At 49.6% G+C, this 69,904-nt stretch overlaps 6 protein-coding genes across 6 annotated transcripts in view; 4 read left to right on the forward strand and 2 right to left on the reverse strand.

Annotated features, from left to right (window-relative positions):
• The window catches only part of LOC101774717, a 2,266-nt gene extending 1,130 nt beyond the window's left edge, over positions 1–1,136 (forward strand). Inside the window, exon 2 of the mRNA XM_004983503.4 lies at positions 1–1,136. This exon is cut by the window's left edge and continues 237 nt beyond it. Within this exon, the coding sequence (XP_004983560.1) occupies positions 1–444 (444 nt within the window). The 3' untranslated portion in view covers positions 445–1,136.
• Positions 1,137–15,674: 14,538 nt separating this feature from the next.
• On the forward strand, positions 15,675–21,447 carry LOC101758264. Its single transcript, XM_022829741.1, has 11 exons — positions 15,675–16,607; positions 16,651–16,761; positions 16,944–16,976; positions 17,076–17,238; positions 17,353–17,531; positions 17,631–17,767; positions 18,209–18,304; positions 20,609–20,678; positions 20,793–20,879; positions 21,001–21,121; positions 21,205–21,447. The coding sequence occupies exons 1-11, from the start codon at positions 15,675–15,677 to the stop codon at positions 21,276–21,278; spliced, it is 2,004 nt and encodes a 667-aa protein (XP_022685476.1). The 3' UTR covers positions 21,279–21,447.
• Positions 21,448–21,961: 514 nt separating this feature from the next.
• LOC101775120 (RING-H2 finger protein ATL39-like) lies at positions 21,962–22,993 on the reverse strand. Its single transcript, XM_004983504.3, has one exon. The coding sequence runs from the start codon at positions 22,923–22,925 to the stop codon at positions 22,230–22,232; it is 696 nt and encodes a 231-aa protein (XP_004983561.1). The 5' UTR covers positions 22,926–22,993; the 3' UTR covers positions 21,962–22,229.
• A 24,684-nt stretch (positions 22,994–47,677) lies between these two features.
• Positions 47,678–49,115, reverse strand: LOC101759484. The gene is made up of 3 exons (XM_014805873.2): positions 48,845–49,115; positions 48,263–48,776; positions 47,678–48,183 (listed from the first exon to the last, which is right to left on the reverse strand). Exons 1-2 carry the CDS (start codon positions 48,881–48,883, stop codon positions 48,327–48,329), a joined length of 489 nt encoding a protein of 162 aa, XP_014661359.1. The 5' UTR covers positions 48,884–49,115; the 3' UTR covers positions 47,678–48,183; positions 48,263–48,326.
• Positions 49,116–58,879: 9,764 nt separating this feature from the next.
• LOC101775523 (armadillo repeat-containing protein 7) lies at positions 58,880–62,619 on the forward strand. Its single transcript, XM_004983505.3, has 7 exons — positions 58,880–59,083; positions 59,212–59,248; positions 61,161–61,234; positions 61,343–61,436; positions 61,527–61,609; positions 61,736–61,928; positions 62,027–62,619. Exons 1-6 carry the CDS (start codon positions 59,012–59,014, stop codon positions 61,904–61,906), a joined length of 531 nt encoding a protein of 176 aa, XP_004983562.1. The 5' UTR covers positions 58,880–59,011; the 3' UTR covers positions 61,907–61,928; positions 62,027–62,619.
• Positions 62,620–63,224: 605 nt separating this feature from the next.
• On the forward strand, positions 63,225–65,260 carry LOC101775935 (60S ribosomal export protein NMD3). The gene has a single exon (XM_004983506.4). It carries the CDS (start codon positions 63,385–63,387, stop codon positions 64,960–64,962), a length of 1,578 nt encoding a protein of 525 aa, XP_004983563.1. The 5' UTR covers positions 63,225–63,384; the 3' UTR covers positions 64,963–65,260.
• Positions 65,261–69,904: the final 4,644 nt, after the last annotated feature.

Consider the following 69,904-nt stretch of genomic DNA (forward strand, 5'->3'; position numbering starts at 1 on the left):
CAGATCCGCCGCTCATCCTACCACGACGTCATCCGGGTCTCCGACATACAGCGCTTCATGGACATCGCCGGCGTGCAGACCTACGTCATCAACAGCGCCCGCGTCGTCTTCCTCAACGAGCGGCCCCAGCAGCAGAAGCCCGGGTGCGGCGGCAAGGCAGCCTCCGCCTCCGCCAACCTCTGCGAGGTATGCGCCCGCAGCCTCCTCGACAACTTCCGCTTCTGCTCCCTCGGGTGCAAGGTCGTCGGCTGCGCCCCCGACGCCGCCAAGGCCAGGAGCTGGCTCCTCCGGCCCGCCTCCGACGGCAACGCCTCCTCCTCCGCCCTGCGGAATGCCGACAAGAAGCAGAGCTTCTCGCCCCCGACGCCGCCGACCCTGCCGACGAAGCGGCGCAAGGGCATCCCGCACCGCGCGCCGTTCGGCAGCCTCATCGTCGAGTACTAGTCCTCGGCGGCGGCATTGGCATTACACGCGCGCGGTAAAGTAAAAGTACTCTTCAACCAACGGAATCGCAGTGCGAGTCGCTGAATCCGTGCATGAATCACAGTCCGCCATTACGGCAATGGGATGGCCACCACTTCGGTGGCCGCCTTCCTTTGCCATGGCACTTTGGGGTTGGTGGTGCTTCTCGAGGTGGATGCCATTTGCTCGCTGGCTTTGCTTTCCACAAAGGGAGAGGGAAAGAAATGTGGAGAAGAAAGAAAGGAGGGTGCTTGATGCTAGACCAACTACTCCTGCCGCAACTATGTCAATCAAACTAGCCTTTCCATTACTAAGAGTTAATTACTGCTGTTAGGACAGAAGATATATATTTCTGATAGAAATATATGTACATGTTTAGTCCTGTTCTGTTTCATATCACCATAGTGGAGCAGTATAGCCTAGCTTTTGTGATGCTCTTACCTTTACTAGATTAGATGTCTGAAGAATGTCAGGAGATAATCAGTCAGTGCTAATAAGCAATGCAGGTGGCTCTGCTCCCTTGCATCCTCCTTCAGAGTTTTGTGATGGACCTGTTGTGCTTGATTGGTGTCAGTCACAACTTATATAAGCAGTAGTGCTTTCTTCATCTGCAAGTATGCATTGCCTAGTTGAGGATGAGAATGAGATGATAGATCCCGAACACGTTTCTATGATTCTATCTGTGTCCATGGATAATGTGCTTCCGTTCGTCGGCTTTTGATCAACTGAAGGTTCTCAACATCAGGTCAGTCCAGACTCTAGCGCATAGCATTGCTGCCACTTGATGATGGTACCATCAGGAAGCAAGCTAGGAAATGGCGTCACGTTACTGCCCAACAGGGTTGCGTTGATAGAAAGCCACTACGAATGCGATTGCCTGGCCATGTATGATTGAACACCCGGATTATCTATACAATTAGCATCGTTCTTTGCTCATCTAATCCTGGATTATTAAATGGGGGGTGCCTGCTGACATAATACTGATACCTGAATAGTCAGTGACGGCATCGATGAAGCCATTGAACAAGGGTTGGCTTTTCGTTTGTTTAGGCCAAAGAGAGGGACACTGACCAATTCGCGACCTAACCTAGACTATTATAAACAGAGGGGACGAAACGGACGGCTTCGTGGGTAACGCCATGAAAACGACCTGGAACAGAAGCATCTAATGCAGAGAGGAGAGGACACTAGAGGAAGGATGGCAGCAGCATCAGCTTTGGGAGGAGCGGCGGCGGCAGCAGCTGAAACATATGCTGCCGCTCACACGCATTCTTTTCTGGCTTCCACGCAACTTTGCGAGGCGAATCGGCTTTGGAGGGGCTTCCCTTTTCTCGAGGGGATGCCACAGTGGTAGTGACATGAAAAGGGGAGGAAATGAAAGTGGGGGTGTGACATTTCCCAAAAGGACGGGGGGCAGAAATGGAAGGAGGTTTTTTTCTTTCCTGTGCGCGTGTGTAGAATTCAAAGTGGTGGGCGATGTCGACATGGACGTGGTCGGGAATTCTTGGTGGTTCGGCTGCAGGAGCTGCGCAAGATATGCCATACTATCTTATTAGCTCAATCGGAGTGGATGTGTCTTCCATCTCTTGGGTTGTGCGGAAAGGAGTGCCATCTCCATTTGGTGATGGCATCTTTCTTTTGTTCACAAGGATGGATCATGTATAGGTGCTGCAAAATTGAACATATAGGTGCAGTGCCCAATTCTGATGATGTTTTCTCTTCGAAGTTGTCTAACACGATATCCTGGCTACACGTATCGCATTTCAACGCATCAGCTGCACATTAGGCATGTTTACTCGAGAATGGAGGATTAGAATATCATGCTAGTCCCATGGTCGAAGAGGGGACAGGCAGACATTTGACTCAAATCGCAAGTTCCTGCTCACACGGAGCTGGAGTAATTTTGATGCGGTTCAAGCCTCAAAGGCATTTCTTTCAGCGCTCGTTGACGCGTGTATGTGTCATCAATTGGCGAGCCATGCGGCAAATCCTCGGTCCCCTTCCCCCCTCTGTCACTGGAACCGAGCGAGCACAAATCAACCGGAAGCAAGCACGCAACGCGGCCCGCAGAGTGCACGTCGGAGTGGCAGCCGCCGCGCGAAAGCTTTCCCCGTGTGCAAGCCGCGGCGGCGTCTTCCCGGTGGCCCCACGCGCGCCGGGTCCGGGCCCCAGCATCCTCTCGTCCGTCGCCGGTCATGCGCGAGTCATTCCGCCGCGTGGTCCACACGTGTGGGTTGGGGCGTCGACGTGTCGCCCGCCCATTGGTCCCCGCCGCCTGCCCGGATGCCCGGCTCGTGTGGGGCCACGTGCCGCCTCCTTGCAAAGATCATCGCAGCAGTCGCCGCCCGCCGCCGCCTCTCCTTGACCCACCACCCACCCCCGCCCGCGCACCCTTTCCTCGTGCGGGCGCGGGACTGGGCCCGGGCACGTCCGGAGGCGTGCGATCTCGATCCGACGGCGGAGGTGCCGTCCCAGGTCGGTGGAGCCCTCACAGGTCGGTGGAGCCCTCACGCGCGGGCTGGCGCTGGGTCCCGCGGGGTGACGTCACGCGTGGCGTGGGGATGAGGCACTCCAGTCCAGGCTCCAGGGTCTCTCGGTCTCCACGAGGCGCTCTTGGTCTCCGGCTCGAATCGGGACGTGTCCCGCGGGTGCGGTGCGGGATCCATCCATTAATTTTTAGTTCAGGTTATACCGGATATTTAATACTAATTAAAAAGATTAAACATGAATTAATTATAAAACTAATTGTATAAGTCATGATTAATTTATGAGACAAATCTATTAAGCCTATTTAATTTATGATTAGCACATATTTACTGTAGCATCACATGGTCAATTATGAACTAATTAGATTTAATAGATTCATCTCGCGAATTAACCTTCATTTATGCAATTGATTTTGTGATTAACCTATATTAACACTAATTAGTATCTAAACATTCGATGTGATAGGGATTAAACTTTAGTCCTCACTCCAAATGAGACCTAACGTACGTGGCGGTGGCTGGCTGCTGCTCTGGGCTATGGCAGGGTGGGGGCAGGTGGATGGATCTTTCTAGAAGGAGGCATGGAGGGAGCTTTAGCAGTACTAGCAGTTCGCTTAACACCATGCAGCGACCAACACAGCCAATTCGAGCCCCGTTTTGCGAATCTTGAGGTAGCACACGTTTGTCAGTGCCAAAAACTGCAGCGGATCGTAGTAGGATCGAGCTGCGCGTAAGAATTGAAGCAACAAGCCTGTGTGGTGACTAGTCGATTACTCGATCTGCTCTATCACAAGCTGTTTTTAGCCGCTCTGATGAAACGAGTTCAGGCAAAGCTTCCAAATGCATGGCAACTTGTACAATCACGGAATGCGTGCTATATTGTTTAGTGATAGCTGATCAGTTACGATGATACGTGGGTGTAGCTAGCTAGTCGATGGATCCCAACCAATAACCAGATATCCGGATGACGGCAGCTGATGTGTACCAGATGTACCTGCTGCAAATGAGCGAGGGTCAGAGCAGCTGGGACGCACTCGAGCAATGGTCACAGAAGCTAGCCAGTGCTTGGTTTAGGAATGTTTGGATACACCTGCTAAAGTTAGTTTAGTATCTGTCACATCATATGTTTGGATACTAATTAGAAGAATTAAACATAGACTAATTACAAAATTAATTGCACATATGGAGTCTAATTCACGAGACGAATTTATTAAACCTAATTAGTCCATGATTTGACAATGTGGTGCTACAGTAACCATTTGCTAATGATGGATTAATAAGGCTTAATAGATTCGTCTCGCGAATCAGCTCGAGGTTCTGCAATTAGTTTTATAATTAGCTCATGTTTAGTCCTCCTAATTAGCATCCGAACATTCAATATGACACTGCTAAAGTTTAGCATCTAATATCCAAACACCCCCCTTAATTGGGAAGAAATAGGCATCAATTTACTCTTAATTGGATCGCAAACCAGGATGCCGACTCTGTCCTCTCCGTCCAACCGGGTCAGCCAGCTATGTTCGATTGCTTGAGCTACTTTGCAGCGGTAGCGGCTGCAGCTGCAAGTCCAAGCAGCAGCCGTTCGGCTGCAACGTCCAGAAAAGTTATTTTTCCACTCTCGTTTCCATTAGCTATTCCCATTATGTTATTTTTTTAGTGGTTGCAGCAATTGAACACGCTTGTGTGGTTGCAGCAGAGGTTCTTGACCGGCTGTAGCTGCAGCACAGTCGCAGCCTCACAGCACTGCAGAAAAGCACAAGCGAAGCGATCAATATGGATCGTCGGAGCTACTCTACTTGGACGAACAACACACTTGACTTGGGCGACTTGGACCCTGGGTCCCGGTCGACCGGAAAACTAGTAACCTATCAAGACCAGAAAACTAGTAACCTATCAAGTTGTCTGCTACCTACTTTTTTTTTGATAAAAGCAAAGGAGCAGAGCAAGCAAAGTCGCCGGCGGCGACGACAAGCAGCAAAGCCAAGTGGTTGGGCTGCTAGAGGCGCCACAAACACATGGAGGCAAAGTGGAGGAACCACGCCAAGCGACGGTTCAAAGTGGATGAGGTAGCCGACGATGTCCATCTTCTCTGACGAACCAAAGATTTGGTTAAAGCGATCGTCGGAGCTTTCTTGAACGACAACCTCAAAGCCGATGGAAGGCGTGCTGCTGCAACAGAGACGACGAGGTCGCAAGCTAGTTGTAGTTGAGCTTGGGGCTGCCTCGGGGTGGGCGGCATGAAGTCGAAGGCGACGGCGAGCATCGAGGCTAAGCCTGCTGGAGCAACGCCGATGACTGAGCAAACTGAAGCAGAGACGCACGTACCAACGATGATAGCAGCCGAAATCGCCTCCAGCACAGCCGAATCAAAGGTGGAGGAGAGTGGATCCAAGCGGCGGCGGGTGGATGGAGTGGAAGCTGAATCCATGCAGCGAGGGGGATTTATTTCATTCCGCACCTGTGGACCACCAGTGATGAGGGAAGCACCGGCATGGAGCTCACCATGGATGGCGAGGAACACAACGACGGTGACAGGGATGCGGCTTCGGAGAGGGAGAGGAAGAATCTCCAACCGAAGAAACATGCTAAGAAAAGATATATACACGGGTGGCGGGGGTCGGCCCACCTCCCTCTTGTCGCTGGCAGTGCCAGTAGAGGAGAAGAAGGAGGCTGGAAGTGGCGAGATGTAGAAAGCTACAGTAGAGAGCGGAAGGGATAGGGATGAAGAGCTTTGCTCTATTCTTGTGGAAACCGCTTTGATGCATACTTGTGCGGAAATCGCCGGAGTTGAGTACCGACCAGCTCGACCTGCCGGTGTGGTTGGCACGTCAACGTGGCTCACCTGTTGGTCCTGGCTTGTGCCGGCCAATGCTGTGGTGTGGCCGTGTGGGCTGCCACCATCACCTTTTCTTCGCCCAGCGGGCCACCACTCGAGGCTACAATACCGTGCCGCGGCACCTCCACTTATCACATTTCCTTCTCCCTCCACACAAACTGCTACAGTACTGCGTGCTGGAGTTGGGAGTGGACCTGCTCCCTCCGGTCGGATTTCAGATCGAAAGCGGATGGAAGGAACGCTTTGATCAGGGCACGTTTATAGTACATGAATTTAGTGAACCTAAGCATATCAAGTAATTAAACACCTTTGCAATTTCTTTTTTCCATGCTTTGACTAGCTATGCATGTCTGCAGTTTAGGATGCGGGCGAGGTGGCAAGTTTTGGAAAGAGACGAGGACATGTGGCGGAACCACCCAAATTAAACCGACTCAATTACGCTAACCATCATCTTAATAGTTAATCCGGTCACACGCACTTAAAACAGTGTAATTCGGCAGTCCATCGAGTCAAGCCCGATTCAACCACTGAATACCTCGATCAAAAGAACATGCAACAAGTCTCACACGAAGGTGAGCGCAGATGATACGCCATGGTATTTCGGTTTACAAACATAGAGTTCAAAATTAATTTACAAACCAAGTTTGAAATTCATAAAAGATTACAAGCTAGAGTTCTTAACTAAAATACAGCGGAAGTCTAAATGATAAAGCGAGAATAAAGATACATGACGATATGAGTAGCCCACCACATGTCATCAAATGTGGGACCACCTCAAGGTGAGGTCGGAGATCACTCAACCGTCCACCCTTCAGGTAAAGGACAGCCATCCCAAGGTTGGCCGGTAACCAACTCTATCATTTCCTCACTAAGACCTGAAAGTAAACAACAAAGCAAGGCTGAGTATACTAATACTCAATAAGACTTACCCAACTATGGTACATACTTAGTCGACTCCTAGTATGCAAGGCTTTTGGCTTAGGGGTTTGTTTTGCCAGAAAGTGACTAAGAGTGGATCCTTACTTTCAAGTTTTAGCATCCAATTTAAAGTTGAGCTAACCATTCTACATGAACAATATTTTCAAAACTTTTCAGTATGGAAAAAAAATTCATTAGATAACAACATCAACATCATTTCACATTTCCTTTCATTCCACTTCTTACTACGATGTGACATGGTGATCAAGGTTCTCTTAACCGAGAGCGGCGGTGAATCAATTCGATTTATAACCTTGCAAGGTGGACCTATACACACGGCATATGCATGCGCCGTCGAGCCGCATATGGCAAACAGTTTCCTTAAAGAGTGATGGCATTTGAGAACTCCTACGACCCTCGAGTGCTAATCCCCACCGGTACCTTCCTAGGCCAGCCGTGAGTTATTGACTAGCACGAATAGGAAACAGGACCAACTCAATCTACAATCACGCCATAAGGTACTAAGGCCCCGTTTGGATACTACCTGCTAAAATTTAGCACCTGTCACATTGGATTTTTGATGCTAATTAGGAGTATTAAATATAGGCTAATTACAAAACTAATTGCACAGATGGAGTCTAATTCGCGAGACGAATCTATTAAGCCTAATTAGTCCATGATTTGACAATGTGGTGCTACAGTAACCATTTGCTAATGATGGATTAATTAGACTTAATAGATTCGGCTCGCGAATTAGCATAGGGTTCTGCAATTAGTTTTATAATTAGCTCATGTTTAGTCCTCCTAATTAGCATTCGAATATCTGATGTGACATTGCTAAAGTTTAGCACCTAGTATCCGAACACCCTCTAAGTTTTATCAATTTCAACTACCTCTTACTTCCAGCATGTGTATAGTACAGTTCAAACTCGATCAGCAGGACCACAACGAACGGATCTTAATCGACACAGGCGGAGCGCAACCAACAACACTAACTTCCACTTCATTTCTATCTTCGCCTGATCTCCAACTTTTCTTTCATCAGTGATTCATTCTCAAGTAACTTGCCATAGATATCGAAAGGTCCTATGTCTCACGAGCGATAGAAGATCACTCGATTTCTATCGTTCTTAATTAAGCATGGCACTTCTATTGACCTACACATACTAGTATTTGAACTTGGGAGTCCTAGGGATCATGTAACTAGGGGTCATGCATAAACTAAACACGTATTTAATATAATTGCATAGTTTTGAAATTAGGGGTCATGCTCCGGGGCTTGACTCCCAAGCTGTAGAGTTAGAGTCAACTAGACCTTGGGCCCTTCCGACCTTGGGCCAGGTCTTCGGGCTTCTACTGTTGATCCTTTCTCCTTGTTCACCCATGATCTGGTACACCACGTCCTCAGCTACGGAATCTACATGTATGCCATGACGCAATGCAAATGAGTGAATAAATTGTAAACACGACAATGCAACTTCAAATTTTATGCAGTAACTCAATCATACATCAAGTTAACTTTGCAGCAACTCAATCATACAACATTTAAAAACCAAAGGAGACCATACAAGTATATCATTATCTACACAAGGAAACACTAGAGTTTTCATGTGAGACATACCATTATCAAACTAAGCCAGTAATATTTTAGTAACTTTGGTTGCAGCATGGTATGAATGCCAGGTTGTAAATAAGTGATTTAGCATGTCATGATGGCAACAAGACCTAGGTAAAACATAAGTGAAACTATAGTAATAACATACCAGAGGCCAAATAAATGACATAAATAAGCAACCATAGAGATTCTGCTAGCAAACTTTTCAGGGATGAAGATGCTACTGATAAAGAGCATAAAATATTTTTTTAGCCCATAAATCTAGCAGCAAGTATTTGTAATAATTTAAACTAGTTTATAGCAAGAATAATTATTTAAGAAGCATTCTGTATTATATGAACATAAATCATTTACAGGAGTTTACTAATCACCCAAAAATATTACTGTAGACATTTCAGCATGATTGGATTTCCACAGAATTTATTACAAATCAAACATTGCAAAACAACAGATATGAAGAATAATTTATACCTAAAGTTATATAAGCAATTTGGTTCTACAAACTTTCTAGAATACTTTTCAACATAGGAGTATGATACTGTGAATTTATCAGGATTTTATGAGTACTAGAGCTATTTATTCCAAATTAAGGAGATTAAACAACATGTATTTTAATCAGCAATAGAAGCACATATTTCACAAGGACGAGTATTTTTCCTAAGTATATTTGAGCATCAGGAACCCAACAAAATTTATTTTATATTTTATCATTTTTCTATAATTTTATACGGATTTCCAAAATTTCAGCCATTTCAACCAAAACTAAAATGAAAAAAGAAAAGTTACTTTCGTGGCAAGGTCCTCGGAACAAAACTATATTAGCGGATCTGCCCTTGCTTTTGCACTAAACCCCCTGAATCTAGCACTTAGGTCCCTTGAAGTTTTCCACCTCAGCACTTAAACCCTAACCTTTTACGCATCACCCCCTAGACTTCTATTCTTCTCTCACCCGCGCCCTTCGCCCCTTCTTCCACCTCTAGCTCGCGCCTGAGCGGCGACGGCGTGCCAGCACCGGCGTGGGGGCTCCGCCTCCCTCACCAAAAACTACCCCTTCGCCTTCCCCACGACTTGGCGCACCTTCTCCCCCTCTTTTCTCCTCAAAACTCTAACGCTAGCCCTAGTCGTGACTGGCGGCGACGCATGGCCGGTGGCGAGCTCACGAACGCGCACGGCAACTAACCTAAGAAGGCAAAGCGGCGAGCGCTAGGGCACCAAGAGCTCATCATGGCTCCGTTTGTGGGGTTAGTGGGGCAAGAGGAAGCTGGGAAGGTGGGTTTCGACGGTGGAGTGGAGTATTGTGGCCGGCGGCAATGGCTTGCGCGGGGACTTCAATCCCCAGCGCTAGGGTGCATGGCGGTGGGCAAGAAGAGATGGAGGAGGTAGATGGGAAGGCCTTATAGATTTGGGTGGCGGTGATTTAATTTTGGTGAAGGGCAATGGCGGGATTTGGCCGGCAAAGGCGCCCTGCTCGGCTCGATTCTGTTTTGCTTCGTTTTGGCCGAAGCAAGAAGAAGGAAGAAGAATGGGAGAGGGAAGAGGAGGCTGACTAGCTTGGAGAGGATAAGGCCGGGCAAGAGACGGTTGGGTGCTGCGTCAAGGTGAGGGGATGGCGGTAGTGGAGCGAGGACGACATGATAGTGGCGAGCGCAGGCGAGGAGGCGCTGGCGTGGCATTAGCGGTATGGTGCGGCGGAGCTGGTAGACGATTGGTCAGCGACGGCATGGTGCACATAGGGTTTTGACGGAGCGCACACGCGTTGACTGCGAGGCTGGATGGTTGGAGGCAGATGGTGGCACGGTGGGGAGACCTGCTCTGTCACCCGCGGCAGGGAGAACAGAGAGATGGGAGGAGGGAGAAAGGAGGAGTGACAGTGGGCTCGTGATATTTTTCTGAAAAGATCTTTCCTCCTTCAAAAGAGCAAGCTACTACTGATAAAAAATCCTCCAAAAATACCCATTGGAAAGATAAAATCACAAAGAACACAAAGAAGCTTGAACCAACTGCAGAGCTAAAAAGGATTGCATAGAATTTGAAAAGGAAAACAATTAAAATTGAAACTTCACTTAATTTTTATCACTAGCACACGTCACCCAAAAATTAAGCAAAAATTCTGTAAATTCATCATTTTGCATCAAATATTTAAATAAAATAACAGGAGGCATAGCTACATAGCAAAATTTTGAACTACTTCACAAAGTTTCATTTAATCAATAACTGACAATTTAAAGGAGTTTAAACTGATGCACTGACATGATACTCTTTATACACTAATGAAGTTATCTAATTCTAAGATTAACACCTGGGGTGTTACGGGACAGGTGGGGACTGGCGAGGCACTTTTGTGGCAGGTTTGTTTTTCGGAAAGAGGTAGGGAAATGAAGGCAAGGTGACGTGGCTGCAGGAAAAGGGTAGGCGTTAGGCATGATTAGTAGGATCGTACCGATGCTTGCTGCTTGCATCAATGTTGGGATTAGTATATGCAACGGAAAACAAGGATGTACATGTCTAATAAAGAACGGAACGGAAGCTAATCATGCAGTGGTTCAGCTTAATCATGCGTAATTTAATTTGGCATCCCGATCATCATGTATACTATGCATGGTGTCTGCTGCCAGCTAAACCCAATGATCATCGTGTGCATGGGGAAGCTAGCTGATGGATAGAGATGCACGAGGTGTTTAGTTCTACGGATTAAAGTTTAATCTCTGTCACATTGAACATTTAGATACTAATTAGAAGTATTAAATATAGACTAATTATAAAATCAATTACACAGATGGACAGATGGCCTTCGTAAGTAAAGCTGCAGAGAGGAAGAGCGCTTTGCTCCGGCTCTTTCCTTGGGAGTACAAGCTGGCCTGGTCCGGCCAAGTCGGTCGGTCAAAGGTCAGGAGTCAAATTCTCATCAGGAGAGAACAAAAGAACGGTCAGAGTCAGAGATATGCATCGTTGAAAGTTGAACCACACGGGACGGCTTGGACTTGGGCATCACGCTCGCAGCTGGGCCGTACTGTGTGGGGTGCTCTGCTGGCTGTCGAGAGAGAAATAAAAAGACTCCTTGAGTGAACCGAGGGCGCCTTTACCACTTCCACCCACCTATTTAGAGATATGGCTAATAGATAGTACTAAAGTTCATGAAATATCACTTATACCCTTTTATCTTCTTACCTTTTTCCTTTCTCTCTCCCTCTTGTTGTCTTTTCACAAGCTATTAGGACACATTAGCTCTTCCCCACCAGCTAGTGTTTTTTGCACTTTTTTGAGATGGGCTAAAGTTTAGCCTGTGGGATATATAAGCACTTTTAGTTTTAATTTAATCTAAAAATAAATCATGAATACGATGAACAGATAGCAGATTAAACTAGACATGTCTACGCAAGATCTAGACAAGTCTATCATTGCAAATAGAATCACACATTCTACCATACTATCCAGTGCTATCAGACTGCAACAGATCATAATAGCTAGTATGGAAGATATAACCTGAGATAAGAGATCGTACGTTTCTTTCTTGATGAAGACCGGCTCCTGGACGACTACCGGGTATAGCAGGCGACGACGATCAGCAGCCTGACGTTGTTCGCGACGGCGAGTGACGCCCGAGTGACGAAGAGGTAGACGAGCCGTGGTGAAGGAGTCGACGAAGAACTTGACGAAGTGGAGGAAGCAATCGAGCAGTCGCGCAGAGCGCTTCCCAAAAACCTTATTCGCCCTCTCCCGGTGCAGGATCGCTGAAGACGACGGTTCTGGAGACCTGCTCTCCCAATCGCCGGTGCACGCCGACAATCGGGATGGAGTAGATTACGGTGGCGGCGCAGCAGCGAGAGGAGGCAAAAACCCTAGCTCAAATAGATCTATTTTTGGTAGAGGCCGGTAGGTCGCATATATAGGAGAGCCCACGATTCTCACGTCGCGATCGTGATCTAAACTGGTTAGGATTCCATATATCTCGCTGACTTAAAGACCAAGTAATCAAAAAATAAAATGGCAAAAGGAAGCCGCGCCCCCGCAAGGGAGGGGCCGGATTTCGGCGGACCATTCACGCAGGTGCCGCGCGCCCGCGCCCTTCGCCCCACCCGGCGAGGCGTGGTGTGGCGAGTGAGTGCGCGCGTGTGGAGCTCTCCTTCTCTCCCCACACACATAGCTTGGAGGAGTGGAGACAACTTCCATATTTAAGTTGGTTATCCCTTCCCTCCACTAGTAATGTGGGATTAAAAACTTGCACCACTCCACCTCTTGCCCACATGAGCCTTTGAGATTTATTTGGAATTCTGAAATTACTATGGGCTCTCCCGTTGCATAGAGGTGCTAAACTTTAGAATTTTCACCCGTTAGCGCATGATCCAAACAGAAATGAAAGGAGCAGCTATCACAGGTTTTGTCTGACAGTATATATATATCGGCAGCCTGCTTCTTCATCTCAAAAGGTGGTCACACACACACTATCATATATGCTTCTGAATCTGCATTGCCATGACCTTTTGTCAACACAATGTGGCTTTCATTTGCTGAGGAAAAAGAATCAAGGAATGCCGAGCTCATGAACTTCTACTAGTGCTTCAGCAACAAATCATGTAGCCGTGGTTTTCATTCAGTTCATGCCTGAAAGCTAAGTGCTGAAAAGCATTGCTTGAGTGCAATCTTTTGATGAATCTGGAGAAAGCTGCCGAGCAAACCAGCCAATATCTATTCCTGTCATCATCCGGCTGAGGCGAATATGGTTCATTGTCACGGCAAAACCTTAGAGAATCATTTTCCACATGGTGCTCTCAGCATTGTAAGTTCTGAAACTGTAAGGACACAACGATCTGCTTCATATCAGGAGAATGCATCGAATCAGTTTGACGAGTTTTCCTGAAGCCATCTGAACGGAGAAAGAAATTCTCGTGTCATTTTATCCGAAGCAGCTATATATACTTTTTATTTCTGAGGAGATGAATTGCAAATTTGTCAGAAGTCATGCTCTCATTTATATGCATGCATGCTGCATCGACATGACGGCATCTGGCTGCCTCAACTCAGCAGCTGAGAAATTCGCAATGGCCAAGTATAAAAACTTTGTCAGTTCAGTTGGGCAGCATTATTGTGGATGATGCAGTTGTTACAGCAGTTCAATAATCTAGCACACTTTAGTGAATACCAAAAAAGAAGAAGAAGAAGACAGTCACACCATTGTCTGACAAATTGAACAACTGAAGTTTCCTGAAATGTTCTTAACTCATTATCATGTCTGATATGAATTAGGTACCACGGGGCACACAGTATGCAAGACTGCAAACCACACTTTCCATTGCCATGGCCTTCAAAGTACATAGGATTCCATCAACTATCTTCAGTGATCGCAAACAGAAAAATTGAACATGCAGAACAGCTGTGAGCATATGAGCTATGGGATACTGGATGCAAGTTTTCTTCTCTGACCAATATGATCAGTTGAACACCTTTAATAGTCAGTAATGTATCCATCTTGCCCTCCAGTGGTCAGAAAGAGGAAGCTCGCTACTGATGTGAACTGAATCATCAGCTTTGTTTCAATTTACTTGTATCTCGGTGTGAAGTCACGGTGAATGTGTGATAGAGTGATAGCTACAAGAAATTTCTTGAAAACAGCACGATCCAGGCCATAGAACTATCTTACTGCTATTACTAAATGGAGGGTATTTTTAGAGTATCCATGTTAATGCTCACAAGACAAGTGCTAAAAAAAGATAAATTCTAAAATTCTCACAAAAATCATCAACATCCGGTCATCAATCCGATGGATTCTATAATCATCATGGATAACAATAGTCATTGGACTATTATGTTTTCTAGTGAGTGGTATGACACGTTTGTAACTCTTTGTTTGTTTCCTTTCACTGGAAAAATGTGGAGAGTGATGTCGCTGTGCTTGTATGCGTGCGTCAGGTTTGTTCGCCATATGTTTCATCCCATATGTCCTTGTTCTGCTGCATGGTTGGGGAAAGAATTCCTTGTTTTAAGCACTGAAAGTGTAGTACATTAAGCGCGCGTGAATAGCTTCAGGCTATCATGGTGTTCGGGTGACCTGATCGAAACGATTCACTGAAGCCAACGATCATCAGACTTGACGGTTCCGTGACAAGCTTCAGTTCCCGCGAAATTCTGCCACAGCATTTCTTCAGAATAAACTTAGCCCTTGTTTGTTTCTTTAGGAGCTCCTAAAATTCCTATCACATCGAATGTTTAGATACTAATTAGGAGTATTAAATAGCCTAATTACAAAACCAATTGCACGGATGGAGGCTAATTTGCGAGACGAATCTATTAAGCCTAATTAGTTCATGATTTGACAATGTGTTGCTACAGTAAATCTATGCTAATGATTGATTAATTAGGCTTAATAGATTCGTCTCGGGATTTAGCCTCCATCTGTGTAATTAGTTTTATAATTAGCTCATGTTTAGTCCTCCTAATTAGCCTCCGAATATCTGATGTGACACGGACTAAATTTTAGCTCAAGGATCCAAACGTCCTCTAAAAATCCAAACACCCCTTTAAGCTCAGCCTGTCCGGTACCCATTTTCAGCACCCACCCAAAAATTCTGTTCCCATGGTAGCCAGCAGGGATTTGCAAACAGGCCGGCTCGTGACGTTGCTAGGTACTACCTCCAAGGCTCCAGCTGCTAAGCATTCTCCAATGATGTTGCAGTATTTTTTTTTTGAAATAAATGTTGCAGTATTTTCCATGTGGAGTTGGATTGGAACAACCTCTGGGGTACAGTATAGGCGGCACGACCTATAATTCTGTTTCGAAAGAAAGATGACTCATCCGCTAATCACCTGAAGGATTCGCCGCATATTCTGCGGCATCGCCTGTTTCATTATATTAAGCATGATATAAAGTTGTAAATTGGAGCCTTCGACATCTTCTGAACCTTGACGTGATGCATGCAGGCGTTCCGATCGGAGACATACGTCGGCGTGACTTTTTGTCGCTGGCGCGTGGCCCCGGCCTGTCAGCGGCTCAATGTTACGGTGACGTCACCGTACCCGCCGCCAGCTTCGTTTTTGAAACTGCAACGGCACACAGAACTTCAGAAGCCGGCCGCGGGTGTCGAGAGGGGAAAGAACAATTCGGGAATCCCCAGGCCCGGCACCGACAGGAAACGGCCGGCGGGCGGTCGCGTATCCTGACTGGCTCCAGTGCCTGCCACCCCCCAGCGGAGCACATCGCCCGGTCGCGGTTCCTCGCGTTGGTCTCCCCGTCGCCGTCCTTGGCTTTCTCGCCGCGCATTGGTCTCCCCTCCTCCAAATTCGCGCCACGGCGATGCCACACGACACACCGCCGCGTCCACGGTCCACCACTCCACCCCCACGCTCCGGCTCCGGGATCGGCATGGACGTGAAAGCCTCCTCGCCTTCGCCCGCGCCGCCGCCGTCGCCGGGCGCCACGCTCTCCGCGGTGATCGCCGAGGACCGCCGCCGGGAGGCCAGACGCCGCCGCCCGGGAGGGCTCGGGCAGGGCGGCCTCCTCCCGCTCCTCGTCCCGGCGTGCGGGCGCCCCGCCGGGCAGGTGGGCGGCAGGACGGCGCACTCGCAGCTCATGCTCCGCCTCCACCGCTGGGGCGCCTCGTTCCTGCCCAAGGGCGGCGGCGCCGTCTCGCGCGAGCTCGAGGCCAGGCGCCGCGCGCCGAGCCCGCCGCCACGGCCTCGACCATTGCCGCCCGCTGCGGCCCACGTGGTGGTGCCGCCGCCGCCGCCGCCGCCGCCGCGCCACGAGGCGCCCGCCGTGATGAGCGCGAGTGTCCCCGAGGGGAGGCCTTTGAGGGAGAGAGAGGAGCCCGCCGTCCGCGCGCCGGCGCCTGGATCCAAAGCCACTGCCGAAGCGGACACGTCCGTCGGCGGCGAGAGCGCCGGGAGCAACGAGCACGCGGCGCCAGCAACGCCCGCCGGGGGAACCTGGCTCAGAGTTTCGCCCAAGACGACAGTGAGATCTCTGTCGCTGCAGACGGACACCAGCGACGAGTCCCCTCGGTCCCTAGCCGACTCCCCCGCGCTGGCGGTGGAGAGCGCGGACATGTTCGTGTGGGCGGACAAGTACCGGCCCAATGTGCTCAGCGAGTTCATCTGCAACAGGGCCGTCGCCGACGAGCTCCACCAGCTGGTGATCAACACCGTCACATTGCAAACCTTCCTTCCTTCTCGTAACATTCTGGCTTTCAAAGTCAAGCAAGCATTCACCGAACTCCGATGTAGTGAACTAGTGATGTTACAAGATTACCTTGTCAATCTGAGCTGGTTCGGTATTTGCAATTTCGTCTTAAAGCAGGTTCGCGTGACTAATTATTCTTTTACTCATTTTTTGGATGTAGGTTATTGCACACCATTGCGGACATTTCATATTTGAAGGGCAGCCGGCAGTTGGGAAAAGAAGCATGGTGCTGGCACTTATAAGGGATGCTTTTGGTCCTCATGGTCTCAAGGTCACTATTACAAACTTCTCTTAGGGCTGGTTTGGGTGCACCCATTCTCCTTGTGAATTGGAGGGATAAGCTACTAGTCCTCATTCTGAGAAGCTAAACCTCGGTTTTCACAATCTTTTTGTGTTTTGTTCATCATGTTATCTCACATGTTGTTATGTTTTGTTCATCCTGCCATCTCACAGATAGAGGAACAGACAAAGAGATTTGAATTGAAGGTACTATGAAGGAACATGCTGTTGTTCCAAAATCATAGAATGCAATCTATTCTAGAATCATGTTCCATAGTCATCTACTGACCGATTTCTACATTGTAGGGAGAAATTAGAAAGCATATCGATGTCAGAGTGAAGATTTCAGGACATCATGTGGAGGTTAGCTTGGCCGATTTACATGGCTATGAGAAGTATGTCATAACGAATTTGCTGAGTGAATCGATCCCATCACCAAACTTGGTTTGTGACCATACTAACTGCAGAGGTAACTTGCAATACTTTATTAATGAAAGTTGGAATTTGAACTGTATGTTCAACATTTATTCAGTGGCATTTTGACATTATGTGTTCAAGCATCGGTGGTTTATTTTATGTGCAGTGGTTGTTATCCATGACGCTGATAAGCTCTCGTCCGATCTTCAACATTATATTGGTTGGTTTTTGGGGAGGTACGCAGGGTGTAACAAAATTATTTTCTGCTGCTCTGATGCTTCTAACCTTGAAGCTGTAAAACATCTCTGCAAGGTCGTGACTCTTCAGCCACCTTCATTTGACGAGGTACTTCGCTGCACAACTTTTTGACCTGTGTTAAGTGCATGATGTTTTTTCACTTATTGTGCTGGACAGTCTGCTGAAAGATGATTTGCTCTTACCTAGATAATAAAGGTTCTAGAGTACATTGCAGCGCAAGAGAGCATTGATTTGCCTCGTGATCTTGCTAGGAGAATAACAGTAAGCGCAAGTAATAATCTCCGACAGGCAATACGTTCTTTTGAAGCTACTTGGAAGGCAAAGTAAGCACCATAACAAGATCTTTTCTCAACTATTTTACACAAAAGAATCTAAAATTTCATATTTGGATAGTAGGGATTGTCATAACATTGGTTCACATATTTTCTAGATGAAGTATAACTTCTGGAATCCGCAGCAACTAGGGTGGACATTGCAATTTAACTCCAAACATCTAAATATGTGCTCTGATATCATTATGTGAATAAAAAACAAACGCACATGATAGTTACAATGTGTTTGAATTATCTGTTGTTTTCTGAATGTCGCAAGTGGTATGACATTATTTTGTATGAAAGTTATTAATCTTTTGCCTATCAAGGTGTATGTATAATTCGCTCTCCTTGTAGTGATTCCCTTTTTGCAACTATGTGTTCATATTGCTGAAATGAAGTGATTATCAGTGGAACTTCTGCGTATATCAGTAACTCTGCTTACAAACGCAGCTACCCATTCATAGACGGCCAAGTTATTTTGACAGGATGGGAAGAGGATATCTCTAATGTGGCCAGAAATATCATCGAGGAGCCAAGTTCAAAGCAGTAAGCATCCCATACGTCCTGATGTTTCTGTTAGACTTAATCTTGTTGATTTGTGTGAGTTGTTAATTGTGTCGTGTGTGTGTCAGCGTTATGTGTCGTTGGCTAGTTAGTGGTGTACGTGTGCTGCATGGTGTAGTGGCCGGATTGGCGATGCGAAGTGAGCGGATCGGCAACCAGGTGGCAGTGCCAAATGTGACGCAGAGTCAGCTGTGCAGTTTTTTCTCGGTCAGGTGCTTGGTCTAGTCGTGGTGCATGTTCAGGAGCTGGAAGCGGTATGTGCGCACTCTGGCGGCTGTTGGAGTTGAACGTGTACGAGCTGTTACCTTGGATACTGCTTTGCATGTTCAATGCATTAGTGTAGGGATTAGCTAGCTTCTTGACTGGTTCTTGCGGCTAGTGGTTGAGCACGTCGCTGAACAGAGGCCAAGGCTACTAGTGTGTGTGTGAAAAATATAGAGAAAAAGTACAAGTATTGTGCAGTGTCGGAAAAGCTCTGAGTGCCCTTTTCAAGTGCCCTGTGCGTGCGTGTTTCTTCTGGTGAGAGTTCAAAGTATCTCCGAGAGCTAGTGCTCGTGTGCGTGTGTCCACCTTATGTGAGGGAGCTGAGGGGCTGGGCCAACAAGTGGTATCAGAGCCTAGGAGATGTCTAGCAATGGAGCGTACACGCCGCCGAGCCGATGTCCTGGAAAAGGTGTTGCGGGTGACGGCAACGACGACAGCAAGCTGGTGGTGCAACAAGTGAAGGAGGCGGGGGTGACACTACGTTACCCCATGCTCGCAGCGAACAACTACGGCGTGTGGGCGGTCAAGATGAAGATCTTCATGTGCGCACAAGGTGTGTGGGCGGCTGTGGAGAGCAAAGGTCCGGTTGATGAGAAGATGGACCAAATGGCTCTTGCCGCCATTGTCCAAGCTGTGCTAGAGGCCGTGGTGATGGCCATTTCCGAGGAGAAGACGACGAAGAAGGCGTGGAAAGCTCTCGAGGAGATGCATGTCGGTGAAGAGCGCGTCAAGAAGGCCCGAGTAAAAACCCTCAAGAGGGAGCTTGCTTGTATGTATATGGGCGATTCCGAGAAAATTAATGATTTTGCTTTGAAGGTCACCACAATCGTGAACGAGATTCGCTCTCTCGGCACGAAAGTGGAGGAGATCACAGTGGTCGAGAAGCTCCTGCATTCTATCCCCGACAAGTTCAGACCCCTCATCAGCACCAGTGAGCAATGGGGGAATGTGGAGGAGATGTCGGTAATGGAGACGATTGGACGCTTGAGGGCGTTCGAGGAGTCTTCAAAGGGGTGGCGTCGTGACAAGGAGGTGGAGCAGCAGCTGTTGGCCGCATGTGCTGAGCCACGGCTCACGCGTGCCGAGTGGGAGGCCATGGTTGCTCAAGAGAAAATGAGCAGCAATGACTCCAACAGCAACGGCAACAAGACCGGTGAGAAGAAGTACCGCGACAAGTTCGACAAGTCCAAGATCGACTGCTGCAATTGTGGTGAGTTCGGACACTTCGCCGATGAGTGTCCCGTGGAGAAGAAAGTGCAGAACGGTGTGGCGCAACTCGTCGTGGCGGACGTCGATGACGAGCCCACGCTGCTGTGAAGCCCAATGCGAAGGTGCAGAATAAAGCCAACAAGATTAGGGGGTGATTGTTAGACTTAATCTTGTTGATTTGTGTGAGTTGTTAATCGTGTCGTGTGTGTGTCAGCGTTATGTGTCGTTGGCTAGTTAGTGGTGTACGTGTGCTGCATGGTGTAGTGGCTGGATCGACGATGCGAAGTGAGCGGATTGGCAACCAGGTGGCAGTGCCAAATGTGACGCAGAGTCAGCTGTGCAGTTTTTTCTCGGTCAGGTGCTTGGCCTAGTCGTGGTGCACGTCCAGGAGCTGGAAGCGGTATGTGCGCACTCTGGCGGCCGTTGGAGTTGAACGTGTACGAGCTGTTACCTTGGATACTGCTTTGCATGTTCGATGCATTAGTGTAGGGATTAGCTAGCTTCTTGACTGGTTCTTGCGGCTAGTGGTTGAGCACGTCGCTAAATAGAGGTCAAGGCTACTAGTGTGTGTGTTTAAATACGAGATCATATAATCAGCTTGGGTGTGAAAAATATAGAGAAAAAGTACAAGTGTTGTGCAGTGCCGGAAAAGCTCTGAGTGCTCTTTTCAAGTGCCCTGTGCGTGCGTGTTTCTTCTGGTGAGAGTTCAGAGTATCTCCGAGAGCTAGTGCTCGTGTGCGTGTGTCCACCTTGCGCAAATGTGAACTTCTTTAAACATCTGAAGAGAAATATTTTGTTTTGTCGCATGTGCAGACTGTTTGTTATCCGGGGAAAGATCAGAAAATTGATTGAACATAATGTGTCACCTCATTTCATTTTCTCGGTAAGCTTTGTTTAGCTAATGTATCTGTGATTTCTATGTTTCAGTCAGAATCTGCTTTTGCCATATTTTATTACTGTTCAGTCTCTATTTTTGTTTTCCTTTTCCCTGATGTAGCACTTAGTCGCAGAATTGAAAAGGGACAAGGATGAAGAGTTTCAGCACAGTATTGATGAACTGGCCTCGGATGTGAACCATGTAAGAGTTGGTGGCATCTCCTGCGACTGTTAGTTTTCATTTGTCAGCTACAAGACTACAATTAGTGTGACACACATTTTGTTTGGTACCCTCTGGCTAGTGTAAAGAATGCAAGCACCTAAAAGAGCAGAGCAAAGGATGCAAATCTCGGGAGGCAGATTTGAAAATGAGAAATATGAACGTAGAAGATTTTACCGAGAAGGTTCGTGACCATGGTGAAAGCATCCAATGCTTTATAAAGATTGAAGGTACTATCAGTTCTTTGTTTTCAATTTACTTCTGAAGTCTAGTCCGGTGAGGCACTAAATTGACCATGTGATAATGCTCGCAGAATTCACCGTGAGGTTCCTGAGCTTCTACAGATCCTTAAAAGCAAAGAAATCGAATAGTGGAGGTGCTCAATGAAGAACGACTCATCGCTTTGGTCGGCAAATCTCCTCAGATCTGCCGTACCACTGGTACTTAAATAAGATGTGATGCGTCTTTGCATAATTGAAGTGCCTCTATATGGTGGTCTTATGTCTACACCCTGTATGCATTTATAATACGTCCAATTTCACATATGCTGCTACTGTTATATAATTATATTAATAACAAAGATGATGTCTACAGCTGCCAAAGGGGGAAACTGCAAATGGATGCCCATATAAAAGGATAGCCAACCAATAGCAAGAATTGAACGTTTGGCTATCCTTTTATATTTGTAAATTATTAATTAGAATTCTATATATATAGTATGGACAATGTTTTCCCTTTCTAGCTAGGCAAATTCTTCTGTGTTTTTGGAACACGTGTCTAGGCATTTTTCCACAGCAGTTTAAGTTCTCTGCTGAAACTGGGTAGTCTCAGGTTTTGAAAACCGAGGCTTGTGTGAAGCAAAATTTGTTTGGAGCCACGAATGCAACTAGCACCAGTAATGGAGTTTAAAATTAGTGCTGTCCTAACTTTAGAATATCCTTGTTTATGCATGCATGGCTTCCAACCATTCGAGTCCCTGGTTCGTCTACCTCCTGTCCATTGCTGAAATTCAGAACGCTGCAGTTAGTAATGAACCGTCATCTACAGTTCCGATTTTCTGATCACAACGCTAATGAACAATATCTACATCTGCATGAATGCTATGCATTATCATGCATGTATATATCTGTAACTGTGTATGTGCATGGGGTACAGTTCGTTCGTTGGTGTAACATATACAGAAAATTCACTCGCAAAAATTCACAGTTCCAGTATCACCATGGATGCAGATCCTGGCAGCTAGCTATCCTCAAACCACACCCTAAAAATTTCTAAAAGAAAAGGAAATCTAGAGAACTCGCCGACGACCTGGCACTCGGCGCTTGGCCACCATGTATGTCACCGGTCCTCAGGTCGCGATCGCACGCCACCGCTCGCCGGGTCTGATGCCGTGCTTGCTCGCTGACCGTCAACCACGATAGAGATACGGCCACCGTCGCCGTCGCCAGGCGGGGGCGGCGGCGCGTCGAGCTCGGAGCGGCAGACGGGGCACGTGGTGTGCGCGCCGAGCCAGGAGTCGATGCACGCCGTGTGGAACGCGTGGCGGCAGACGGTGAGCAGGCGGACGGCGTCGCCCGCGGCGAACTCCGACAGGCAGACCGCGCACTCGGCGAGCGCCGGCGCTGGCGACCGCGGCGTCGCTTCGATCCACCGGACCGTGGGGAACGTGGCGAGGACCGCGGGGTCCAGACCGGCCGGCTTGGGCAGCGCGTGCGCGTCCGGCGTGGCTTCGCCGGCGCCCGACTCGTCGGCGTCCGCACCGGCGCGGAGGCGGCGCCGGCGGCGGAGCCAGAGGGAGAAGAAGTGGAGGAGGTCGCGCAGGAGGAAGATGGAGAGGAAGCAGAGGAGGAGCACGAAGAGGATGAACACGGGCAGCAGCATCGGGAACGGCTCCCGAGGCGGCGCCGGCGGCGGCCGCTCCGGGGCACCCGGCCTCGAGGGAGACCCAGCGGCGGCGCGGCGGTGGGCGCGGGGGTCATCGTGGCTGGCATTGACGAGGAGGCGGCGCGCGGCCGTGGCCACGACCGTGTCCATGGGCGCATGGGGAGGGGCGATCCGGGTAGGCTTTTAGGCGCGCGCGGGCGCGTGTGGCTGATGGTGCTCGCGGGAGGGCGGGCGGGCGAGCGGGCGTTTGGTTGGGCGTCGTCGGTGTCTATGGCGGGTGGTGGAGCCGTGAGCTTTACGGTGAGGCGAAGGCGACGCCGGGACGGCACGACACCGACATGCACCAGGCGCGCATGCGCACAGCCGCTTGGCCCCCCCGCCCGCCGGCCGGTGGAGACGTGATGCGACGTGGGACGGTTGGAGGAGGCCGGCAAGGGCGCAAGGCAAGGTAGCCGCGCGTCGTGCGTGGACTCGTGGTTGGTGCCATGGCGTGTGGTGGGCGGCTGGGCGCGCGCTGCTATATTTGAGCTGCGTTTTGGTTCTGTTTTCTTTTTCGCCTGTTGTTGGGGTCCGCTGGTCGATGACAGCCGCGCTGCCACGTCTGATGCCGAGGAGTAGCGAGCTCAAACAGGGCAGGGTGGGCGCCATGCCGCCATGCACTTTTTCCCTCTGTGGCAACGTCAGAGATTTACCACGAACACGAGGTACGGTCGCCGGTGATGGTCACCGTCTGGGTAGGAAAAACTCATGCCTCCTGCGCCTTTGCATCGAGTCGAGTGAAACCTGCATACTTGCATCATCTAAGATGCTGAGACGATGTATGGACATCAGTATTTCACATGAATCATTTTTGCCCTTGAAAATCACACGAATTCCACACTTTTTTGACGTGGTGTTCCCTTTTTTACTCAGTTTTATACACCGACTTAGTCCATCTAAAAGCTTGGTCTCCTGCTACCCCTTTTTTTAACTCATAGTCTTCCTGCTACTGCTTGAAGGCAGACAGTTTCAAGTTACTTTGACCAATGGCCAGAAAAAATCATTTGAAGTTTGATAATTGTTTGTTACGCTTGTACTTGCGGAGGGGCTCTCTACCGGAAGATGGTTAAGGGATTAAACTATAAGTCCACGTCGGACTAATTAATTTTCTCGCACCGTGTCGGACATATAGCAGCGTCGGACTTTTTTAACTTTTTTGAGGATGTTTTTTTTTCACGTGACACCAGTTCTTAACTGACTGCCGCATTTTTTTGACTTTTTTCTTGGCACGTGGTTTAAAGTGGGATACTAACAGGTTGGGCACTTGCAACTTAAAGTTTGAAGTTTAATATACTAATATATAATTTTTACATGTGATCGGTAAGATATGCCCAACCAAAAAAACACAAGTCAGAAGGAAGTTGTTATTACAGAAATTTGAGAACTAACAAATCAGTAATAATTAACTAAATAAACTCCAGGTCTATTTGATCTTCAACTAAGAAACATCAACAACCCTAGAATGAATCATCTCCTCATGAAGAACTGAGCACCTGTTAATAATAAGCATAGAATTATAGTAAGCTTTAGAAATGTTGGGATATGAAAAAGAAATTGTTAGAAATATTGACTATCAGAATAACTTTGATAAGATAATTGTTAAATAGTAAATGTTAAATTTTCTAAAACTGATGAACCTAATGGTGAAAAAATTGTTGAATTCAGGACAGTTGAGCCTATTCGTGTAAAATTGTTAGACATTCATATCTAGTGGTAACTAAAAAATGTTGGAAACTAGAAATGTTGGAAACATTCATCATAAAAGGTGACCATGCAGGTAGAAATATTCAAAACATTTACTAGTCGTGTAATTGTAACAAAATGTTAGAAAGATGCAGTTTTTATATCATAACATTGAAAGTATAAAACATATATAATCATTGATAGGAAACTCGTGACAAACCTGGAAGCAAAAGGTAGAGAACATTTGAATTAAAGTAGCATGTCGATAAACTTTTCATGAAATTTGTTAGACTTGTAAGAGAGGAGTTGGAATAAAGATAAGATGAACAGCTATTGTCCTCATAGAATATCATAATTGAATGTCTTAAAAAGACCTTTTGAGCTTCTTGTTGGGGGAAATATTAACGACCTCCCAATGACCCCTAAGACAACAATCATGAAGGCCCAGGCCCACCTGCGATACTGGCGATTGCCGCCCGCCCAGCATAGGCAGGGAACATCCCGCTCCGTCTCACCCGACCCAGGGCCCCGGGGTCGGACACTCCCGACCTCTCGATTGCAAAACTCCGCCTCGCCCAACCCACGGTCCCAGGGTCGGATGCGCCCGACCCCTTGCCGCAAGGTTCCGCCTCGCCCAACCCACGATCCCAGGGTCGGATGCGCCTGACCCCTCGCCGCAAGGTTCCGCCTCGCTCGACCCCAGGCGTAGGGGGTCGGACTCATCCGGGCCCACAAGATAAGAATCTGCCTCGGGCGCAGACTGGCAGACGAGGGCGCGGATCTCTTGGGCTCCTCACCGATCTCGCCATAAATGCACCGCGGCTCTGACGCGTAGAAAGGCGCCCACGCCCCCCGACGTGGCCGCCACAAGTAACCGGGCGGAACACTGTAGCCACAGGCTACAGTAGCCGCGGCTCCCCCTGATTCGTCAAGAGGCACTCATGGCCTGCGCCGCCCGGCACAGGAGGGAGCTCCGCCCGTTCTCGCGCCCCGCGTATCTGGCGACAGGGACGCGACGTCCGTGTTCCACAGACCACGAGCAGGACAACAGGGGTCAGCCGTCTTCCCCGACGTGCACAGTCGCCACGACCGGACACCATCATCATGCTTGGCGGCAACGGTCGCCAGGGAGATCGTCGACAGGATCCAAAGGCAGCCGCCCTCCTCCGGTGGATGCGCTGACAGGAGCCAAAGATCGGAGCAGGAGGCGGCGACCGGGGGACTTGGTCCTCCTCCTTGTATTTTTACTTTACTTAGCTTATCTCTTTTACTTCTCATCACACCTGACTCATCTGTAACCCTGAGCTCTCCTTGCGCTATAAAAGGAGAACCAGGGGCTCTGAGACAGGGGACTCTCAAGCCAACAGAACTCACATACACTCTCCACGAGAGCATCAGTGCACACCCAAGAGACTTGGGACCAGCTCCCTCTCTCGCCTGCCTGTAACCCCTACTACAGACCCCGCGTGGGCAACACGAGCAGCTCCTGATACTGGACGTAGGGCTTTCCTTGCCCAAACCAGTCTAATCCCGTGTCTTCCCACGCCACCATCCGAAGCCTTACGCACATAAAAGAAATTTACTAGCCGTAGTTTTGATCCGCTAATCTTGACAACGACAGTTGGCGCGCCAGGTAGGGGACCTTTGCGCGTACATCACCGGCTTTAGATGGCAAGCCATGACGCCAGCTTCGCTCCGGGCTCCCTCGTCCGCTTCGGGAGCTTGGACTTCCTCACCACGGGGGAGGGGATCGAGCTGATCCTTCTCCTTGTCTTGCTCGCTCGCCCCGTCATCCCTGGCTCCGCCGCTGGGATAGTGGCGAGCGGACGGGCGCGCGCCACGGGGCCTCCTTCGGAGGAGTGACCCTTTCGACTGCGCAATGCCGCGGTGGCCTACGGTCGCTCCTTGGCGCGGTCCATGACCGCCCGCGAGCAACAAGCTCGTGGGCGTGGCGAGGACAACTTCCAACGCTGGCTTCAACAACGGGAGCCACCACCCCTCGCGCGAGTGCTTCATGGCCGACATGCACTCCGAGGGATCCAATGATGACGGCACTGGAGGGAGGCAGCGGACTCCCCCACCGCGCGCCGTGGCCACGACTGGGGCCCTCGCCAGGGCCCTGGTGCGACCACGACAGCCAGAGGCGCGCGCGGCGTCCTGTCAGGAGGTTGAGCGCCCCCGCAACGAAGGCGGTGCACAACAACGGGCGCGCAACGTCCAGCAACGCATCTGCGCGTATGAAGATCGCCCTCAGCTCTTCACCCGCGCCAGTCAGAATATCGTCGCAGCAACAGCCCTACTCCGATGACTCCCCGAGCCGGCGACGCCCGAGGAGCGTCAGGCGCACCAGGAGGTGCGCAACGTGCTCGAGTGTGCCGCCGTCCAGCAGGCAGAGAGCTCCGCATCCTGGAGACGCGGGCAAAACGCTAGCAGGGCAGCGCCCACCGCACCCCCCGAGAGGCGGGGGCCATCTGTCCACCAGCTTCTTTGTAACGCCCGTAAAAAAATCTACCAAATTAAATCACTCGCTAAAAATGCATTCCAAAATTTTCCGACCGTTGAGCTCCCGAAAAATCCTTTCGTTTCTGTCGGACCCGCCGTCCCGGCACCCGACGTCATCAACCCTCTTTTTCCGTTCCCCGCAAATTTCACGGCGTGCCGGACGGAAGACCGCCACGCGTGCCCGCGACCATTTCCGCAATCGTCGCCATCTATTTCTTTTTCCTTCTTTCCCTTCTTTCTTTTTCTTTCTGTTTCCTTCTCTTTCTTTTCTTCCTTTTTCCTTCTCGCACCAGCAGCACCTTATTTTTTTTTCCTACGCATGCATGCATGCTTCTCGCACCAGCAGCACCTTATTTTCTTCCTACGCATCCATGCATGCATGCATGCACCTTTTTATTTTATTTTCTTTTCTTTCCCTTGGAACCTGGTGCTGGCCGCATGCACCGCTTAGCTCCGCATGTAGGCGTCTCTTTCCTTTTTACTGGTCGAGTGCTTGCTTCTCCTTGGCACACGTGCCTACACCTGGCCCTGCCTGGTCCTTGCATGCAGTGTTGCCTGGCTCCCACATGCACAACACTTATCCTCTATCGCAGCCAGCACTGCACCTGGCGTCGGGCCCTGTGCGCCTGCCCGCTCAGTCACCTCCGGCCCCTGGCCTCGCTCCTACCAGCGCACGCGCCAGCGCTAGCGCGCCCCTGGCCCCTCGCACGCGCCCGCTCACCCAAGCGCCCGCGCAGGCTCCTGCCGCCGCTCCACCATAGCACGCCGCTTGCCCGCACCAGGCCACCCGCACTCCGCTCGCCGCCCCGCGCCAGCTCCACTGGCTAAACTGCTAGGCTTCAGGTGTGCTGGTGAGCGACGGGGGCCCATGGAAAAGGATTAAGCTCTTGGTGACTTAGGTCCCGGTTTCGGCCTCGTGGATGGGTCATTAACCCCTTGGGTGCTTCCGTGTTGACTAGTCAGTGTTGGTTAAGGTGGGTAATGGCTTTGTTAGGATCCGCACCGTCACTAAGGTGATCGTGATGCGGTACCCTACTTGTGGGAAAAGTGTACAACCTCTGCAGAGTTAAAACCTATCCGGGTAGCCGTGTCCACGGCATTGGACGAGTTATGGCTTGGTCACATAACTAGAATTTGGAGATGGGTGGTTTTTATGGCGTGTGTTGGATTTTGGAAGTGTGCGGCAGTTGTGCCGTGCGCTACGGCGGACGGGGAGTCCGGTAGCGATAAAACTTGAATCCTTTGTGTAGGATCAACCCCACTAAATGTTTCGGTTACTAAATAAAATACTTGTGAAAACTCTTTGAAAATGAACTCTTGCATGAGTCGAAAATATAGATTATTTGCAAATGGACCTTAACCCTATCCTTGTTGAATCCTATGCATATTCTTGTTGTATCCCCCTCCGTGGATGGGGTTGGACTTGTTGAGTACTTTTGTACTCACCCCTGTTTTGCTGCTTTAGAGGAGGATCCGGACTACGTCGCCGAGGACTTCGAGTAGGAGGTTGCGTCTGCACCCAACGCTGCCTGCGGTGTGGGCCCTTTTGTAGGATGCTTCCACTGACGTATAGTTCCGATTGCAGCTCGGAGTCTGACTGGACTGCAACTTGGATTTGTATTGTTATCGCTTTAGTTTTGCTTTGGGTGTGGCTTGCCCGCCCGCTCCTTCAAGAGTTGTACGGTTTCTGAACTATCTGTTGAATAAATGTGTTATCAGCCTCCTGGGACTCATAATTGGATCACATTTAGTCTCTACTTATGTGGGGACGCTTCAGGTGGTATCAGAGCCGTCGTTGGCCGTAGGACGTAACCATTAGGACTGGAAAAGCCTTTTTGACCAAATTAAATGATTTACAAAATTTCTTGCTTCCTCTGCTCAATTGCAAAACTGATTTACACCCCGATTCTTTCCAGATGGCCGAAGAAGGTTGGGTCAACAGCCATTGCCTGGAGGAGCCCGATTTTCCCAGGTTGCTGTTTGCCTGCATGGACCGCCTCGGGATTTACGAGCGTCCGGAGTACTCTAGCCGGGAGTATGAAGACCGTGGGACCCTCCGATGCGAGATGACCATCTACGTGAGCAGGAGCAGCCGCTTCCTCGACATTCAGCCTTGGAATGTGTCCGCCACTGGTTTCGGGCGGAAGGACACTTACCAGGTGGCAGCTCGGAAAGCCCTGCACTACCTGTGCTAGATTTATGAGAGGCACATCGGTCGCACACCGATGAGGTTTTACCCGCCTGTCAAGAAGAACCGCCCAGTTTGGCTGGCCCGGGTGAGGACCTTGGAAGGACGTGGACAGCGCGAGGATGACCCCACCGTACTCCACATGGCTGCCTACCTCCTCACCTTGGATGAACTCTGTGACGAGCAGACCGCCCATCTGAAGCAGCAGATCCGCAGAGCCGAGGACGCAGAGGTTATGGTGAGGAGACTCCAGGTGAGATTGGCAGCAGCTGAGGCACGAGCCGCGGCCACCCAAAGCAATGAGGCCCTCACCATCGAGGCCCTCAAAGAGGCCGAGGACCGGCACGCGCGGGCATTGAAGGAAGTCCACCACTCGAACCGCACGAGAAGGAAAATGCGGGTCGTGGAGGACGACGAGGCCCCAGTATTGGATGGAGTCCCTGTTGCCCAGGGGTCCGGGAAGCGGAAGAGCCCCGATGCCCCACCAGCACCACTGCCTTCAGAAAGGGACTCTGAGGTGGCCAATGGAGAAGCCTCGAAACCCCCTCCCGCAGGTGGGACCCTAAGGGACGAGGTGCTGGCCCTCCTTATTCCGCCAGAAGATCACTCCGCGCAGTGTGCAGATTCGTCCCGCGAGTAGAGTGCCCCACCTAGAGTTGTACTCCAGAAGCTGTCCTGAGTCTAGACTTGTACCCCCCTGTTGTGTTGTTGTACCGGTCGAGTAGTGCGTGTTTTGGCCCTACCCCAAGTGTTGTAACCGCCCCGGCAAAATAATAAAATCATTTGTGCTTGTTGTTTGTTAGTCTGTGTGCTTGTCGACAGGAGGTGGATTCTGTCTCTTCGAAAATCCGAATTAATTAACTAAACATCACTTTAATATCCAAATCCAAGTCTCATGAAAGTTCACTCAATCTGCAGATGCCTCCCAAGCGTGCCACCAAAACCTCCCCGAGTCAAGCACGTGCCACTCCTAGTGCGGAAAGACAGCTGGAAAGGCAGGAACCCCCACGAGTGGTGCACCATGAGGAGCAAGAGGTGAATCAGCCCGAGGGCAGGGGGGAAAGCCAAGTGGGAGCATAGCAGCCACCGCCCCAACCGGTCATTGATTTGGTACAAGTCATGAACAACCAGACCCTTCTGCTGGAAGCTTTGGCCAATGCCATCACTCGCCAAAGGCCCCGCGGATAGGGCATGAATGAGAAACTAACAGACTTCCTCCGGACCAAGCCACCCACTTTTGGTGGGTCCATCAACCCTTTGGACACAGATGACTGGCTGCGGGTCATCCAGAGGAAGCTAGAGCCATTGGCTTTGAGAGCAGGGACAAGGTTCTCCTGGCTGCTCATCAACTCACTGGGACTGCTTTAGCTTGTGGGAGAACTACTGCACTGCCGCCCAAGATGCCTCCACTATCACCTGGGATGAGTTCGTGACAGAGTTCCGCCGCTATCACATTCTTGCGGCTACCATGAAGCGCAAGGCGGATGAGTTCCGTGAACTGCACCAAGGCAACAAGTCCGTGGAAGAGTACACCTATCAGTTCATGGAGTTGGCCCGCTATGCTCCAGAAGAAGTAGACAAGGATGAGAAGAAGCAAGACATGTTCAAGAAGGGTTTGAGCGCAGAACTGAGGACCCTACTTACTCCTCAGATCTACCCTGACTTCAACACTCTGATGAACATGGCCATCCTGACTGAGAGGGCCAAGGCAGATGAAAGGAGGGACAACAAGCGTCGGTTCCTGGATAGCAAGGCCCACCAGCAGAATAGGTTCCAGAAACCAAGGAGCTTTGGTCACCCCACGCCCAGGTCCCAAGCTCCCATGCAGTACCGGACCCAGTCTCAAGCCTCCGATTCCCATCAGACCAATGCCTCATTCAGAAGCTAGAACCCTGTCAAGGCCCCACAGAACAGCGCCAGTCAAGTCACCAACAACGGCAGGGCATGCTTCAACTGCCGTGAACCAGGGCATTTCATTGCCAACTGCCCCTACGCCAACAAGCTAGCTGCGTCGGCCTTCTCCAACGCAGTGATTGGGCCAAGGGCAACAGTGTCAGGAGCCAACCGTGTTCCCGTCCGTAGCAACAACAACCCCAGCAACAACAACAACAGCCAACAGATGAGGCAACCCCAGCAGTCGTTCGGACAAGCCCGCGTCAACCACATCAACGCACAAGAGGCTCAAGAAGCTCAGGGCGTGGTACTCGGTGAGTTTCTAGTCAGCTCAGCCTTGGCAACAATACTCTTCGATTCTGGAGCATCATTCATTTATATCATCGAGCTTTGTGGATAAGCACCACATACCTACAGTACTACTAAAGGTACCCCTAATAACCCGGACACCTGGAGCCGACATCCAGTGTCGATTAGGTTGTTCCCGGGTAAGGATCAATTTAAGTGGGGTAGAATTCCTAGCAGACTTGGTAGTACTTGAGTCTAAGGGGATAGATGTGATCCTTGGAATGGATTGGTTAAGCCTACATGATGGTCACATAGGATGTGCTGATAAGGTAGTACGCCTGGTTAATCAGGACGCTGTACAAGTGACCTGTCACACTCGGGGAAGTGGACCCGACCCAATGGTTTTTAGCATGGAAGCCAAGGCCATAGAAGGAGTCTCGGTAGTGAGTGAATACCGTGATGTTTTTCCTGAAGAACTACCTGGAATGCCCCCAGACAGGGATATAGAGTTTGTAATCGACCTTATCCCTGTAACCTCCCTTATAGCCAAGAGACCCTATTGAATGGCAGCGTCCGAGTTGGCAAAGCTGAAGAAACAGTTAGGTGAACTGCAACAGAGTGGCTTTATCAGACCTAGCTCATCCCCGTGGGGAGCCCCAGTACTCTTTGTCAAGAAGAAAGACGGAAGCATGAGGACGTGCGTGGATTATCGCACACTGAATGAAGTCACCATCAAGAATAAATACCCCCTTCCCCGAATAGATGACCTATTTGACTAGTTGAAGGGAGCCAAGTATTTCTCCAAAATAGATTTGAGATCAGGGTACCATCAGCTCAAAATCAAGGAAAGTGATATCCCGAAGACGGCTTTTGTCACCCGCTATGGCCAGTTTGAATTTACAGTGATGTCCTTTGGACTGACCAATGCCCCTGCTTATTTCATGAACCTCATGAACAAGGTGTTTATGGAGGAGTTAGATAAGTTTGTTGTGGTCTTTATCGACGACATACTCATTTACTCCAAGAGTGTCCAAGAGCATGAGCAACATCTCCGGGTAGTATTGGAGAAATTGAGAGCCCACCGACTCTGTGCTAAATTCAGTAAATGTGAATTTTGGCTCGAGAAGGTGGCATTTCTTGGTCACATCTTAACGGCCGAAGGAGTAGCAGTTGATCCTGAGAAGGTTGAGGCCATCTCCAACTGGCAGCAACCCACTAATGTTAGTGAAATCAGGAGCTTTCTCGATCTAGCTGGGTATTATCGGAGGTTCATTGAAGGATTCTCTAAGATAGCCCGACCCATGACAGAGCTGCTGAGGAAGGACAAGAAATTTAATTGGACAGAGTCATGTGAGAGGAGTTTTCAAGAACTAAAGAGGAGATTGACGACCGCCCTAGTATTAACCCTACCGGATATCCAGCGGGACTTCGTCATTTATTGTGATGCTTCCCGACAAGGGTTAGGGTGTGTCCTGCTGCAGGATGGGAAAGTAGTGGCATATGCTTCCCGCCAGCTTAAGCCCCATGAACAAAATTACCCCACCCATGATTTTGAATTTGCAGCAGTAGTGCATGCTCTCAAGATCTGGAGACACTATCTGATTGGGAACAAGTGTGAAATTTACACAGACCACAAGAGCCTAAAATATATCTTCACCCAACCAGACCTGAATTTAAGGCAAAGAAGGTGGTTAGAGTTGGTCAAGGATTATAACCTGGAAATTTACTACCACCCTGGTAAGGCTAACGTGGTAGCGGATGCCTTAAGCAGAAAATCCTATGGACAAATCGGACCTAAGGACACCCACTTGCAAGAGGAAATGGCCCGATTAAATGTACACATTATTCCCCAGAATACTAACCGCAAGCTAAGCATTCAACCCACTTTGGAGGATAAAATCCGAGAGGCCCAAGGTTTGCATCAGGACTTGATGAGGATTCGCAAGCAAACCGGAGAGAATAAAGCCCCAGACTTCAGATTGGATGTCAAAGGGACCGTGTGGTATAAGGATAGGATTTGTGTGCCCAAGGAAGGAGATTTCCGGCAAACCATCATGGATGAGGCCCATAACTCAGCATATTCCATCCACCCGGGATCCACCAAGATGTATATGGATCTAAAGCAGAAGTACTGGTGGAATGGGATGAAGGCGAACATAGCCCAGTTCGTCGCTCAATGCGATATTTGCCAAAGGGTTAAGGCCGAACATCAGAAGCCAGCCGGCTTACTGCAACCACTACCCATCCCAGTTCTGAAGTGGGACGAGATTGGCATGGATTTTGTAGTGGGTTTGCCCAAGACTCGAAAAGGGAATGACTCCATATGGGTAATAGTGGACTGACTCACTAAAGTTGCCCACTACTTGCCCGTACGGACCACGTATGGTGGCGAAAAGCTAGCTCGACTCTATGTAGACAACATAGTGAAGCTGCATGGTGTGCCTAGCAGAATTGTTTCGGATAGAGGGACCCAATTTACCTCTAGATTCTGGAAGAGTCTGCATAAAGCTATGGGCACCAAACTGGATTTTAGTTCAGCTTATCACCCTGAGACCGATGGCCAAACGGAGAGAGTGAACCAAATTATGGAGGACATGTTGAGGGCATGTGTCCTTACTTATGGCAAGGACTGGGAACAGAGTCTACCATATGCAGAGTTCTCATATAACAATAGTTACCAAGCCAGCTTAGGCATGTCACCGTTTGAGTCACTCTATGGGAGAAAGTGCAGAACCCCGTTGATGTGGTCGGAAGTGGGAGAGCGCACCCTAGTGGGACCTGCCTTTATCAAAGAAGCATAAGAACGAGTGGCTGAAATACGAGAGAAGTTGAAGGCAGCACAGTCTAGGCAGAAAAGCTACTCAGATAAAAGAAGACGAGAGTTGATTTTCAATGAAGGGGACTTCGTGTACCTTAAGGTCTCTCCGATTCGAAGTACCCGAAGGTTCCAAGTGCAAGGAAAATTAGCCCCTCGGTATATTGGGCCATACCAGGTGTTAAAAAGAGTTGGGGCTGTAGCATACCGCATTCAGCTGCCCGAAGAAATGTCGGATATACACCTGGTATTTCATGTGTACCAGCTAAGAAAATGCCTGAGAGTACCAGAAGAGCAAGTACCGGTGGAAACCATAGATTTACAAAAGGATCTACGATATCAGGAGGTACCCGTCAAGATTCTGGACACCGTCACCAGAAGGACAAGGAATTCAGTAGTGCGGATTTGCAGAGTCCAATGGAGTAGGCATGGTGAAGAAGAAGCTACTTGGGAACGCGAGGATGCGTTAAAGAAGGAGTTTCCCCATCTTTTCAGAGTTCAGTCGAATCTCGAGGACGAGATTCAATTTAAGTGGGGTAGGTTTGTAACGCCCGTAAAAAAATCTACAAAATTAAATCACTCGCTAAAAATGCATTCCAAAATTTTCCGACCGTTGAGCTCCCGAAAAATCCTTTCCTTTCTGTCAGACCCGCCATCCCGGCACCCGACGTCGTCAACCCTGTTTTTCCGTTCCCCGCAAATTTCGCCGCGTGCCGGACGGAAGACCGCCGCGCGTGCCCGCGACCATTTCCGCAATCGCCGCCATCTATTTCTTTTTCCTTCTTTCCCTTCTTTTCCTTCTTTCTTTTTCCTTCTCTTTCTTTTCTTCCTTTTTCCTTCTCGCACCAGCAGCACCTTATTTTTTTTCCTACACATGCATGCATGCTTCTCGCACCAGCAGCACCTTATTTTCTTCCTACGCATGCATGCATGCATGCATGCACCTTTTTTTTTCTTTCCCTTGGAACCTGGTGCTGGCCGCATGCACCGCTTAGCTCCGCATGCAGGCTTCTCTTTCCTTTTTACTGGCCGAGTGCTTGCTTCTCCTTGGCACACGTGCCTGCACCTGGCCCTGCCTGGTCCCTGCATGCAGCGTTGCGTGGCTCCCATGCGCACAACACTTATCCTCTACCGCGGCCAGCACTGCACCTGGCGTCGGGCCCTGTGCGCCTACCCGCTCAGTCACCTCCGGCGCCTGGCCTCGGTCCTACCAGCGCACGCGCCAGCGCTAGCGCACCCCTGGCCCCTCGCACGCACCCGCTCGCCCAAGCGCCCGCCCATGCTCCTGCCGCCGCTCCACCATAGCACGCCGCTTGCCCGCACCAGGCTGCCCGCACTCCGCTCGCCGCCCCGCGCCAGGCCGCCGCTCGCCGCACGCGCCTGCCCGAGCGCCTGCGCCAGCGCGCCCGCTCGCCCAGGGCCCGCCTGCGCACCGCACGCCCGGCCTTTGGCGCCTAGCGCCTGGCCGCAGCGCCGCGTCGCTGGCCGTCGGTCGCCACCGTCCCACCGCACGTCACGCCGGCCATCACCTCGGTGGACTCCCTGTGCTCCTCGTCGACCGAACCACCACGCCATCCATGAGGACGTCCACTCCGGCACGCCACCGTCCGGATGTCCGGCCCCTGCCACCACCTCGCCTTGCCTCTTAGCTCGCCTCCCCCTTCGCCACCGACCCCGTGCGCCGCCACCAGAGCTCCGCCCACTGCTCTTTTTTTCCCACGCCGGCCCCCTAGCTTCCCATCGCCGAATCCCCAAGGTGAGGGTCAAAATGGAGTCCCCTCGGTCTCCTCTTCCTCCCCCGCCGCTTGGTCTCGCCGCCGGCGAGCTTGACTGGCCGGCTCACCGCCGGGTTGCCTCCTACCTCCCTGTACCCGTGCTCCAGGAAGAAGAAGGGGAGAATCCCCTTCAATTTCGATCTAACCCCCTCCTTTCCTCTAATTACAAACCAACCCTCCCACCTCTCTCAAAGAAGTTTCGCGAATACGCCCTTCCACCTTACAAAAAAAAATACAAATAGGTCCCTCGTTCCCACAGTTTAGTCCTAAAACCTTGTTTTAAAGCCCCTAATACCCCTCTAACTCGTCATTTCATGCGCCAAACTTCCTCCAATTGATCCCAAATTCGACCGCGGCCTCCTCTCATATATTTCCGCCGAGGCATATCCAAATTTCATGAAAATACCCTTCCTACCTATTTTCCGTTCACATTTCCTATTCGGAGCTCAACGGGTAAAATCTTTTTCCTTTTTATTTATTGTGTGCTCGTTTGTGTGTGCCGTAGATCGCGGAGTACCCGAGGAGGAGCACGAGGAGGAGTTCGACCGCGAGCCTGAGCCCGAGGACCAGTACCGCGAGCAGGAGCTCCCGGAAGGCTTTGAGAACGGCAAGTCCAACCTGATCCTTTGATGCATATTTAATACCCAGCTTTTCAAACACAACCTATTGGCCTGTTTTATAACATGCATATTGTTTTTATTGCAAGACATGGTTGGATAGCCACCCCTTGATTGTTATGATTATTCCTTGTTGTCCTATATTTATCTCTAAATATGAGTTGCTCTGTTTAGATGATAAACACGGCTAGAATGCTTAGGAACTCGTTACTCAAAATCAATCATGACTACACTTGTTTATTCAGAAAATAAATGTGTGAGTGTGTTTAACTAAGGAGTTGGGTTTTCGGGTGTAAGAAGAAGTGGTGTGTGGATGAGATGGATGGGCGTTTCTTGTGTGAAATGCCGGATTGTTGAGCTCGTACCTTAGTGGTTGAGCAAAGTTGGGAGATATCCATCTTGTCATGGCTAATGACCGAGTTGATGTGTCATCTTGCCTAATTCAACCATCGTGCAACCACTCGACCGTTGTATGGGCAACGGCTTAGCTTAAACCCCACTCGCTAAACTACTAGGCTTCAGGTGTACTGGTGAGCGACAGGGGCCCATGGAAAAGGATTAAGCTCTTGGTGACTTAGGTCCCGGTTTCGGCCTCGTGGATGGGTCGTTAACCCCTTGGGTGCTTCCGTGTTGACTAGTCAGTGTTGGCTAAGGTGGGTAATGGCTTTGTTAGGATCCGCACCGTCACTAAGGTGATCGTGATGCGGTACCCTACTTGTGGGAAAAGTGTACAACCTCTGCAAAGTTAAAACCTATCCGGGTAGCCGTGTCCACGGTATCGGACGAGTTATGGCTTGGTCACATAACTAGAATTTGGAGATGGGTGGTTTTTATGGCGTGTGTTGGATTTTGGAAGTGTGCGGCAATTGTGCCGTGCGCTACGGCGGACGGGGAGTTCGGTAGCGATAAAACTTGGATCCTTTGTGTAGGATCAACCCCACTAAATATTTCGGTTACTAAATAAAATACTTGTGAAAACTCTTTGAAAATGAACCCTTGCATGAGTCGAAAATATAGCTTATTTGCAAATGGACCTTAACCCTATCCTTGTTGAATCCTATGCATATTCTTGTTGTATCCCCCTCCGTGGATGGGGTTGGACTTGTTGAGTACTTTTGTACTCACCCCTGTTTTGCTGCTTCAGAGGAGGATCCGGACTACGTCACCGAGGACTTAGAGTAGGAAGTTGCGTCTGCACCCAACGCTGTCTGCGGTGTGGGCCCTTTTGTAGGATGCTTCCACTGACGCATATTTCCGATTGCAGCCCGGAGTCCGACTGGACTGCAACTTGGATTTGTATTGTTATCGCTTTAGTTTTGCTTTGGGTGTGGCTTGCTCGCCCGCTCCTTCGAGAGTTGTACGGTTTCTGAACTATCTGTTGAATAAATGTGTTATTGTGGCGGAACCGCCCAACTTAAGCTGGTTTAAGTGCGCCTAATCGCTGTCGGAACAACAATTATCCGGAACGCACCTAAAACAGCATAAGTCCGGTAGTCCGTCGAGTGTCCCTAGGACTCCTCGAAGGATCCACGGCGTGTTTCATAACCATACATCAGGATAATATCCGCGATGGGATAATATCAACAAACATTACATTTTTACATACATATATAAAAGGTACGAGTTATTACAGGACGTAAGTTGAAACAAACTTAGTGATGCAGTGTTAGACAAGCTCTAAGATTTAAACATAAATAGTTCAGGAGAAGATGCGTAGGTAAACTTTTCTCTAGGGTATTGTGAGACTCGGGTCAATACCCTAGGGCTTCGGGGTCTCCTCCTCTGTAGCCTCCTATGGAGCTTCTGAAAGATAGCCACAAGGGGAAAACCCTGAGTACGGGGTACTCAGCAAGTCTTACCTGACTAACCAATATAAATAGTTTTCTTTTGGAATGCATGCCAGCTTTTGGGTGTGCTTGGTTGACACAATTTTTGCCGAAAAGCTTACTACGAGTAAGGCCTTAGTTTTATCTTTTATTCGAGTTAAGTCATTACCTAACCATTCTAAATGATAACAGAAGTAAAAGCAACCATAGCTGTTAAATCATACATTTATTGATAACAGGAGAATACATATTGCATGAATTGATACTACGATGCTCAACAGTGATCAAGTGCATTCATAACCGAGAATTACGGCGATCCGGATCTAATTACATCCTGCAGGAGAGTACCCTGATCACCAGCGTTATACGACTGTCCAGGTCGTATCTAACAACCTCTCGATTAGCAAATTCAATGATTAGGAATACGACTACCCGGACCCAGGGATGCACCCCCACATGAGACCCCACATCTGGCCTGATCACCATGTGAGTTTCAGGCTACAACCCTGCCAATCTCCAGCACGTCAAGCGCAGGTACGAAGTATTCCTGATCACAGAGTTTACTAACCTACTGGGCTTTACTGGTCCCATACCCAGTAAGTGATCAGATGCTTATCACTTGATCAAAGGTTAAGACAACGAATCGGGCCTTAACCAAATTAATCTAGCAGACAGAACTATACCTCTAGCTTCTGTCCGTTTTCAATTTCCAAGCTATCTTCTATAAGCAACATGTATGATTTAAAAGTTTTCCTTAAGGTTGGTAAGCCAAGCATGTAAGCAAGTAAGCAATTCTAGACTTGGGTATCTTCTAAGGTTTGAACAAGTGGCAAAGATGTCCTTAAAATAAGGCATGATCATACACAAGAATAGGTTTCAAGCAATTCCTAGACTTAGTGCATACATAAAGCAAATAACCTATAACTAGTCACATGAAATAACGACTCCAAAATAGATAGGTATAAATGCACCAGGGCTTGCCTTGTTCTCTAAAAAGATTAGTAGAAGCTGACGGATTTGCTTCACAGGGAACAAATTCAAACACTTCTTCGGATTCCGAAGGTCCTTCTGAGAATTCCCAATAATCTCCTTCCGGTGCTTCGGGATCTACGGCATAAATACATGCAGGGGTTAGAATGCAAAATTTTTGAATACAGACTATACAACCTTCCTTCATGATAAAGTTGCAAGCCAACAAGGACTATACGACTTATCATGATAAAGTTGCAAGCCAACACACAAAAATCTAAAAAGATTAACCTATAATTTTATTTTTCTTATTTAACCCTTCTTATAGCTTTTTCTTTTATTTTTAGAAAAAGTTATAATTATTTTCTAACTTGAAAATCTAATTTCCTATGAGTTAAGAATAATTTGTGATTAAGAAAGTGTTATTCATATTTTATACATTTTATAAATATTAAGTATTTATTTAATTACCTTAAAAGGAAGGCATTAAATAAATACCCGAATTTTTATTATTTTTCTAGGGTGTAAAAATTTTAATGCATAAAGGAAAATAAAATAAGCCTAACAAAATTGGTTTCACTAATTTTGGACACTCCTACAAATTTCTGTGATTAAAATGGTGTAAAACGGATTTAAATGAATTATTTATCTAAAGGAATCTAATTTTTTTCCGAAAATCACCCGGAAAAACTTTTCTTACTCAACCCCCTTCTACCCTCTCTCACGTGCACTGGGCCCCACGGCGCGGACCCCACCTTTCCTATTCATTTTTACCCGCCGGCCCTATTCCTTTCCCCGACGGGCTCCGTGGGCCGATTTCTCCTTTCTTCTTCACTTCGCAACCCAGTAGAGGCCCACTGGCCCACTCTTTCTTTTTCTTCTTTTCCCGCGGGCCGGCCTGTTACTGCTCTGGGCCTTCGGCCTCTTCTTCTTTTCCCAGCCGACTCGCGCGCTAACTCCCTGGGCCTCCGCGACGCGCCGGCCCTTTTCTTTTACGGTCGCTCGCGCACGCGTCACTGGGCCTCACGACCACGGCCCAGCAACCGACCGCGCTCGGCCTGCCCGCTCCTGCTGCGCCTCCTTTCTCTCCACTGACGCGCGGGCCCCGGCTCCAGGGTCTTCTCCTACCTCCCGCCAAAACTCGCCCGTGACAGGGGGCGGCGCGGCTCGCCGGCCGGCGCCCTCCCGGCGGTGGGACTAGGTCACGACACCACTTCTACACCTATACGGCCCCGCGAGCGGCAACAGTTCCCCGGGAGATGGCCGGAGCCATCCCCTCCACGGCGACGGGCGGCGACTCCCTCGGCCGGCCGTGGCTACTCATGACAACGGCACAACCGACTCAAACAACTACCTCTACTACATCCTAGGACCCTAGAGACTCAACTACGACTACTCAAGACAGAAGAGAAGCAGCGCAAGGTGGTTCTCACCGTGAGCGGGCAGCGCGACGGCGGCGGACAGAAGCGGCGGCGAGCACGGCTACTCCGGCAGGGATATTGGACAACAACTAGTCTGGGGTGTAGCTGGGGTGTCTGTGGAGGAGTGGGCGAGAGGAATCGACGGGAGGCGAGACGTGGCGGTGGAATTTTGCTCGGCGGCGGTGCTTTGACAGAGGAGTGCTGGCGGCGGTAAAAAGGAAGACGGTGAAACGGCGGCGCGGGAGCAGTAAATATACGAACGGTTTACCGCGCGCATGGCTGCCACCGTGGTCTACCCCTAGGCTTGCGTGGTGAGGAGGTGGCCTAGCTAGACGCGCTGGCGGACGACTGACGACGGCGGCGGCGACACGTCTGGGTGCTTTGTCACCGCCCGTGATCTTCAGAGCCGAGTCGTGGTCGATCTTCAATCCGACGGCCTCCAGCGCCTTAACAGAAGTTGGAGATAATCTCAAACCCGTCATGTTTTGTTTTGGCTCGGGCTCGAGATAAACATCAAACATAGTGCGAATTTGAATTCTTTTACCAGCTTCACTGAATTTCTACTGAACTTCGAGTTTCTGTTCATCAGTTCATGACAGTGTCACTGACCTTGCTTTGTGCTCGAGTTTAGTCATCCAATTCCCTTCCTTTAAGTCCAACTTCTTCCCAAACATGTTCTACTATGTCCCAATGTTCCATTTTGCTCATGAACAAGTACCCCTTTTTAGCTACATTTCTCTGAATTTAAGTCCAAAGTTGATGTTGTGCTGCTGTTCACACTTAGTCATTTTTCAGAGTGTCAGATAAGTGTGACAAGGTGCTGACTTTGGGCTCAAATTTGAATTCCTTCCCTTCACTGTTCCTGGCCAACAACACCTGAATATTGTAGTCCAAGGTTCATACTTCAGTATAGTGTAGTTGTCTTGGTGCACTTATTTGAAAAATTCTCCACAAATCAATTTTGAAAACAGACTCTGCTGCTGTTTTTCTGGACTGTTGTTTTCGGACGGTGAACAGTAAACATCCTTTTTCTTTTTCTTTTCTCTGATTCCTTTGAGATATTTAGCACTAATTCAGTTCCAAATTTTTGATCCCTCAGTTCCAAATACTCTTACACTTGTATTCCATGTGTTTGACAAATTTTTCTGAATTTCAAATTTGAAATTCAAATTTCGACCAAATTTGACCAAATTTGATTTTTTTTTTGCCAATTTCTTTTCTTTTTCTTTTGGAATTGCTTCTAATTTCTCAAAGTCATTGTAATGCCTCAAATGGCAGCTGTTACAGTTATCAGCCTCCTGGGACTGATAATTGGATCACATTTAGTTTCTACTTATGTGGGGACGCTTCACTCTCCCCAGGGCGAACCAGGCCGCGCCCGCTCCACGGACACCGCCTCCCGCAGGAGGCAGGGCTCAGTCCGTTCACCGGCGCGTCAGCCTCGTCCGCGACGCCCGCGACACTCTGGACGCGCAGAGGCGCTCCCGCGCGAACAGGAAGGAGAACGTGGACCACGGCTACCACGTCCACCATGGTGGCCGCTATGACAGCGAAGAAGATCGTAACCCGAGCCCCGACCCAGCAGGACCCTGGGCCTTCTCCGCACGCATCCTGAACACGCCATTCCCGGCGCGCTTCAGGCAGCCCAAGAACGTGGCCAAGTACTCCGGGGAGACGAACCCCGGGCTGTGGCTCAGCGACTACCGGCTTGCGTGTCAGGCCGGTGGAGCGGACGATGACCTGTTCATCATCCGCAACCTCCCACTCTTTCTGGCCGAATCGGCGTGAGTCTGGCTGGAGCACATCCCTTCGAGTCGGATCCGCAGCTGGAACGACCTGAAGGAGATCTTCGTGGGGAACTTCCAGGGCACGTACATGCGCCCTGGCAATTCCTGGGACCTCCGGAGCTGCCGCCAGGGGTCAGACGAGTCCCTCTGGGACTACATCCGGCGCTTCTCCAGGAAGCGCACCGAGCTCTCCAACCTCGCGGACGCCAACGTCATAGGACCTTTCCTGGCAGGAACTTCCTGCCGACCCCTTATCCATGAGCTGGGATGCCAAGGCCCGCGAACCACGGAGGAGCTCCTCAACATCGCCACCAGCTTCACCTCAGGCGAAGAAGCCGTCGGAGCGATCTTCGGCCGCTCCAAGGGCAAGGCGAAGTGGGAGGAGGACGCCGACGAGGGCACCTCCCACCATCAACAGAAGAAGAAGAACAAGCAGCGGTGCGAGGTTCCCCTCGTGGCCGTTGCTGAACGCAAGCGGGGACAGCCGCCCCTAGAGGGCACCCCCAGTTTTTTCGACAAGCTGCTCGAGGCACCGTGCCCGAACCACGAGTTCCCAGTGAAGCACGCCTACAAGGACTGCAACCTCATGAAGAGGTATTTTTGTAGGCAACCCAGTAAAGGGCGACCGGAGATGGAAGCTCGATGAAGAGAAGAAGGACGACGAGGAGAAGGAAGATGGCTTTCCCAAGGTGGACGGCTGCTTCATGATCTTCGGCGGACCGGTGGCTTACGACTCCAAGCGCCACCGGAAGCTGGAGCGCCGCGAGGTCTACGCGGCCAAGCCTGCTACACCGGCCTTCCTCGACTGGTCGGGATCCGCCATCACCTTTGACCGATCCGACCACCCGGGGCACGTCCTGCAGCCAGGACGCTACCCGCTCATCATCGACCCTATCGTCGGCACCATGAGCCTCACCAAGGTGCTCATGGACGGGGGTAGCAGCCATAACAACCTCTACGCCGAGACTCTTGACGCCATGGGGATTGACCGCTCCCGCCTCCGCCCCAGCAAGGCGCCATTCCACAGCATCGTGCCGAGGAAACAGGCGATGCCTCTCGGGCAGATCGACCTGCCCGTCACCTTCGGGAATCCTTCCAACTACAGGAAGGAGGTCCTCACCTTCGAGGTGGTGGGTTTCCATGAAACCTACCACGCCATCTTGGGGCGGCCGTGCTACGCTAAGTTTATGGCCATCCCCAACTACACCTACCTCAAGCTCAAGCTGCCGAGGCCCATCGGGGTCATCACCGTCGGTACGTCTTTCCAGAAGGCATACAAGTGCGACGTAGAATGCTGCGAGTACGCCGCAGCGATCACCTTCACGGAGGATCCTGCGGTCCAGCTCGCAGAAACGCTGAGGACCAGCCCGACTCCAAGCAGTCTGCCACCTCCTTCGAGGCACCGAAGGAGTCAAGGAGGTCCCGCTCAACCCCAGCAGCTCCGACGGGCGGATCGTACGGATCGGCGCTACCCTATCTAACAAATAGGAAAGCGCGCTCGTCGACTTCCCTCACGCGAACAGCAACGTTTTCGCGTGGAAACCCTCAGACATGCCCGGCATCCCGAGGGAAGTCGCCGAGGCTCCAAATCGGTGAAGCAAGGCCTGCGTCGCTTCGACGAGGAGAGGCGCAAGGCCATCGGCGAGGAGCTCCAGAAGCTTTTGGCAGCCGGATTCATGAAAAAAGTGTACCACCCAGAGTGCCTAGCTAATTCTGTTCTTGTACGCAAAAAGAATGGGAAATGGAGGATGTGTGTTGATTATACCGGTCTCAACAAGGCGTGTCCAAAGGATCTGTTTCCTTTTCCACGTATAGATCAGATAATCGACTCAACCGCCAGGTGCGAACCCTTAGCTTCCTTGACGCATATTCCGGCTACCATCAGATCGTGATGAAAGAGTCCGACCAGCTCGCGACCTCTTTCATCATCCCTTTCGTCCCCTATTGCTACGTTGAGATGCTATTCGGCCTCAAGAACGCGGAGGCTACGTTCCAGCGATGCAGGCTTAAGTGTTTCGGGGACCTCATCGGGCGGACCGTTAAGGCTTATGTAGATGACATCGTAGTCAAGTCCAAGAGGGGCGACCAGCTCGTCCCCGACCTCGAACTAGCCTTTCAAAGGCTAAGAGACAAGCGCATCAAGCTCAACCCTGAAAAGTGCGTTTTCGGGGTTTCGAGGGGCATGCTGCTGGAATTCATCGTCTCCATGCGCAGCATCAAAGCCAATCCGGAGAAAATAGCAGCCATCAGCGACGTGGGGCCGATTCGAAACATAGAGGGAATTTAGCGCGTCATGGGATGCCTGGCGGCCCTGAGCCGCTTCATCTCGCGTCTCAGCGAACAGGGGCTCCCTCTCTACCGACTCCTGAAAAAGACCGACCGCTTCGAGTGGACCACCGAGGCCCAGGAGGCGCTTGACCGGCTCAAGAACCTCCTGACGAAAGCCCCGATCTTGGTCCCGCGAACCGACGGGGAGCCCCTCCTGCTCTACATCGCGGCGACCACTCAGGTGGTCAGCGCGGCTCTGGTGGTGGAACGAGAGGAAGAGGGACACACCCTCAAGGTGCAGCGCCCGGTGTACTTCGTCAGCGAGGTCTTGTCTGAGTCCAAGGCTCGCTACCCGCAGATCCAGAAGCTCAACTACGCCGTCCTCATCACAAAGAGGAAGTGGTGCCACTACTTCACCTCCCATCCGGAACTAGGACGCCACGGGACGGATCGCGAAGTGGGCACTCGAGCTCATGGACCAGGGCATCACCTACGCCCCCGTAGAGCCATCAAGTCCCAAGTACTTGCCGACTTTGTCGCAGAGTGGACGGAGATCCAGACGCCATCCGCGCCGGAGAAGCAGGAGTACTGGACAATGTACTTTGACTGGTCGTTGATGAAGGCCCGCGCCGGAGCGGGTCTGGTCTTCATCTCTCCTCTTGGCGTGCGCATGAGGTACATGATCCGTCTCCATTTTCTTGCATCTAACAATGTCATTGAGTATGAGGCCCTCCTCAACGGGCTTCGCATCGCCATCGAGCTGGGCATCCGATGGCTGAACATCCGAGGCGACTCTCAGCTAGTCGTCGAACAAGTCATGAATGAGTGGAGCTGCCACGACCCCAAGATGGCGGCATACTGCGACAAGGTCCACAAACTCGAGGACAAGTTCGACGGACTGGAACTCAACCACGTCGCAAGGCGTTTCAACAAGGCAGCTGACGAACTGGCGAAGGCGGCATCCGGCCGAAAGCCTATCCCCGACGGCGTCTTCGTCAGCGACTAGTACGAGCCCTCCATCCGCTACAAAGAGCCGGGAAGGATCGGCGACGCGCCACCTACCCCAAACTCGGGCGCCGACCCGGGAGAGGTCGGAAACGCGCCACCTGTCCCGGACTCAGGCGCCGACCCCGGAAGGGTCGGCGACTCTCCAACTGCCTCGGACACAGAGGCCGACCCCTCCGACCCCGAAGTCATGGAGATTGAGGTGAACCTAGCAGAGGGGCCCGACTAGAGAGCCCCATACCTCGACTACCTCATTCGCGAGACGCTCTCGGCGAACAAGACGGAGCCACGCAAGATTGCACGTCGCGCCAAATCCTTCGTCATCATCGACCAGGAGCTCTACAAACGGAGCCACACCGGCATCCTCCAGCGCTGCATCCCGATCGAGCAGGGAAAGGCATTGATACAGGATATCCACGCTGGGGCTGCGGCCACCACGCCGCGCCAAGAACCCTCGTCGAGAACGCCTTCCGACAGGGCTTCTACTGGCCGATGGCAGTAGCCGACGCCACCCACGTGGTGCGCACCTGTGAGGGGTGCCAATTCTTTGCGCGCCAAACCCATCTGCCCGCGCAGGCACTCTAGACCATCCCCATCACATGGTCGTTCGCGGTCTGGGGACTAGACCTCGTCGGACCTTTCAAGAAGGCGCCCGGGGGCTTCACCCACTTGCTTGTCGTCGTCGACAAGTTCTCAAAGTGGATCGAGGCGCGACACGTCACGCAGATCAAATCCGAGCAGGCAGTACAGTTCTTCACCGACATCATCCATCGCTTCGGAGTCCCCAACTCCATCATCACGAACAACAGCACGCAGTTCACCGGGAAGAAGTTCCTCCAGTTCTGTGATGACCACCACATCCGAGTGGACTGGTTGGCCGTGGCACATCCCCGCACGAATGGGCAGGTTGAATGGGCCAACGGCATGATACTCCAGGGTCTCAAGCCACGGATCTTTGACCGCCTCAAAAAGTTCGGCGGCCGGTGGATCGCGGAGCTCCCCCGGTCCTATGGACTCTGAGGACGACCCCCAGTAGGGCGACCAGCTTCACCCCGTTCTTCATGGTCTACGGGTCCGAGGCAATCCTCCCCACAGACTTGGAGTATAGGTCGCCGAGAGTCAAGGCGTATGATGAACAAGGGAACCAAGCATCGCTCGAAGACGCGCAAGACCAGCTTGACGAAGCGCGCGATGTGGCCCTACTACACTCGGCCAAGTACCAGCAAGCCTTACGACAATACCACAGCCGTAAGGTACGAGGCCAAGCCTTCAACGTCAGCGACCTGGTGCTTCACCTCGTCCAGGACAACAGAGACCGGCACAAGCTGACCACTCCATGGGAAGGCCCCTTCATCATCGCGCAAGTACTGCGGCCAGGCACGTACAAGCTGGCAACCCCTGACGGACAGATCTTCAACAATGCTTGGAACATAGAGCAGCTAAGATGCTTCTACCCTTAGTTTTTGTTTCCAAGTTCTGTACGTAAATACTTCTGTAACTTGTTTATTCAACGGAAAAGGGAATATTGAGTCGATCTCGTTCAAGTTTCGTATCGACCCTGGCTCTGCCCCAGGGCCGCATATCCCTCAGGGGCTATCAGGGGCTCCGGCCCAAGTCACTTGACATCTTGTCAAAACGCCATTTCTTTCCGAACCGACCCTATTCCTAAACATTTGGGCGTGAAAAGGAGAGAGTGCACGAATGGCATTCAGGCAAGACTGATCGGACTACGAAAAAACCTACGCCCCAGTGGCTACGGTGCCTTCGCCCATCAGCGCTTATTGACGCGCCCGACCCGCGCTCTAAACTTTCAAAACCCAAAAAACAAGAAAGAGGATCGAAAACTTTTTTCAACAAGCTATAGAAAAGGCCTCTGGTGTCATAACAAAAGCAAGTTCAAAGTTGACTAACATATTTACATATTTTGGGACATCTAAGCCCGATACAGCTAACTCGTCCCCAGGTCCTCCGGCAGGATGGCCTCATCCTCCAGAAGCTTCGCTAAGGCCTCCGCTGGGTTGAGCTACGACGCGTCGATCTCGAACAGCTCAGCCTCAGTGTAGCCGGAGGCGTACCCCGCTCATCCCGGCGAAGTTGATTCCGGAGTAGTCGAAGCCGAAGACGCCGAAGGCCCGCCTCACGCCGACGTGAAGCGCCTCCCGAGAGATCTCATGGGCCCGCCGGTACGCCCCAAGGACACGAGCTGCCAACGAACTCGTCCCCTCCCCCTGGACCACACCGAGGCTGTCGCAGACAACGCGGACCGCGTCCCGCAGGTTATCGTGCTCGGCGCGCTCCGCGTCGAGAACCTCCCTCAGCTGGGCGAGTTCATCTGTGAGGTCCGTCCACAGAAGTCCAAGTCAGAAACCATCCCAAAGTAGCAAAAAACAAAAGAACGAGAAGAGCCTTACCCTCGGACCGAGCCTTCAGCTCACGCTCCCGGTCGAGCCCCTAGGCCACGGTGTTCTAAAGCCCCTACACTTGCATGTGGTGCTGACTGACCTTCGCCCTGACCTCGGCCGCTACCTTCTCAGCCTCGACCTTCCAAGTTGCCTCGAAGTCCCGATCTTGCAAAGCCTTCTGCCGCTCACGTCGGATACGCTCGACGGTTTTCTGAAGGGCCTCATAGTCCCCCTTCAGCCGTGCGAGCTCCTCGGCATCAAGGTGGGCTTTCTCAGCAGCAGCCTGGAACTCCTCAAGATCAAGGCGAGCCTTCTCGATGACGGCCTGGAACTTGTCCTCCGCCCGCCGCACGTCCTCCCGCGCCGCCTGCTCACGCCTGCGCAGGTCGTCGATGACTTGCTGAGCAGCGGCGACCTGCGCAGTCAGCTTCCCAGTCCGCTTCCTCTCCGTAGAGAACCATTCCCAGAGCCCCTGCTCAAGCCGAAGGAAGTCGGACTTCCCCCGGCTGCATTCCTGGAGGGCCTACAAAATATTTTATGCTCAGCAACGGAGAGATAAGAGGAAAACAACCACCGAGGAGAACACCATACCTGGCCACCAGGGACAACGACGTCGTCCAGCTTCCCCATCGCGGAAGACAGGGCAGCGCGGACATTCGCAAGCCCGCCCTGCACCACCTACCACTTGCCCCACTCCTCGGCATCGTCCAGCACGAAGAGGGGTCTCTGCGGGTCATTGCGTAACCTCCAGCGCAGGGTAGGCCCACCCCACGCCCTGGGAACGGGATTGACCAGGATAAGGGTGGGAGCCGCTCTGGCTGCCCCCGACGCCGCCGCCGGGGCAGGGGCCATCGCCTCTGACGTTGCCAGCCTCGACGACGGCCCCCGCACGTCCGCCACCGTCCCCGTCGTGGCTGCCGGAGCGGGCTTTCCCGTCCCTGCCGCCATCGCGGCCTCTGTCACAGCCGCCAGGGAAGGCATCCCTACCTCCGTCACGATCTCCGGCGCAGGCGTTCCCGCCCCCGCCACCGTCAGCGTCTCCGTCGCGGCCGCTGGGGCAGGCGTCCTCGCCGCCGCTGCCGCCGTCTCCGTCACAGTCGCTGGGGTAGATGTCCCTATCTTCGCCACCACCGCTACCCCCGTCGCAGCCACGGAGGTGGACGCCGTCTCCGTCGCGGTCACTGGGGCAACCGTTCCCATCTCCGCCGCCGCCGCCGGAGCCGCAGGCTCTTCCTCCGCCTCGTCGTCGAGGTCTATCACCTCGCCGGGTGGAGGGACCCCAGGGGATACACCTTGTCCCGCAAGGTCGGCCGCGGAGGCAGAAGATGGACCCTGCCCCGTGCCCGGCTGTGGCACCCTTCCTCCAGTTGTCGTCGAGGTGGCCGTCTCCGTGGTGGGCTCCATGGCCTCCCCGACGACACCGCCGCTAGCTGCCGGTGGGGTCGCGGCTTGCCCCGCGGACATGGACGACACCCTCAGCGCCTTCTTCGGCGCCAGCGGCGGGACGAAGTCCCGAGGGGCGGCGCTGTGAAGCAACAGCAACATCATCAAAAACGGCTTGGGAAGGAAAGAGATGCGCAAGGAATTTCCACTTACACTCCCTCAGCGCGAGGACGGCGGGCGCGTTTTGCCTCCGAACCCGACGCCGACCCCGGAGCATCTAGCAGCGGCCGCTTGCCGCTGCTCCTCTGCTCTTGGGGCGCAAGCAGAGGATCAGGGGTCGGCTCCGTCAACTCCCGAGGTGCGCCCCGCGCCGACCCCTAGGGCGCGGCCCAAGAGCTTTGCGGGGTCGAGTCCTGGGCGGGCGGTCCGCTCGGCTTGTCCCCCGCGGCCCTTTGCGGGCGCTACTCCCGGATGATGAGCGCGCCCGGCCGGGGGGGCCAAAACGAACTCCTCCTCCTCTTCTTCCTCCTCGTCTTCCTCCTCCTCATCGTCGTCATCGTCGTCCGACACGACCAGGTCCCACCGTCGCCATCGTAACTCCTTGGCATCCTTCCTTTTCTTCCTCGCCATTTCCTTCTCCTTGCGCCTCTTCTGCCTCTCGGCCAAGGAAGCGGTTCTGCTGCCGCCGCTCAGCGTCCTCTGGCACCGGCAGGCGCGAGTCCATGACGTTGGCCATGTGGCCCTACAGACACGAAAATTTCGCGTCAGAGCAACGAACCAAGAAATGCAGGAGAAAAGAACGAGAGCACGAAGTCCTCACCAGCTTGACGAAATTCGTGTCCAGGCGCATTGGAGGGTGACCGGGCACCAGGTAATCGGCGTCCTTATCATCCAGTGCCTCCCAGACTCGCTGCCGGATCTCGGTGGCGGCAAGCACACCCGTCGCAAGGACGGTGCCCTCGGTCGGCGTGCCGGGAGCCATCTCAGCGAGCAAGCGGACCCAGAGCATCAGCGGCACCACCCTCCGCGCATGGTACGCCCCGATAACTCCGGCCCCGGTCAGCCCCTTTTCCTTCAGGTGCTCGATGGCCTAAAGCAAACCAGCGATCCGCTTCTTCTCCTTCTCCACCGGACCATACGACCACAGCTCCGGCGCCGCTTCGATGACGTGGCTGGTGGACACCGGCAAGGGGGGGTTGGAGTAGTTCTTCACATAGAACCACTGCTGATGCCACCCCTTGTGGGACGCCGCGGTCTTCATCGCCATATATTCCTTGGCGCGGTTCTGGCGGAGATGGATGGTGGCGCACCCGATCGACACCGGGGTCGTCCGCTGCTGGCTCCCCTTCCTCTCGGTCCTCTAGTACATGCTAACCATGAAGAAGTACTTCCAGAGTGACAAGTTGCACTCGATGCCCAAGAACCCCTCGCACAGCGCGACGAACGCTGTGATGTGCTAGATCCCATTAGGATTGAGGTGCTGCAGCTCGAGCTCGTAGTAATGCACCAGCCCGCGGAAGAAGTGGCTTGGCGGGGACGTGAACCCCCTCTCGTGGAAGTGCGCGAAGGAGATGATGTAGCCACCGCCATTCGTCCCTCTCGGTCCTTTCGTAGAGGATGCCCTTCCTCATGAGGCCGTCGGCGCGTGAGGACCCTAAGTTCGAGCGCGACCAGGACTCCATCGCTAGGGGGTGAAAAGCTCGACGGCGGAGGGCGAGGGAAACTGATGCGCTAGGTGGAGAAAGGCAAACGGCGTGCAAGAAGGTGAAGGGCGTGCGAGAAGGCGAAAGGACTTTGGGGCAGTTGCGGGCGGAACTGGCGAGGCGGACTCCCCGTCTTATAGGGAGGTGCGTGGGAAGCAGAACAGGCGACCCCATCGCAGTAAATGCAGCGCCAGGTATGCCCCGTCACGCCCGTCTTTTTTGGAAGTTGTGCGCACGACCCGCTGCAGGAAACATCCCCTCCTTCCTCGTTTCACGGGCCAGCATCTTCCGCAACTTCGCCCCCCGGAGAACGTACACGCACAACCTCCTCCACATCCGGCCCAAGGCCCACCGAAAGGTAAAAAAGGGATACGGGGCTGAAAACGCCCCTACGGCCGGTTACGGTCCAGGGGTTCGAAGGCTGGCCCACTACGGGTTCGACAGCCGCCCTAGGATACCCCCGAGCGAGGGATGAGAAGGGATGGGTCCGCTAGCGACCATCACCCAGGCAAGCGACAGCCTAGGGCGTCCCAACCTCACATTCGAGTTCGGACCGGCACGAAAGTTCATGTTTTTTCCCCGAAGAAAGGCAACGAGCCCCCGGATCCGATCGAACGGACTCGGGAACTATATGAACTGGCCGACCAGAATCTGGGGTACGCCACCAGCTTGGCCCGAGCCAGACCCCTCCGAACGGGGACCGGGACCCCACTCGAATCGACCCGTCTGCAGCTCAACGAGCACCACGATTCGTCCGGCGAGGATAGCGTGGCACGGCTCACCCCCTCCGTCTCAGCGAACGGACGCTTGAGGGGTAAGGTTCGAAAGTCAATCTAGCCTCCCGACCGGTCTCTTGCAATGCGCGGGGGCTCAGGGGCTAGCATCGCAACCAATGACCACACGAACGGTCACGACTTGAGGTCTCCAGACGGAAGGTGCCCTATGGAACAACAAGAAATCCTCACACGCCAAGTCGCCCGCAGGATACCTCGCCTGATCAATCTCCCCGGCCAAACCGAGCAAACAACACTCCCTATCCCTGATTAACTGCAGCTTGCAGGACGAGCAGAGATCCCCAACGAACGACGAAATCAGCCTCTGGAGGAGCATTCACGCTCCACCACAGGCTCGGGGGCTACTGTTGGGGGGGAATATGAATGACCTCCCAATGACACCTAAGACAACAATCATGAAGGCCCAGGCCCAGCTGCGATACTGGAAATTGCCGCCAGCCCAGCATGGGCAGGGAACATCCCGCTCCATCTCGCCCGACCCAGGGCTCCGGGGTCGGACACTCCCGACCCCTCAATTGCAAAACTCCGCCTCGCCCGACCCACGGTCCCAAGGTCGGATGCGCCCGACCCCTCGCCGCAAGGTTCCGCCTCGCCCGACCCACGGTCCCAGGGTCGGATGCGCCTGACCCCTCGCCGCAAGGTTCCACCTCGCCCGACCCCGGGCGTAGGGGGTCGGACTCATCCTAGCCTACAAGACAAGAATCTGCCTCGGGTGCAGACTTGCAGACAAGGGCGCGGATCTCGTGGGCCCCTCACCGATCTTGCCATAAATGCACCGCGACTCTGATGCGCAGAAAGGCGCCCGCGCCCCTCGACGTGGCCGCCACAAGTACCTGGGCGGAACACTGTAGCCACAGGCTACAGTCGCCGTGGCTCCCCCTGATTCGTCAAGAGGCACTCATGGCCTACGCCGCCCGGCACAGGAGGGAGTTCCGCCCGTTCTCGCACCCCGCGTATCTAGCGACAGGGACCGTGGGTCAGCCGTCTTCCTCGACGTGCACAGTCACCACGATTGGACACCATCATCATGCTTGGTGGCAATGGTCGCCAGGGAGATCGTCGACAGGATCCGAAGGCAGCCGCCCTCCTCCAGTGGATGCGCTGATAGGAGCCGAAGGCCGGAGCAGGAGGCGGCGACCCAGGGACTTGGTCCTCCTCCTTGTATTTTTACTTGACTTAGCTTATCTCTTTTACTTCTCCTCACACCTGACTCATCTGTAACCTTGACTCTCCTTGCGCTATAAAAGGAGAACCGGGGGGCTCTGAGACAGGGGACTCTCAAGCCAACAGAACTCACATACACTCTCCACGAGAGCATCAGTGCACACCTAAGAGACTTGGGACCGGCTCCCTCTCTCGCCTGCCTGTAAGCCCTACTACAGACCCCGCGTGGGCAACACGAGCAGCTCCTGATACTGGACGTAGGGCTTTCCTTGCCCGAACCAGTCTAATCCCGTGTCTTCCCACGCCACCATCCGAAGCCTTACGTGTATAAAAGAAATTTACTAGCTGTAGTCTTGATCCGCTAATCTTGACAACAACACTTCTGTTTCGAAAATGACTAGTGCATCACGATCACACTACCCTAGCCTGCAAAGTAAGGTTCCGATTAATGTTAGGTGCATGTCAAAAAAAAAAGTTGGCTATTATTGGGAAAACGTTGGAGTATGTAAAAAAAATGTTGGGCAAACAATTTAAGAATACATTGGTATATGCTAAAAAATGTTGAATTATAGAAAGGAAATGTTGGTCCATCAAGCAAAATATTGGTGAATGTCAGATAAATTATTGGTCAATATCAATACATGGTGTTGTGTGTTCAGAACAAGTTAAAGAAAAATGTTAGTGTATGTTAATAAAATGTTGGATAATATTTAAAAAATAAGTTCAAGAAAAAACTGTGTATGAAAAAATTGTTGATGATGGTCAAGAAAATGTGGGAGATTGTGGAAAATCTTGGTCAATCATCAATAAATGTTGATTTAGGAAAGAGATGTTGAGAAATATAAAGAAAATATTGGAGATGTGTTCAAAAATAAATTGAACATATTCTAAAATGTTTGTAAGAGTTTAAAAACAGCTTTAAGAATATATTGGTACATGCTCAAAAAATGTTGGCTGCCATCAATAAATGTTGAATTGTTTGAAGAAATGTTGGTGTATCAAGAAAAATATTGGTGTATGTCAAATAAATTGTTGGAGAGTGTGAAAAAATATTCTGCAAACATTTAAAATGTTGATTTATGTAAAAAGAATGTTGGTCAATATCTAGAAGTGTTGGTGTGTGTCAAGAAATAAGTTAAAGAAAATGTTTGTGTATGAAAAGAAATGTTGGTCATTCTCAAGAAAAATATTGGTTAGAGTATAAAAATTATTTGAATAATATAGAAAAAATGTTGATGCATGTTAAACAAATGTTGATCGATATCAAGAAATGTTGGTGTATTTAAAATGATGTTGGGCAACTTAAATAAATATTGTGCAACACATGATATGAAGAAAAATTTTGAGTGTGTTAAAAACTGTTGAAATTAGGCATCATAGCAAAACTAAACAAAGTTTTATGCAATGATTAAATTAACAATTGGCAATGAGGCTCATTCTAAACAAGAATAGGTGACTGAGATATTGAGTTAAACAATAGCTCGTACTTCCAGATACCTAGACATGGAACAATTTCTGATCGGTCTTGTAAATAAACAAACTAATAGCTTTTGTGCATAACATTGATGAAAAGAGTAATTGGAAATAGGAAAAATTAATATTCCAGGGAATAATTAATATGAGCAACAAAAGGCAAATATTCAATACCATTTCGGAATTGTTGAAACTGGAAATATAAAATGTTAGAGAATATAATGGAAATGTAGAAGTTGAGTATCAAATGTTGGTTTCTGAACTATTTAAACTGAATTTTAAAATGTTGCATTGAAATACTAAATGTTGAACCATATCATTGGAAATGTTGAAACTGGAAGTATAAAATGTTGGGACCAAAGAGTGGAATTGTTGAAATATATTAAACTTATAATTGGAAATGATTAAACTGATGTATAGAATGTTACATTGAACCACTACAAAATGTTGAACCAAAACATCGACTTCTGTGCATAGCAAAGATGAACAAAGTACCTACAGGCAGGAACTGACCAGCGCACTAATATTTCAGGGAAGAATTAATGTGAGTAGCAAAGGCAAATATTTGAGGTAAATAAGTGCACATTAAAGAAAAGGGTATCTCTTATATGATCAGCATTCTCAAGCTTAACTCCAAGAATATTTTGTGCAAATGTGGCTTTGAGATCATTATGGAAAAGGAAATTGTTGCTTAATAGCTCCTGAAAATAATATCTGAACACAATTACTAGATTGTGTCTTAAGTAATATGAAAATAGCAGTAAAAAATAGAAAAAAGGAAAACAAAATGTTGATGAGTGTCAAAGAATTGTTAGTCAATATTAAAATATGTTGGTGAGTAAAGCAGTACAAGTTAAAGAAAAAAAGTTATGTATGTGAAAAAGATATTGGTCAATGTCAAGAAAATGCTGGTGAATTTTCAAATTACATTAAAGAACAAAAATTGGTGCGTGTTAAAAATTGTTGACTCATTCTCAAGAAAATGTTGGTTACTGTATAGAAATGTTGTAGAAACATCAATAAATGTTGATTTATGTAGAAAATATTGTTGGCAAATATCAAGAAATGTTGATATGAGTGTAGAATAAGTTAAAGGGAACAAAAGGTTGTATACGTGAAAAAATGTTAGTGGAATATCAAGAAAAATGTTGATGAGTGTACCAGAAATAAGTTAAAAAAGGTTTGGGTATGTAAAAAATGTTGACAATTATCAAGAAATGTTGATGATGAGTCCAAAACAAGTTGAGTGGAAATGCTGGTTTACGTAAAAATATGTTGATCTTTGTTTAAAAAATTGTTGATTATAGTATAAAAATATGAGAATGTTGTTGTACATTAAGAAATGATGGTCAATATGAAAAAAGCAACATGGAAGATTCCAAGACTATCTTACTTCTTGTATTGTTCATCTCATGACTCTAAGGTTGCTTGGCCAGACTGCACTTCTTCAAAAGTGGGAAGCTACTATGCTAGAAGATCAAGCCGAAACTGCAGTGATTTGAGCAACTGCAGAGCATTATGTGCAGAACCATTCAACCTTGGAAGAAAATTCGCTTCCTCTGTCCCTTTCCATGTTTTTCCACATGATTTGATTGTAGCAATGCTTTCCTTAAGCTGTGAAACTGCTTGGCTCCATTGTTTCTTTAGATTTATGTGAACCACCAAGTTGCAGTGCACTCAAATAAACACTAGCGCTAAACTGCAGAACTGAAGCCATATTTTTTTCACTGAGGCTAAGCCTTATTATGTAATGGGTTACATAAGTTTAGCTTCAACGAACCAAATATTTTTATGCACCATATAGAGAAACCAAATTTACTTATTGACATAACATGTAGGCCCAAATCATGTACAATGTGGAAATTAGAATACATATAATAGCAGCAATAAACATATGCCCATATGAGAGAGAAATTCAAACAAACCTAATAGCAGCAATAATTCCACCAGGCATTATCTTTCTTGTTTTGAAATATCTTATTCCCATGACAACAGTCAATACCACAGCACAAACAAGAACAAGGTTAGAAGATACTATCTGATGCATACTAAGTCTCAGACAGCAGAGAAGCTTGATACATTCTAAATAGAAAATCACAAAAGACCAGCCGCTACGATCAATGTTACTGATCAAAACATGGAAACAGACATAACATATCATACAAATCCATGTAAAACACGTGCAATAAGGTAGAGCATACACTAGCGAAGCAGCAATATGGAACTAGCATAACACATTACCGGAGTGGTAATCAACTCCGCAAGAGTTTTTAATTCACTGGAAATAGGGATGATAATAGCATGCTTGCATTCAGATATTAGCATTTTGAACTCTAAAGCTACCTGTCTCTACACAGTCAATTAGTTTAGGAGCTGGAAAACTGGTATATTCGGGGGAGAAATGCATTGTGAACATCCCATCATATGCATTCAACGTCAAATATAATGTCACTGCAACAGCCAACAGCCGATTTCCTCACACAGAGTACAAATCCTTCTGCATTCAGCTTCAAACCTAATGTCACTGTCACAGTGGATTTCCTTACACAGTACAAATTACTACAATCTATGCGTAAGTCAGGATTTTCGAAACTGTTTGCTTTGTTTGCTCCACCAATCAACCAAACAATAATGATTCATGAGTAGTACTGAGTACGCCATGGCGGAGAGGTCAAGCAAGCGAGACAGGAGGGGAAGGGGAGGGAGAAGAGCGGCAACAACAAGAAACGGACCGATCTGGAGGACAGTAGCGAAGACGGCGCCGGCGCCACCCCCGCCGCGCATGAAGGCCCAGGCACTGAGCGCGCCGGCGAGGAGGAGCGCTCCGCCGAATCCGACCCCTGCGGCTAGCGAGGCGGTGCTCCCCTGCTTGAGGTAGCCGGCGATGCCGCCACCAAGGACAAGCAGGCCGTAGGGGATCGTGATGTGGGGATTGAAGGACTTGGCGAGGGGTAGGGAGGCGGCGTGGGGAGCGAGCCGGCAGCAGCGAACCGCGTCGTTGCCTCTTCGAAGCCCCGAGTGAAGGAAGGTGAGGTTCAGATCGGAACGGAACGGGAAAATCAAACGAACGAAAAAGAAAAAAGTCTATGCATCTGAGTTGGGAGATTGGACAGCGGAGGGAATCTGCACCAACAAACATCGGAAGGTAAGATGGAAAAAATCTTCCAAAGATGGATAGGATTTCCGCTTGCGGAGCCCCGAGAGTCACTGAGCATGTGTTTGACTGAGCATGTGTTTGTTACCGGATCGATGTGTGTTGGTTCAAAAGGTACGTGGGTTGGGTTCGACCTACGAGTCGAGCGAGATGCGGGTTCACTGAGTTTCTCCAAAACCAACGGACCACGCCGAGTAGACCCCGTGCGTTACGCGCGTGCTCACCGCTCGCGCCGTATCCTCTCCCCTCCCACCCCCGTCACTCCGCCCCCGCCGCCAGGCGCATCCGCCGCCGTCCCTGCCATCCGCCGCCTCCCCTACCCTCCGCCCGCCTCCACTCCCATCCGCCGCCCCCCCTCACATTCATCCATCTCTTCCGGCTGGACCTCGCTCGACGCCCGTCGCTACCCCTCCCGTCTGCCTTCCCTGCTCTCCGCCGCCTCCACTCCCATCCGCCCGCCTCCCCTCACCCGGTCACCCATCTCTTCCGGCTGGATCTCGCCCGACGCCCGTCGCCGCCCCTCCCGTCCGCTGCCTCCCCTGCTCTCCAAGGTAAGGAAACCCTACCATGTCTATAGTGTAGAAATTCGAACTCATCTTATTGGACCATAGTTCTAGATAGTCTTGTGGAAGATGCTTGACTTGGTTGATATTTACTATTTGGCTTTGGATGCTCCTGGTTGATAGTCTTGTGGGAGTTGAATTGAACAAACAATCCAACAGCTATATCTATTACAGAACATCTTATTTCAATAAAATTGCACTGAGCAGGACATCCTGGTTCAATGGTATCTAAGAACACGTGTTTCTTTCATTCTTGTATTGTAGATGGATGAGAGGACCAAGATTGTAACTTGTGCTGTGGTGCATACATGCTGTTCAATTGAGGCCCATGACACTGAGGCCCATAAAGAGAATAGGTGAGAAAGCCCAGACGTACCAAAGTGAGGCCCACACAAAAGAGTCCGACGAGTTCTTCGACTGCGCCGCCGGTCTCCTCGTTACCTCGTGGTTCGCCGGCAACCCAGGAGAAGGAAGCCGCCGCGGCCTCGAGGGGGCAATCGCCGGGTTCTGGCTGGAGGGGATCTATGTTCACGAACGCGCAGCGCCAGGTTGAGCGCACCGGCCGCTCTGGCACCCCGCGAAACCAGTACCTTCAGGTCGGTCCCGTCCCCCCTCCCTTCTTTTATTCCCCAGGAATCGGGGCTGGCGAGTCCTCTTGCTGGAATCCATCCTGCAAATCCGTCTCGCGTTTATTAATCCGTTCCGTTTGATTGCGCGTGTCCAGGATCTTGTGACCCAGTTCCAGAACGCCACGGATGAAGGTTTGTGGCTGGTTTTTACTTAGTTCTTTTCTTTCACACGCTGCCGTGCAGCTCATTTTCCGTGTAATTCTCTAGCAGCTTGAGTGTCAGTATAGGGAGCAGTCTTGAGAGTAACTGGTTTTAGTCTGAATTGTACTGGTAATTTGCTTGATCAGAACCTTAACTTGTTTTTACTATAGCCTAAACACCATCGTGTAAAATTTGATGCTTTGTTGCTACTGTTTGATTGTTTCGTTGGAATGGAATCCACTACATGGATTGGTTCATGGAGAAGTATCTACTAATGAATTACATTTTAATTTTGAATATGTTAGAGAGTTAGAATAGCATATTGCACCTGCATTGAAGATCTAGAGGGCCTAAGGAAGATATGCAACATTTGTAAAGATCTAGAGGGTAAAATGAAAATATGCAGCACAAAGATTTAGGGGGTGTTTGGGAACACCGTACTAAACTTTAGCACCTGTCACATCGGATGTTTGGATACTAATTAGGAGTATTAAACATAGTCTAATTACAAAACTAATTGCACAGATAGAGTCTAATTCACGAGACGAATCTATTAAGCCTAATTAGTCCATGATTTGACAATGTGGTGGTACAGTAACTATTTGCTAATGATGGATTAATTAGCCTTAATAGATTCGTCTCGCAAATTAGACTCCATCTATGCAATTAGTTTTGTAATTAACTCATGTTTAGTCCTTCTAATTAGCATCCGAACATCCGATGTGACCCTGCATTTTTCATGAGGCGGGCCAAATAGAGAATGAAATGCAAAAATAGGAAAGGTGCATTAGCGGTTAATACGTTGTAATTAGATAAGTTATTGTGCTTGAGATGTGCAATAATGTATCAAGAACGCTTCAATCGGCTTCAGCTGGTTCTAACCATCGATAGGTGGATAACTTCCCATTTTCTAACCCATGAAGCTAAAGAAGCATCCTGTTGATGAATGCAATTAGCGAAAGTGGGAATGCTGGATTGAAGTTCAGTACTTGCTTACTAGCTTTCTACTTGGCAGGGACAGGGGTTCGTGGTCTATTTTTGAAAAAAAAGAGTGAGACTCAATCTCCTTATGCCATCTCACGCTACCGAAGCAGACTCGCTCCGTCTATGCGTCCTGAACCTGAAGATAGAGACCCCAGCTAGACCTATTTAGTTTAGTTGCCTCGGGTGAGCTGAACTACCAGAACTAGTTCTTTACAACTCGTGCCCCGGAGCCCTCTATCTAGAATAGCTCTCTCTGGATTTCCCAGAAATGTTACCAGAATAAGTTACAACTGACTATATCTTCTTTTCCCAGCTTAGCGCCCTCCCACTAAGCTCTCAACCAATCCAAGGTTAAGAAATTCTTGATGATCCAGCTTGAGACTAAGTCGTTTAGTAAGAAGTTATCCTCTAGTGCCCAGGATTCTTTTTAGACTGACTTTTCAATCGTCAAAGGGAATAGAACCAAAACATCGAACGATATGCTTTTATTCATTTTCCACTGTGTCGGACATTTCCTTTTCGATCCTTACTTACTACCATGCTAAAGTTTAGCACCTCGTATCCAAACACCCTAATCAAAACAACAGGGAGAAAATCTGGTCCTTGCGTAGGCTATACATATACTTTCTGGATACTATATTTAGACTTCCGATAGACCCTACACATAAATATTCAGACTTTTGATAAATATGGGTCAATTTTTTTTGAAAAGGGTGCAAAAGATTTGGTGAGAAATTTATTTGAAGGAAAAGCAGATACAACTGAAACAGAGGTTCCAATTAACACAACAAAGAACAACTAGACATGGGTCAATTTGTAAAGGAGAAGCTTATGGAGTGATGTGTTCTTTTTATTGCACTTTATAAATTACATGCTTTTATAAATTGTACTCTCACTTAGTTCATCCGTCTTGTTTCAGAGTCTAAAGAGAAGATAGCTGCAAACTTGGCAAATTTTGCGTATGACCCTTTTAACTATGCCTTTATGCGTCAGGTTGTTGATTATCCTAAACCTTTCTTTTGAAACACTTGCAGCAAATTTTCTTTAATGACAATCTTCAGTTAGCTTTACCGTTTAATAACTCTGTTTTTATTTTCTCAGCTGAATGTTCTTGAGTTGTTCTTGGACTGCATTACAGAGCCAAATGAAAGGCTTGTCGAGTTTGGCATTGGTGGAATATGTAACTCATGTGTTGGTGAGCAACACAATACCTTGGACTCTATTTCTTATTTAATGGGAATTAAGTAAGCACTTACATTTTGTGTTTCCATCCATGTACATGCAGATCCTGCAAATGCTTCAGTCATTGTTCAGTGCGGTGGAATCCCATTGGTTATACAATGCTTATCAAGCCCGGTGCGAAATACTGTAAGTAGATCTGAAGCTAACAAAATGACGTTTTGTTTTTTGGGCTGGCTTTATTTCTGATGATTCTGTGCTTTTCACAGTACGTTTTGCTGATGTCTGCAATTCTCCTCTTATGGTTACATACAGGTGACTTATGCACTTGGGGCTTTGTATTATCTGTGCAACCCGTCCACTAAGAAAGAGATCCTGAAACCTGATGTAGTTAGGATTATAAGAGAGTATGCTGCAGTTGGAGCTATTAACACCAGCTTCAGCAACATGGCTAATGCTTTCCTGGAGAAGCATGTTGATTCATGACCTTTGCTGAGAATATTAGAAGGTATAAAGCTTACATCATATCCTCTGCTTGTACTGTTTTAGCTGCTCTCTTTTGAGGTATTGAATCTATAAATTCACCTGATTTCATTTTGTGGACAGGGTGCTATATAAAGGTGCCGTAATGTGATGTAAATAGAAATGTGCATTATGAAAGAGGGAACAAAATTGAAGGAGACTTTCAAGCTCAGAATTGAAAGCCTGCTCTGCATTCTTCCGATGCTTATTCAAGACCCTAGCTTGTGACTTGATGAGAGAACAATGCCCATAAGGCCTGGCTTAACAAAGAATTCTTGCTCTTCAGCAAGAACATTGCCCTGGTTTTCAATTTAGAAGATACTTTGTCATGGTTCAATTATCTGTTCAAGTGATTACCAACTGTCTTGTCGCCGGCTCCGGAAATTGCTAGTGAATGAATTGTTACTGACAGCAATGTAGCGTCATGAATTCATTGTTGTTTTTCCGATGTCTGGCGGAACCTGCAATGCAAAGACACTGCAATGTAGCGTCATGAGTTCATTTTTCCTCTGACAGAACCTGTAATTTAAAGATTGCATAGGATTGATGTGACATAGTGATCTTGTATGCAGTTGTAGGGAGCTCTGCTGAACACTTTTCTAGAGAGGAGTTTCTAGAGAAGAGTGAATCTCTGCTGATTATATGAAGTGATTCTCTGGAATGACTAATTTTGTGAAGTGATTCTCCATCCTGATCCTAAGAGTTTATGCGAGAGAATCAAAGAAAATCACTTTTAGCCACATAATTACCTCTCTCAGAGAAGTTTATGCTAGAGAATCAAAGAGAATCATTTTTAGCCATATTATTACCTCTCTTAGAGAATCAGCTTTCATAGAGAATCAGCTTTCATAGAGAATCAGATACAGCTAACAGACCCGTACTGAGGAAGTTTTCTTTCTTTCCTCACAGCTTTACATATGAGCTATGTAAAATGGTTTTTTCTTGTGTTCTTTACAGAAAATCAGCCCATGCTATACTTAACGTATGTTCAGTACGTATTAACTTGCTGAATGAGAGAGCCCTGGTAGCATCGAATTTTGTCCCTTTTTTTATCTGGTGGCATCAGAATTGAAGTGTTACACGAGTTGATTCTATCAAAAAAGAAGATGAACTGGCAAGATGACTGCAACATTTTCCCCCTTCTACCGAAACTTCACAATCGATTCCTTGATTTCACAGCCCAGAAAACTATAAAGGCCCAAAAGCCCATTACATCCAGAGGCCTCAGCAAGTCGGCAGCACTTCTTAACCCGGAAGCCCAGGCGGCCGTGGACTCGTAATCGCATTCGTCACCACCGCCGCCGCCTCCCCGCCGCCGCCTTTTCTCCCCTTCCCTTCCCCTCCTCTCCCCAGCCGCAACTACAAAACCCTAGCAAAATTCTCCACCACTCCATCCAATCACTCAAACCCGCCTTGCGATTCAATCGAAGAATCCGACCAGGATGATGCCCGGATCAGCCGCGCCGGCGGGGGGCGCCGGGATGTTCGTCCCGGCGGCGACCGCGGGCACGGTCCTCTGCTGCATGTGCGGCGTGGCGATGCAGCCGAACCCGGCCAACATGTGCGCGCGCTGCCTCCGCGGGCGCATCGACATCACCGAGGGCGTCCCGCGCCACGCCGCCGTGGTCTACTGCCCCGACTGCTGCTCCTACCTCCAGCCGCCGCGCTCCTGGCTGCGCGCGACCCCGGAATCCCCCGAGCTGATGCAGATCCTGCTGCGCCGCATCAACCGACCGCTGGCCCGGCTCCGCGTCTCCCTCTCCGGCGCCGAGTTCGTCTTCTCCGAGCCCCACTCCAAGCGCCTCCGCCTCAAGCTCCGCCTCCGCCGCGAGGTGCTCCACGGCGTCGTCCTCGAGCAGACGCACCCCGTCGAGTTCGTCGTCCACGACCGACTCTGCGACTCCTGCTCCCGCGCGCAGGCCAACCCCGACCAGTGGGTCGCCGTTGTCCAGCTCCGCCAGCACGTGCCCCACCGCCGCACCTTCCTCTACCTCGAGCAGCTCCTCCTCAAGCACGGCCAGGCTTCCCTTGCGATCCGCGTCGCCGCCGCTCCCGGCGGCCTCGACTTCTTCTTCGGCTCGCGCTCCCATGCCGCTCGCCTGGTCGACTTCCTCGCCACCGTCGCTCCTATCCAAACTCAGACAGCCAAGCAGCTCGTCTCGCACGACACCAAGAGCAGCGTCTACAACTACAAGTACACATTTTCGGTCGAGATATGCCCCATCTGCCGCGAGGACCTCATCGCGCTCAGCCCAAAGGCCTCCCGGGACATGGGAGGTCTTGGCCCGCTCGTCCTCTGTGTTAAGGTCACAAATGCCATTGCTCTTCTTGATCCCCTCACGCTGCGTGTTCACCACCTGGAGGAGAAAAAGTACAGGGTGTACAACTTTAAAGCAGCTCTGACTAGCAAGCAGCTCGTGGAGTACATTGTGCTGGACATTGAGCAAGAATCGCCGGAAATTTCCATTGATGGGTCTCGGTACCAATTGGCTTATGCACAGGTTGCCCGGGTGTCGGATTTTGGGAAGAACGACACCATCTTTACAGTTAGGACGCATCTTGGCCATCTGCTGAATCCTGGTGATCATGCCCTTGGGTATGATCTCTATGGCGCGAACCTGAATGATGATGACATGGACACGGCTATGACACGGTACAGCTTACCGGAGGTGGTTCTTGTCAAGAAGAGCTATGAGAAGAGGCCACGCACACGGAGATGGAAGCTGAAGAGGTTGCCAGTGGAGGAAGATGCTGCGAACAAGGCCAAGGGCGAGGAAGAGAAGAGGCTAGATGAGTATGAGTCTTTCCTCAAGGATTTGGAGCAGGACCCAGAGTTAAGGTTTACGATAAATCTGTACAAGAATGAGGACTATAGGTCAGAGATGGCATCAACTGTTGGTGATGATGTCCCTACAGTGCCAATTGAGGAGCTGATTGAGGACCTTACCCTTGGCGATGATGAGGAGGATGAAGGGGATGAAGCTGTAGCAGGCATCGCTCAATCTGGGATGGTGGAATGATCAATATTGCTACTTTGTTTCTTCATTGCTCACTGGGAAGGCTTGGCGCTCACTGCAGGTCATATGCATATGCCTGAGTCGCATCTGTCAGTTATCATATATTTTATTTTCCCTGTTACTGATATAAGTTAAAATGTGGCGGTGTTCCTTAAGTTAAGTTTTGAATTCCGTTGTCCATTCAAATCGACATTGTTTCAACCCTTATCCTGTATTGGGGGCATAACAATCTGTTTTTCCCTTTTCATATTGCCACCTGTCACAGTGTTTTATAAGTTCTAATGCTTTGAGTTTTACCATATTTTCTCAATGCTGTCTCAAGTTTGAGCCATTATCCTGTTTCTGAGTGCAATGATTGTGTCTTAATAATTGCGTTATCATTTCTGCTGCTTGTTGCTCCTTTATCTTTTTATCATACTATAGCTGAACTGCTGACTGTAGGTCTGAACTCTGAACTGGTTCTTTTGTATATTATGTTCTTTTTTCTTTACTGCTATAAGTTTCATTTCAACTTCCGCTGTCAGGATCAATATTGTTTCAACTGACATTCATGTTAAGTTAAATTGTTCTGTGGTGATTTTGTGATATGCTGTTTGCTCGTGACACTGACCCACTCCATTGCTACTATATTTTCAAATTCACAATTTTTTGGGATCACGCATGACCTTCAATATAGGTTTCAACCATTATCCTGCTTCTGGGTTGGGGTGGTTTGGGTCTCTAGTAATTTCTATCTGTTATTGTGTATATACTGTATGTTTTTTTTATCCATAGGTCATTCTCTAGCTGATCATAAAATTAGTGTGTAGTTTACTAGCTGTTGACTGCTCCCTCCGTCCACAAATATAAGCATTTTAGGATATTGACGCTGTCTTCAATATACTATTTTGACCAATAATATCTATAAAAATAAATTATTTCAAATAGAAACAATTACATATTATGATAGTTGGTTTCATGATGAATCTAGTAACATCATTTCTACAGTAGTACTCCCTCCGTTTTTTTATAAGGCGCACACGCATATCAAGATTCAAACTTTGTAATCTTTGACCAATAATTTAACTACTATTTTTTTATTTTCATAATTTAAATTTTATATAGTTGGATTCGTAATCAAATATATACTTTACAATGATTATAAGTTTATAACCATAAAAAATATAATATAAGATAAATGAATGGTCAGAGTGTTATTTGGAAGACTGTGCCAATTCATACCATGCCTTATAAACATATAGATGGAGGGAGTAATCTTTATGAATTTCTTGTTATTGATAGCTAAAGTTTAATAAGTTTGACTTCTGAGAAACCTATAAAAGCTTTATATTTGTGGACAGAGGGAGTACCTGTTTTCCTAGCTTTACATCTTGCTCTTTCAGAGTATCCAAATGAAAAGTTTTGTAATTTACTAAGCTGTGCCTGTGAAGAGTCAGTTGGCCTTCCATGTCAGACAGTTCATCTTTAGGGTTGTTTGGTAGCCAGGTATTGGGTTCAACACCTGTGTAAACTACCGGCCCTAATCTTTTCTGGGTCAGATTGGAAAATGCTGCTTAGATGAGTTTGGAAGCTCACAAGGCGGGGGTCAAACTTGATTGGTTCCACTCGACTGAGATAGCAATGAGGAGGGTCCTCCCATGACTGCAACGGCGATCGCCCATTCGCTTAGACAATACCGTTCAGTTTTGAATGAATGATGCGCTCTCTATTTTTTTTCCCCTCCCAGTATCTTCATCTATGATGCACTGTCAAAAAACTTTAGCATGTCTATGGCGATTGTGGCGGTGGATTCTAGAATTCAAATGCAGTAGAACTGAAATTGGGTGTATGAGGTGCAGCATTGGTGCTGCTACACATCGATATTTAGGATCAGTAGTACAAAGAGATTGTGAATGTCGATGAAGGTGTTATCCTATAGAATCTAAACGAGACCAGATGAAACTAAAATTTTAGTTCTATATTAAAACAACGGTAGATTTGTAAGGCATGCCTCACCTCTGTTTCACTCTGGTATTGCAAGTTACCAGAACTTGGCTGTCGTCCGAACATGTCGAACGATTTGCAGGGTAAAAAGCTGCTGCACGTAGCATTGAGCTGTGCACGCTTAACTCATACGGAGGACATATAATTTCCCCCGTGTCTGGTGGTTGTGTTGCGGTGGTGGATGGATGACTTGGTGTGCACCGTCATTATTTGTTATGGTATGGCTTGATTATTCTGTGTAATATGAAGCGTGCATCATCATTAGGTCCCAGCTGATGCTTTCGGGGCGTTTGGATGCCAGGTGCTCAAGTTTAGCAGTGTCACGTCGAATATTCGGATGCTAATTAGGAGGACTAAATATAAGCTAATTCGTGAGACGAATCTATTAAGCCTAATTAATCCACTATTAGACAATGATTACTGTAGTACCACATTGTCAAAATATGGATTAATTCGGTTTAATAGATTCGTCTCGCGAATTAGACTCCATCTATGCAATTAGTTTTGTAATTAGACTATGTTTAATACTTCTAATTAGCATCCAAAAATTCGATGTGACATGTGCTAAACTTCAGCGTCCCGCATCCAAACAGTCTCGACTCGTAAACTAGAAAGGTGATGTGACATGGAGTTTGGTTTCGGTCAGTGGATGCAGTCTGGCGTGTTGCCACGCTTATACAATCGTAACCGTATCTTTCTGCCGCAAGGGATGACTGGCCGGCATTTTGGCGCATGCTGATCGGTGAGGTTAGTTGGGAGTAGCAGTACGGCACTGAAAACGCGGGAGCTTATTAATAACGAGAGGTGGTGTTTGGATAGTATGTATTAAAATTTAGCAGTATCACATCGAATGTCGGATGCTAATTAGGAGGATTAAATATAAGTTAATTATAAAACTAATTGCAGAACCCTGTGCTAATCTGCGAGACGAATCTATTAAGTCTAATTAATTCATCATTAACAAATGGTTACTGTAGTAACATATTGTCAAATCATGAACTAATTAGGCTTAATAGATTCATCTCGCGAATTAGACTTCATCTGTGCAATTAGTTTGTAATTAACCTATATTTAATACTCCTAATTAGCATCCAAATATCCGATATGATAGGTGCTAAACTTTAGCGGGGTGTATACTAAATCGTCTCGCTTCGATGTCGTGCCAAGACTTTGAGATTGGTGATCCTGCACCATACTTTCGCAGCAATTGGTCGGGACATGCGTAGTGCTGTGCCGTGTGGCACGCACTGCGAACAAAGGAAACGCCATTACACCAAACCCCGCCATTTGGTGAGGGATTTATCAATTTACCATCATCATGCAGATGGATCACTCCTACGGGCAGAGGTGAGAGAGGAGGTGGCAAATCAGATGCCTGCTGGGACTTGTCCAACCAGATGTCCAGATCGGGCACTGATTACTGCAAATCTGCAATAAAATACTGCCATATTGGTTGGCGGCATGGCCAATTTTTGCCTGTTTCTCCATGTGCGATCTCATCCGATCCGCTCACGTGTACTAGTACGACGGGGAAACTCTGGTGGTCAGTAACCAAAGCAGAGGACGAGTTGGCTTCGTTCACCCGTGGCAGTCCGGCCGGCACCGGGTAGAGTGGCGAGTGAGACGGACGTGAGAGCATGTGGTGCCTGGAAGTGGATGGACACAGCCCAGGTTCCCGTCCGCATCCACTCACCAACCCCCCGTTGGAGCGAGCCCCACCCCTCTCGGCCGCCGGATTGGCTGCTTTGATGCTTTGGACTGGGACCGGTCGAACGCTGCATGCATCGCGGAGAGACCTGCCCGTTCGGTACGCGAGTTGGATTGGTCGCATCGCGGCGAGGTGAGAGGTGTCGTCGGAAGCGTCCATCGAGTTGCCCGTTGCCCCCATGTCGTGTGCTTTCAAGGTGTAAATTCAGACTATCTGGTTGGACGACCGCCTACGGCACACATGTCCTTTCTCAAAGACGTCGTTTTGAAATCTCACGCGCATGCATGTTGGATGCTGAATTGAATTCGAGGTGTTCTAGTTTCCTCTTAAAAAAGAAAAAAAAGAAAAGGAAAAAAGAGAGCTGGTGGTGGTGTGTGTTGCGGTGGCGGCTTTTTGTTAGCACGGTGATATCGTTGCCAGCCATCGGAGTTTGCTGAGGCCGTTCTTTGGCGGAGCTTTTAAGATGAGTGGAGCTAGCGATGGCTTTCGTGCGGCTCGCGTTTGACGTTCCACTTTAACTGTCCAGTGTTGCTTCTCGAGTTAAGTTGAGTGGTACGATGTGTTGGATGGTACATATTGCTATTCCAATCTGAGTTGGGGTTGGGTTTGTGTAATGGTGTTGTGTGACGCGTGCTGATATTCCAATCCAAATAGATCAGTTGTTATTCCAATCCAATAGATCAGTTGTTATTGTACTGCCCGATTTGGATAAATCTCTGCAGCTGCTGCTTGCCTATGTACACCGGCTCACGGCTTGAAAATGCTGTGGAGTGTGAACCTAACGGAACAGACCCGTAAAGGCGTCAACCAACCACACGTGTCCTCTCGGGTTTTTTTTCCAAGAACTTCCTCTCAAGCTTTTTTTTGGTTAGTTGTGTTCATACCTCTGCTTTGAAGTGTAATTGTGATTTTATCTTCATTTTCTCAACTTTGGCCATGTTTAATTACCTCCCAACTCCCAACTTTGACACTATGCAAAAAGAAGATTCCCCATCACATCAAACTTGCGTTACATGCATGTGTAGACGAAATTAAAAACTAATTGCACAGTTTTGTTGTACTTTGCGAGACGAATCTTTTGAGCCTAATTAGTCAATATTTGGATAATAATTCACAAATACAAACGAAACGCTACAATGTGCTACAGTGCTGGTACAGTAATTTTTCATCTCACAATTTGCCAACTAAACAAGGCCTTTGCGATATTTCTCTCAACTATTTACAAGCCAACGTGAATGTGCTCTCGGTGTTTGC

This window comes from Setaria italica, chromosome IX (assembly GCF_000263155.2).
Source record: "Setaria italica strain Yugu1 chromosome IX, Setaria_italica_v2.0, whole genome shotgun sequence".
Classification (NCBI taxonomy): Eukaryota; Viridiplantae; Streptophyta; class Magnoliopsida; order Poales; family Poaceae; genus Setaria; species Setaria italica.

Excerpts from the sequence above, each read along its gene's own strand:
- LOC101775523 (XM_004983505.3), top strand. The coding sequence starts at position 59,012 with ATGTTCACGAACGCGCAGCGCCAGGTTGAGCGCACCGGCCGCTCTGGC. Across the intron at positions 59,084-59,211 it reads CGCGAAACCAGTACCTTCAG|GATCTTGTGACCCAGTTCCA; the intron begins GTCGGTCCCGTC and ends GCGCGTGTCCAG. Across the intron at positions 61,437-61,526 it reads AATATGTAACTCATGTGTTG|ATCCTGCAAATGCTTCAGTC; the intron begins GTGAGCAACACA and ends ATGTACATGCAG.
- LOC101775935 (XM_004983506.4), top strand. The coding sequence starts at position 63,385 with ATGATGCCCGGATCAGCCGCGCCGGCGGGGGGCGCCGGGATGTTCGTC.
- LOC101759484 (XM_014805873.2), bottom strand. The coding sequence starts at position 48,883 with ATGGGGAAGCTGGACGACGTCGTTGTCCCTGGTGGCCAG. Across the intron at positions 48,777-48,844 it reads TCGTTGTCCCTGGTGGCCAG|GCCCTCCAGGAATGCAGCCG; the intron begins GTATGGTGTTCT and ends AATATTTTGTAG.
- LOC101758264 (XM_022829741.1), top strand. The coding sequence starts at position 15,675 with ATGGACGTGAAAGCCTCCTCGCCTTCGCCCGCGCCGCCGCCGTCGCCG. Across the intron at positions 17,532-17,630 it reads AGCCACCTTCATTTGACGAG|ATAATAAAGGTTCTAGAGTA; the intron begins GTACTTCGCTGC and ends GCTCTTACCTAG. Across the intron at positions 20,679-20,792 it reads CACCTCATTTCATTTTCTCG|CACTTAGTCGCAGAATTGAA; the intron begins GTAAGCTTTGTT and ends TCCCTGATGTAG.
- LOC101775120 (XM_004983504.3), bottom strand. The coding sequence starts at position 22,925 with ATGGACACGGTCGTGGCCACGGCCGCGCGCCGCCTCCTCGTCAATGCC.